Source organism: Thrips palmi, unplaced genomic scaffold (assembly GCF_012932325.1).
Source record: "Thrips palmi isolate BJ-2018 unplaced genomic scaffold, TpBJ-2018v1 HiC_scaffold_17, whole genome shotgun sequence".
Classification (NCBI taxonomy): Eukaryota; Metazoa; Arthropoda; class Insecta; order Thysanoptera; family Thripidae; genus Thrips; species Thrips palmi.
Window position 1 is genome coordinate 281,155 of NW_023144626.1, and position 68,763 is coordinate 349,917.

The 68,763-nt window shown below is 59.3% G+C and overlaps 5 protein-coding genes across 5 annotated transcripts; 4 read left to right on the top strand and 1 right to left on the bottom strand.

Annotated features, from left to right (window-relative positions):
• Positions 1-18,650: 18,650 nt before the first annotated feature.
• Positions 18,651-26,706, top strand: LOC117643922 (mucin-5AC-like). Its single transcript, XM_034383108.1, has 5 exons — positions 18,651-18,725; positions 22,385-22,496; positions 24,218-24,396; positions 24,637-25,547; positions 26,268-26,706. Exons 1-5 carry the CDS (start codon positions 18,711-18,713, stop codon positions 26,704-26,706), a joined length of 1,656 nt encoding a protein of 551 aa, XP_034238999.1. The 5' UTR covers positions 18,651-18,710.
• A 2,414-nt stretch (positions 26,707-29,120) lies between these two features.
• Positions 29,121-35,717, top strand: LOC117643524 (tubulin alpha-4 chain-like). Its single transcript, XM_034382451.1, has 9 exons — positions 29,121-29,272; positions 29,443-29,767; positions 30,078-30,250; positions 30,577-30,705; positions 30,883-31,053; positions 31,642-31,998; positions 32,597-32,842; positions 34,137-34,375; positions 35,590-35,717. Exons 1-8 carry the CDS (start codon positions 29,270-29,272, stop codon positions 34,191-34,193), a joined length of 1,461 nt encoding a protein of 486 aa, XP_034238342.1. The 5' UTR covers positions 29,121-29,269; the 3' UTR covers positions 34,194-34,375; positions 35,590-35,717.
• LOC117643525 (glycine-rich cell wall structural protein 1.0-like) lies at positions 35,639-37,583 on the top strand. Its single transcript, XM_034382452.1, has 3 exons — positions 35,639-35,826; positions 36,274-37,193; positions 37,438-37,583. The coding sequence occupies exons 2-3, from the start codon at positions 36,302-36,304 to the stop codon at positions 37,452-37,454; spliced, it is 909 nt and encodes a 302-aa protein (XP_034238343.1). The 5' UTR covers positions 35,639-35,826; positions 36,274-36,301; the 3' UTR covers positions 37,455-37,583.
• Positions 37,584-40,973: 3,390 nt separating this feature from the next.
• Positions 40,974-43,727, top strand: LOC117643923. The gene is made up of 2 exons (XM_034383109.1): positions 40,974-40,977; positions 42,310-43,727. The coding sequence occupies exons 1-2, from the start codon at positions 40,974-40,976 to the stop codon at positions 43,725-43,727; spliced, it is 1,422 nt and encodes a 473-aa protein (XP_034239000.1).
• A 539-nt stretch (positions 43,728-44,266) lies between these two features.
• On the bottom strand, positions 44,267-56,029 carry LOC117643399 (prisilkin-39-like). Its single transcript, XM_034382265.1, has 3 exons — positions 55,789-56,029; positions 48,782-48,923; positions 44,267-45,073 (listed from the first exon to the last, which is right to left on the bottom strand). The coding sequence occupies exons 1-3, from the start codon at positions 55,807-55,809 to the stop codon at positions 44,349-44,351; spliced, it is 888 nt and encodes a 295-aa protein (XP_034238156.1). The 5' UTR covers positions 55,810-56,029; the 3' UTR covers positions 44,267-44,348.
• Positions 56,030-68,763: the final 12,734 nt, after the last annotated feature.

The following is a 68,763-nucleotide window of genomic DNA, read 5'->3' on the forward strand; positions in this document are numbered from 1 at the left end:
ACGGAGGCGGTAAGCATCATCGCGCTTTCTGACCAATCAACGCGTATGTCGAGTGGTGTCTGCAGACTGACTCCGAGAATCGTATTCGTCGCTCTGTCTCTCTCGCACACATGGGGCGCTCCATGTAGGTGCAAGAGAGACAGAGCGACGAAAACGACTGTCGGAGTCCGTCTGCTGACGCCCTGCTTGTCCTGCTTGTCCTGCCGCAGCCCGACGGCGGCGCCGCGACGCACATGCCGACGCTGACGGTGGACCAGTGGATCCGTGTGACGCACAACAACAACAACAACAACAACAACAACAACAACAACAACAAGGGGAGCGCGGACATGACGGACGGTCCGCTAACGCTGAGCGCACGCATGCCGTCGTCGCTGCTGCCGCCGCCCAAGCCGCCGCGCGGCCCCGAGCCCGCCTCCAACATCATGCACATCCCGTCCTCCTCGTGGGGCTGAGCCGCGCCGGCCGCCTCGCTCCGCCTCGCCGGCCACGGACCTGACGACGGACGCCACTGTGACGGGGATCATGTTTTGCCATATCGAGCGCCAGCTCGTCTTTTCAACGAAAGTCTGCAGACGATTAGAATAAAAATCGGTCGGATACTTGGTGTGATTTACTGCTGCTTCCCTGCCGCGTTGACGGCGTGGCCCTGACGACGGCCTTCTCGACGTGTCCTTGACGTGCAAGGCGTTCAAGACGGCGGCCGCGGCCTCCATGGACGCGCGCGCGCGCGCGCAAAATTGTCGACGGCGAGGCCAGCGGGGGCCACGCCCCGCCCCAAGGCCGGTCACCGGCCTGCACCCAAGCGGGATGCATCCAACATGCAGCACCTACCGGCAGGCCGATGCCGAACAGAGCTTTCGTCGTTCTGTCTCTCTCGCACTCGCGGGGAGTCTCACAAAGGCGTGAGAGAGACAGGGCGACGAAAGCTCTGTTCGGAATCGGTCTGCGGGCAGTCCACGCCGTCCACGCCCTCGCGTACGCAAATGGGTAACGGTCGCGGCGTTGGCGCGGCGATAACGCACGGCAAACCGGCTCCTCTCTTCGCCTTCGCCGCCACTGGGAACAAGAGCGTATCTTCCGCGGCGTCCCGGCCTGCCCGCGCGACATACGCGTTTCTGCTGGTTTCTGCCGGGCGGTCGTTTGCGTGTTATAAAGCATCCGCGACGCGACGGCGCGTGTGTGTAATATGTTGATATTGGCTGGCCGGCCGCGCCGAGCTAACAAGCGGTCGCGCCGATCTCTTCCCGTCCAGCACACTGATTCCGAGAGTCGTTCTCGTCGCTCTGTCTTTCTCGCGTCTATACGGGACGCCCCATGAGTGCGAAAGAGACAGAGCGACGAAAACGACACTCGGAATCAGTCTGCTGGAGGTAGCGGGCGATGAAGAGACCAGCCTCCGGGGTCCCACACGCCCCCACCCTGAGCACCCTCACCGCCCCACGCTTCGCCCCCCGTGGCTCGGGCTTGGGGATGGGTCTGATTTACTGGTGGCAACGAAGGAAGGGTAGCGGTGGGTCTTGCTTTCGGATTCTTTGCCAAGGATAAATCCATCGGGCGTCGGGCCCGTCGCCCAGCTGTCACCGAAGCAGCCGTTGCAATGGTACCAACTTGGCATCGGACCCTCTCCGTACCGCATCGCCCCGCCGCACCTCACCCCACCTCACCCCACCCCACCCCACCCCACCACGCCCGTCCGTGTTTTCCCGAATTGCTTTCGGCTTGTTTGGGACGCTGGCCAACCTGGAGCGACGCGCGCGCGACCGGGACACGCAGCACCGCGCAGCACATCCACGACACTGCAGTCGTTTTCGCAGACGCGCGTTTGTAGTTTCCGCAGGGAGGCCAAGCGGCTGCCCAGGGGTGTCCACTCTGCAAATTTCCACTGACGGAATCTCACTCATAATTAGACTCACTGGTAGAACTCAAGCGTAGTTTTACGCCTTTCTTCAAGCGTAGTAGAACTACGCTCGGCTTCAAGCATAGTTCTCCATTTTGCCCCTCTCCCGCCTATCTAAATGCATGGAAGAATTTCTTCTCTACGCTTGACGTCAAGCGTAAAGTCTTCAAGCGTACACTACAAGATCAAATGTGTGCTTAGTACACAGCTATGGGAGCGTACTTGCAAGCACACATCAGCTGCATGCTTGGACAAGCACACATCTATAGGTGTGTGCTTGGCAAGCACACAGCTACAGGTGTATGCTTGGCAAGTACACATCTATAGGTGTATGCTTGGCCAAGCACACTCTAATCCCACCCATTTAAAGGCATACTCCTACAGCTGTGTGCTTGGCCAAGCATACATCTATAGATGTGCGCTTGTCCAAGCATACACCTATAGATGTGTACTTGCCAAGCATACACCTATAGATGTGTGCTTGCAAGTACGCTCCCACAGCTGTGTACTAAGCACACATTTGATCTTGTAGTGTAGTTGTATGCTTGAATCAAGCATACAACTACGCTTCAGTTTTACCGGTGCTGTAGATAAGGTACTAAAAGATAAAAGTTCAGGTAAAATGTGAAAAAAAAAACATCATTGTACACTGCAAAAAAATTACGGGAACGGGACTTAAGCACAAATCTTACGATCAAATAGGATTTTAGATTTTTGTCTTGAGAACGCGGTTTGAACCCACCCGGAAAAAAATCCTTGTAGTGACCACCATTGTTCTATATGCTGAGCTCGATATAGCTGCAATCAGAAAGTCCGATACCTCGCCTACAACCAACAGCTGGTTGCTACGACCGGACACTTATAAAAGGACAACTATGCTGGGGTTTGTTATCTTCTTACATCCAGCTTTTGGTTGTCGGTATCGACTTTTCGAGTACAGCTATCGAGTTAAGCCAATCGAACCAAGTCGATCACCAAAACAAAGGATTTTTTTCCGTGCATGCCATCCTTCCGTCTAGCTCTCTGTAACCACGGATCCCAATTTCCGACGCAAATGGACGTCAGCCCCTCTCACACCTTTATAAACACGACAATTTTAAGCGAAGGAGCTTCCCGACGAGACGCGCGTGCGCTGCGCGTGCGTTGCCCAGCGTTGGAAGAACACTACCACTCTCCTCGTCCACCGGGAGTCAAGACAAGACAAACACCATAAAAGACTCGAGGCAAAGCAGAACGAAGCGCGGGTTACCATGCGGGCACACGCGCCGGGCCGGCTGCCTCTGAACCGCCGTCTCTCTCGCGCTCATGGGGGCGCGTCCGGTACGAGTGCGAGGGGGACAGAGCGACGAAAACGACTCTCGGAATCGGTCTGCTGGAAGCCTTCTGTCTTTATGTCGCGCCGCTTGCTTCCGGGGTCCACTGGCGTGCCTCTGGCGTGCCTCTGGCGTGCCGGCCAGGTGCGTCCGCGGCCATCTTCGGACGAGTCGGCCGGCGAGCCGCGAAAATGAGGATGCCGCGCCGCGATGATTCCATTTCTCACTCGGGATTGAGAGCTCCCTGTCAGCGAGACCACACTGCTGTCCAATGAATGCGACGTCGAACACTGCAAAAAATTCCGTGGTTTGGTACGGAAAATGTATGGAAAATGGGGTACGGAAAAGGTGCGGACCTTCCGTGCTGGTTCTCTGTGCTCTCCATAAGGGTCTCATGTTTACTGGTACGGAAAACATGTACAGAACTTCCGTGGTTGGCAAGGTACGGACGGTTCAGGTAAAAAATTGACCACACATGTTCCGTACTTTTTCCATACTTTTTTCTAACAGTGAATGAGTGTTAGAATTTGAATTTTGTCACGTTTGTTTTATTTTCGATGTTACAGCCACGCCATCTATCGCAAGGTTCAAGCATCATGCCAAAAAAGCACAAAAAACTTCTTTTATTTGTGCAAACATTTAGTTGGCCGTTCATCATTAAAGAACCCGACACAATTGGGATAGTTGACAACATTTGTTCTTTTTTTTACAGCAAACTGCAGATTTTTTCGAAAGAAATTAAACAGAGTTGAATCGGTCGCGTAAAAATTGTTTTCTGCAGAGTCGTGCTCAAAAGATTAGCTTCTCCACTGTAAATGTCTTACGGTGAAAGGCTGCACCAACATATTTGGCCGGAGATTTTTTCCGTAAGACCAACGAAATTCGTTCTGTAAGGCACAGTGAATTCTCAATGGTATGTTATGAAGACAGCTGCACCACCATGATATGGAACATTTTCACCATAATATGAAGAATCTTCACTGTACAACATTTAGAATGTCCCGAGCAGGTGACGTTCGCCCGGCACGTCGAATCAGCCACACATGTGTGGCCCTCCAGTGTACTAGCCATGGCACTGCAGTGCCGCGACGGGGCGGGGAGGTACACTGTAGTGCACTGGCATGCCGGTCTGGCACTGCGAAAGTGACGCGCCGCTCGGCTCAGTGCCACGGCCGCGACCGTGCACCACGGCCACGGTCAAGACCACCACGCCGGGTCGGTGCAGCAGCCACGCTGCAGCGGAGCAGGAAGGGGGACTTCTTGGGCCGGTTCTTGTCGTTCTCCGTGTTCTCAGGCACGGCATCCCCCCCGCCTCTCAAAGCAACACACACACACACACACACGCCACCCCGCGCGCCAATAAATTCAGCGCGTTTTCAAAATGTCGGCAATTGCGCCGTTTTTCCGCGGTCCGGCGACGCGACGCGCTCGACCCGTTCTCCTTGAAGATGCGGAGATGCTTGAAGATGCTGGACCGGGCCGGCTCGGCTCGTCTCGGCTCAGCTTAGGCTCGGCTCGGCTCAGCTCGCTTTGTACCTGCTTCACGTACTCGCGCGGGCAATCAAGGGCGGGGCCGGACGGCCGAACGGCTGAGAAAAACACGAGATTCACTTACGTTTTTCTCAAGTCGCTTTCCTTTTATTTTTGCTGCTCCGTCCTGTCATCGCCGTGATTTTTCCCCGGCGCTGCCTGATTCCGAAGGAATCGCTTCGTCTCTCTCGCACTCACGCGGTGGCTCGTAGGGGTGCGAGAGAGACAGAGCGAGGTGGCGGCTGGTTTAGGCTGCCGGTCGTGCCTCGCAATTTGGCTGCAGGCCGTGGCGCTGCGTGGCCTTGCCTGGCCTTGCCGAGGCCTTCGAGCGCCCCGCCAAATTGTGGATATTGATAGTGGGGCCGGCGGGGGCCGCGTCGCACGACCGAGCCTCTCGTCCGTAGAGCACGGCAGCACAGTGGGCCAGAAGCGGTGGAGGCGGTCATAACTCCGGACGCGTTTTGAGCTCCAGAGTCGCTAAATGAGACTGGAACCGAACGTGTGACCCCACCAATGGATTGCTCTCCGAACGAGGAATCCATTGGTGGGGTCACACGTTCGGTTCGATTCCTGTTTAGCGACTCTGGAGCTCAAAACGCGTCTACAATTTTGGCCGCCTCCACCGGTCTTCTGGCCCACTGTGCGCAGAGCGACGTGGAGACACGGAAATAGAGCGGCCGCCAACGCCGCCTCGTGATAACAAGCCAGAAAAAAGAAGACGGCCGATTCGACCGCGTCGTTTGGTAAGGGCGATATACACGTAAAATTATCCCGACCGCCCACCGCCTGGGGCCTGATTCCGAAAAAATCCTTGCGTTGCTCCGTCTCTCTCGCACTCACGGGGCGTCCCGTTGGAGTGCGAGAGAGACAGAGCGATAATGCGACGCTGGTGCCGTTCGAAGCGGCCGGCTGAAGAGACGCGGCGAGCGGAGCAGTCCCGCGCACAGTGGGCCAGAAGACCGGTGGAGATGGTCAAAACTCTAGACGCGTTTTGAGCTCAAGACATGCTAAACAGGACTCGAACCGAACGTGTGACCCCACCAATGGATCGCTCTCCGAACGAGGAATCCATTGGTGGGGTCACACGTTCGGTTCGAGTCCCATTAGGCGACTCTAGAGCTCAAAACGCGTCCGGGGTTTTGACCGCCCCCACCGGTCTTCTGGCCCACTTTACCGCGCCGGCCAGACCACGTGCGCGGATTAATCACCAGACGACCACACCTCGCGCTTCGCCGGCAGCCTGACTGCGAGCAGCAGAGCCGCACTCGCGGGGCAGCTCGTAGGGGTGCGAGAGAGACGGAGCGACGAAAGCGCGCCGTTCGGAAAAGCAGCCTGCAGGCTCCGCGAGGCTTCGCGTGGCCGTGAAAAATGGCCGTATCTTTCGCAGCGCCGCACGCAACGCCTCCCGCGCCGCGCTCCGCAAAGCGTGCCGGGATTATGGTCAAGTCCAGGGCGCCGTCGGCGTGCCGTCGGCGTGCCGGTGTTCCGGGGGCGCCGAGAAATACGTGTCCACCTTGCCGTTTTTTTCCTACATTTTCTGTGAAGTGCGGAGAGCAGATGCTGCGATGTATCTCCGCGTTCCTCGCAGCCCGCACCACCACCATCTCCACCGCCAGCAAGCCCTGCAGAACGATTGCACACAGCGCCTCTGTCTCTCTCGCGCTCATGGGGCGCTTCGTGCAGGTGCGAGAGAGACAGAGCGACGAAACGCTGCACGTGGAATCAGGCTGCAGCACTGCCAGCAGAGCGGTTCCGCACAGTGTTTAGTCCGTTTCGTCGCTCTGTCTCTCTCGCACTCATGGGGCGCTTCGTGCAGGTGCGAGAGAGACAGAGCGACGAAACGCTGCACGTGGAATCAGGCTGCAGCACTGCCAGCAGAGCGGTTCCGCACAGTGTTTAGTCCGTTTCGTCGCTCTGTCTCTCTCGCACTCATGGGGCGCTTCGTGCAGGTGCGAGAGAGACAGAGCGACGAAACGCTGCACGTGGAATCAGGCTGCAGCACTGCCAGCAGAGCGGTTCCGCACAGTGTTTAGTCCGTTTCGTCGCTCTGTCTCTCTCGCACTCATGGGGCGCTTCGTGCAGGTGCGAGAGAGACAGAGCGACGAAACGCTGCACGTGGAATCAGGCTGCAGCACTGCCAGCAGAGCGGTTCCGCACAGTGTTTAGTCCGTTTCGTCGCTCTGTCTCTCTCGCACTCATGGGGCGCTTCGTGCAGGTGCGAGAGAGACAGAGCGACGAAACGCTGCACGTGGAATCAGGCTGCAGCACTGCCAGCAGAGCGGTTCCGCACAGTGTTTAGTCCGTTTCGTCGCTCTGTCTCTCTTGCACCCCTACGGAACGCCCCATGAGTGCGAGAGAGACAGAAGCACTGTTCGGAGTCGGGCAGCAGGGTCGGGCTGCGTGCGCACGGTGGGCCAGAAGACCAAGACCGGCGCAGCGGCCAAAACTCTAGACGCGTGCAGAGCTCCAGAGTCGCTGAATAGGACTCTAAACAAACGTGTATCCCCACCAATGGATTCCTCGTTCGGAGAGCAATCCATCGGTGGGGTCACACGAACGTTTCGAGTCGTACACACTAAATTCTTATGGACTTTTTTAATGCATAAAGACGCATTTTTTATGCATAGTTATGCATGCTCAGAATCGTCCATATGTTATGTATAAAATTATGCATCACTGTGTACATTTTATGCATCTTCCTGCATAAAATGTACACAGTGATGCATAATATTATGCATAACATATGGACGTTTCTGAGCATGCATAACTATGCATAAAAAAGTCCACAAGAATTTAGTGTGTATTTAGCGACTCTGGAGCTCAAAACGCGTCTAGAGTTTTGGCCCACTGTGGTGCGTGCGCTCCGCTCGTCCGCCACGCTGGGCTATCACCATCACCCCCGCGCACAGTGGGCCAGAAGACCGGTGGAGCACTGAGAAAATCTTACAAACTATTTTGGGCCTTACAAAGAAAAGTAGTTTGTATAACAAAGTATTTTGAGCATACATAAGCTTACAAAGTAAATACTTCGTAATTTACGAACTATTTCTTCGTATAACAAAGTATTTTAGTTTGTTATATGTATGCTCATAATACTTCGTAAGGTTTTAAGAGTGAGGCGGCCAAAACTCTAAACGCGTTTTGAGCTCCAGAGTTGCTAAAAGGGACTCGAACCGAAGGTGTGACCCCACCAATGGATTCCTCGTTCGGAGAGCAATTCATTGGTGGGTCAACCGTTCGGTTCGAGCCCCATTTAGCTAGTCTGGAGCTCAAAACGCGTCTAGAGTTTTGGCCGCCTCCACCGGTATTCTGGTCCACTGTGCCGCGCTCGTTTGGAGCCCCGCCCGCCGGCCGCCCCGGACGCAGCCCGGACCACCCGGCGCGGTGCTGCGCGGTGCTGCGCCGAGCGCCACCGGGTGATTGACTCCCCAGGCAGCCTCATCGCCGCCCTATCTACCGCGCTGCAGCGCTGTAGCAGGTGTTTGAACCCACGACCCGCAATGCGCGATTATTTATTTACTCATCGTCGAGCCTGGGGAAGGGGGAGGGGGGAAGGGAGGAGGGGGCAACCCCACCCCTACCCCGCTCCGCACGAAAAAAGACGATGACGCGGAACGAGAAGGATTAGGAGCGGCAGCAGACTACCAGCAGACTGATTCCGAGAGTCGTTTTCGTCGCTCTGTCTCTCTCGCATCCGTACGGAACGCCCCGTGAGTGCGAGAGAGACAGACCGACGAAAACGACTCTCGGAGTCAGTCTGCCGATCCAGGTGGGGGGAGGACGCGGTGGCGCGTTGGCGCGGTCAGTTCGAACGCCCAGTGTGTGTGGACGACGCGCTGATACGCGGGGAGGGGTGGGGGGAAGGGCACTGCAAGGATAAGGGGGGAGCCGGGCCGTCCGGGCGCGCGGCCGTCGAGGCGCGATGAGCTTGGCGTGGCGGAGGTCGAGTCTGTCGTGAAGACGCCTTGCTCCAGTCCGCACACAGTGCGCCACACACTCCTCCACGCCATGGCGTCCGTCCGAAGCGTGAGTACCTGTTGGTTCCGCCGCCGAGTTCAAGTGCGATCCGCCGCCTGAGTCCGAAGGATCGTTTCGTCGCTCTGTCTCTCTCGCACTCATGGGGCGTTTCGTGCGGGTGCGAGAGAGACGCAGAGTGACGCCAAGATCAGTTGGAATTAGGCGACCGGGCCCTGCAACCTTAGTAGGAGGTGCCAGAAAACTCCGGCACCTTGGACAACCACCCCACTTCCAAGGGCGCAGAAGAAAAGGTGCCCAATTTTGGGCCACTCCTTCCAAGGGCGTACAGACTCTCTAAGGGTGTAAAGAGTCGTGTATAGATGCTCTCGCCGCGATTAAAAGAATTCCAAAGTCACACGGAAAATACGCTAGCCTTCCAGACGACAAACCCGCGTTTTCGGATACTATGGAGCGCTGGCTTCGAGCCTGCTACTTTCTTAAACTTTCAGTCAAACCGGAATGCGAATTTGACTTCGCTTTACACTCGGATTTGGGCCCCATGCCGCAGAGCAGGGATTAGTCAGCAGCCCGGGGCCGACACAGGGGGGCGCCTGCCTCGCGCCCTCGCCGCGGGCCGCCGGGAGGGAGAGGGAGGGGTGGGGCGTTTGTTTTGGATCGCTTTATCCTGCTCATTGGCTAATTCAAAGCGTAGCGCAAATATTGGCTCCGTCACACCGTGTACTACAGTGTACGTTCACCCCGGGCCGCGCGCGTCGCTCGCGCTGCGCTTGACGCTCGCTGCCAATATCGTCACTCCGTCTCTCTCGTACTCATGGAGCGTCCCGCAGCGTACCGCAGGGCTGCGAGGGAGACAGAGCGACGAAGCACTGTTCGGAATCGGTCATGGCGCCACGCGCTGTACTCTGCTGCTGTCTGTACTGCCAATAATTGGAGTCGTTGCCATGGAAACCGTGTCTCGCCAAGGTGCGGTGCAGCGTGGAAATTTTCCAAATGGACCACTGGGCTCCAGCCGCTCCAGCAGACAGTCTCCGCGGCCATTTCGAAGAGTCACTTTGGTCCCTGTGTCCCTCTCGCGCCCCTATACAGTGGTGCATCCAGAGCCACCCTTAGGAGAGGCAAAGCACCACTTTCTGTCTACTTACTGGGGCAAAGTGTGTCTTTTTGCTTGCCTTTCTGGCGGCTATCTAGGAGCCAAGGAAGTGAAAATTTGCCCTTTGCTCCCTCATGGATGGATCCGCGCTAGCCCCTGCACTACGTGCCACCCCATGAGAGCAACTGAGGCTCGGTGACGAAACAACGGCTCTTCGGAACAGTCTTCCGCTCGCAATAGCGCACTCGGCGTGGCTATCAGGCTCTGGCGCGATGACTGTGACGAGGCACGGCCAGTCACGCTGTCGGCTGGACTCTACAGACTGTTTCCAAGAGTCGGTTTCGTCACTCTGTCTCTCTCGCTTTCATGGGGTTCCCCGTATAGGTGCGTGAGCGACAGAGCGACGAAAACGACTCTCGGGATCAGTCTGCTGGACACTGCTAGAGACAGGCGTGCGCGCGGCTTTGACAATTAGCTTCGAGCTGCGCGGTGGCCTTGGGCAGCCTTGGGCGCCCCCAGGAGACAAAAAGAAAACAATTATCGAAGCACGGTGGCGCGTCAACGCACGCAACACGGCTCGGCTCGGCTGGACTCGGCTGCACTCGGCTGGACTCGGCTCGGCTCGGCTCGGCTCGGCTCGGCTCGGCTCGGCTCGGCTCGGCTCGGCTCGGCTCGGTTCGGACTCGGCTGCACTCAGCTCGGCTCGGCTCGGTTCGGTTCGGCTTGCTCGGCTCGGCTCGGCTCGGCTCGGCTCGGCTCGGCTCGGCTCGGCTCGGCTCGGCTCGGCTCGGCTCGGACTCGGTTGCTCTCGGCTCGGCTCTCGGCTGGACTCAGCTCGGCTCGCGGTGAAGTTCACGGCCAGACGCAGCCAGAACAGACAGAGGCGTGAAGACGGACCAGACAGACAGACATACAGACAGACAGACAGACAGACAGACAGACAGACAGACAGACAGACAGACAGACAGACAGACAGACAGACAGACAGACAGACAGACAGACAGACAGACAGACAGACAGACAGACAGACAGACAGACAGACAGACAGACAGACAGACAGACAGACAGACAGACAGACAGACAGGCAGACAGACAGACAGACAGACAGACAGACAGACAGACAGACGGCGGAGACGCGGACCCGCGAGACAAAGGGAAGGCCCTCGTTTTCGCGGCCCAGTGGGCCATCCGGAGAGAAGATAAAATGACGATCGAATTAGTTTACAGCCCGCCTCGCCTCCCGGGAGCAAGACGCGATCATTCGCAGAGCCACGTTGTTCTAGTCGCTCTGTCTCTCTCGCATCCCCACGGGCACGGGGCGCCCTATGAGTATGATAGAGACAGAGCGGACGAAACGGCTGTTGTTCGGAGTGAGCCTGCTGGCCGCGCAGTGGCCATGGGCCGCCATGGGCAGTGTCGTCCGCTGGGACCAATCAGCAGGCTGCCTCCGGGGAGGCTATTTATCAGGTGGAATGGTGGAATCGAGTGCCGTGCCCGCCAGGCCGCCACCGCTGGACTGGAAAGCGTCAACGAGCAGCAGACTGATTCCGGGAGTCGTCGCTCTGTCTCTCTCGCACTCATGGGGTGTTCCGTATAGGTGCGAGAGAGACAGAGCGACGAAAGCGACTCTCGGACTCGGTCCGCAGCGATAGCAGCGGGGTGGCGCGGGGAGCGGGAGCGCCTGCGAAGCGCGGCATAGGCCGTGCCGCAACACCCCCGAGTCTAGCGTGGCGGCCTACCCGCCTCGCCGCAGGCGCTACCGCCGCGCGACCGGCGAGGCAGGGGGTCACGCCGCGGCACGGCCAGGCCGATGGAGGCATCCAAGCAAACACGCCAGGCGGTGGATTAGGCTTCCCGGGCCAGGGGTGGTGGAATGTCGACTGAATTCCGCCCCGCGACGACGGCCCCTCTCCGGCGACTGATGCCGAGAGTCGTTTTCGTCGCTCTGTCCCTCTCGCACTCGTGGGGCGTTCCGTATGGGTGCGAGAGAGACAGAGCGACGAAAGCGACTCTCGGAATGAGTCTGCTGGCGCCGCTTTGTGACTCGCGTCCGTCCATCGCGTGCTCTTCGGAATGCCGCGCCACGCTTCATGCTAACTAGTGAGGAAGTCGACAAGCCCCCCTCCCCCCCCTCCCCCGGCCCCTGCACCGCCCCGGGGCGAAGCGAGACGCGTGTCCGTCTCTCTCGCACAGTCCCACGCCCTCGGAGTCTCCGCCGGACAGAAACAAGGACGACTACACTGCCTTTTCCAGTTCCATTTCCACCAACTTGGTCACTTGACTGCATCTGGCCGCGCGTCCGCTATCCGTGCCTTCCCCTCTTCAGCCGTTGACTCCCTCCCCTCCCTCCGCTGCCGCGCCGCTGCGTCCAAAGTGTATTTCGCGCCGAAAACTCGCGGACCGGCAAAAGTCGCGTAAAGGACTCAATTAGCCAAACTTTATGCCATTTTTAAATGACAAGAAGGCGCGCCCGCTGGCCCGCCCCGTTCGCAAGTTTGCCCGCCTCGCTCCACTCGGCTTCGCTGTTCGCCCGGCTTCGCGCGCCCGTGGGCAAGCCGTAGGCGCCGTAGGCCCCGTGTTTTTATTGTTGCTTCTTTCCCGGAGCCCTTCCTAAGGGCTGGTAAGTTGGCGGGCACACCGCGCCGCGCGCCCACGCACAGGGGAGAAGGGAGGGGGGCGCTTTTGTTTTGTTTCGCTCCTCTTCCTGAATAAACGGGCCGGGCCGGCCATTAGGCCACTCTGTACCATCACGCTAATACGAGTCCGTCGGCTAACCTCCCCCTCCCCTCTCCTCCTCTCCCCCTCCCCTCCCCTCCCCCTGCACACGCAGCCTATGACTCCCCAGCGACGCGTCTCCCCCCGTTTGGCGTGATGGCACGACGACGACGACGACGACGACGCGGTCGTGGCGAGCTGCACTTTGATTCCGCGAACTGCGTGCGTCTTCATTCGTCGCTCCGTCTCTCTCGCACCGCCCCTGCCCGACGCCGCATTGAGCGAGAGAGACGGAGCGATGAGAAATAAAGGGACCGTTCGGAATCAGCCTGCAGCAGCAGCAGTAGTGACTTCGGTCGGAAGAGAATCCGCGCCAGGACGGGGAGTTGAAGAGGACGGGGGAGGGGGAGGGGAGGGGGAGGGAGAGGGGGGCTTGGTCTTGGAGTGCCACCCGTTGTTTGACGCGCGTCGTGTCGAATTCCTCTCTACGTATTGATTCGAACCGCACCCACACACGCACAGCGCGACAGTGTGCATGTTTGTGTGTGTTTGAGGAGGAGGGGAGGGGAGGGGCGTCCACGCGCATTAAACCAGCATCAATTTACTGGCTGTATTTTTTTTGTCGAGCAGCGGCCACTCCGGATGCAGGGCACGCCAGCCGATGTAGATATTTGTCTGGACGATCGATTTGGTGCAGATGTCGGCGCGGGTGGGGCGGCGAACCGATCCCAAACAGTGGTCTCGTCGTCGCCCTGTCTCTCTCGCACTCACGGGGCGTGGGGCGTCCCCGCGGTGGAGTGAGGGAGAAAGAGAGACCCAGCAAAGTCCGTCGAAACAGAGGGCTGCTGCTTCGGGCTGTCACTTAGCAAGCCTTGTCGCTGCCGCGCGGCCCCCTTCTTGCTTTGGCTGGCCTTCGATACAAATCGTCGCTCGGAGCAACTTCCCGAGTTTCACGACGTTCGCCCGCGTTTTTCCTGTTTCCGACCGTTTCTGTCCGTTTCTGACCGTTTACTGCTGATCGATGCTGACGGTTTCTGATCTTGTACTGATCGACGCTGACCGTTCCTGATCTTTTACTGATCGATGCTGACCGTTTCTGATCTTTTACTGACCTTTTACTGATCGATGCTGACCGTTTCTGATCTTGTACTGATTGACGCTGACCGTTCCTGATCTTTTACTGATCGATGCTGACCGTTTCTGATCTTTTACTGATCGATGCTGACCGTTTCTGATCTTTTACTGATCTATGCTGATCGTTTCTGACCGTTTCGAACCGTTTCTGCCCTTGTCTGACCGCTCGATTTTGTCTTTGCAGCTGTTCCTGCTGGCCGCCCTGGGCTGCCTGCTCCTCGCCGCGTCCTGCGTGGCGGACAGTCGAGGCAACTGGGGAGTGCCTCCGCCAGGCTTCGCGTACGGTGGGTACACTCGAAGTGCACGACACACTGTCGGGACGCCGTCAGCTCAGCGGGCCTGGCAGTTGGCAAACATTCCCACGATGCACCAGTGTCGAAAGGGTTGCCAACCTCAGCCTGCCTCCCAGGTGCACCTTCGAGCTGCTGTGGCCCAGAGGGCTGGGCTGGGTTGGCAACCCTTTCAATACGTGTGCGTATTGGAAAATTTTGACAACCTTCGCGGCAACATTGGTCCAGGCGATGCTTCATCTGGGCCACTGTGCAGACGACAGCGGGCCAGAAGACCGGAAGGTGGCATAAATTCTAGACACGTTTTGAGCTCCAAAGCCTCTAAATGGGACTCGAACCGAACGTGTGACCCCACCGGATTGCTCTCCGCACGAGGAATCCCACGGTAACGGAACCTGGTTTTCCCAGGAAGCCTATGGTACAGACATAGGCGATTTCCAGGGAGTTCCTGGGAAAACCAGGTTCCGTTTTTACCGTGCCATTGGTGGGGTCACACGCTCAGTTCGAGTCCAGTAGTGATGATCTCGAAAAGCGTCTAGAGGTTTGGCCGCCTCTGCTTCAACACTGCTTCAACACGCGGTGCTGTTCCTGTTGCAGGCGGTCTTCCCTACGGCAGCGTGAGCGGTGGCGTGGCCAGCTACTACTCCGGCACGCCCCAGGGCGCCGTGCTGCCCGCCTACTCGGGCTCGCGGTCCTTCGGCGGCGTCGGCAACTTCTTGCGTCGCTAGGGGACGACGACGGCGGCCTCCGGGGCGACGTGTCCGAAGTCCGGAGGGACGGACCTTGACCTCGGGAGGGAAGCGGGGCTGTGAGCTGCAGTGATACAGCGCTTTTCTGCCCACTTTACACTTCCGCGGCAGAGATGGCTGTAGCAGGCAGAGGCATTACTTTACGGACTTAATCGCGCGAAGGAGACCACTGAAAATAGTTGGTGCCCGCGAAATGTATGTGATATACCGCGTCTGGAGGACACGACGCAAACTTCCTTTCGTTTTATGTACAACTTAGTTTTAAGTTTGTTTTTTACTAACTCCAGGCTCAATGCGCCTACAGTTTTCCTTCTCTTGTGCCATGAGTTTTAGCCATAAGCCTTTCTTTACGTTCACTCAAATCCAAGTTGTCTGTAGTTATTTTTTTCTTGACCGTTTCTTAGTTTCTTAAAGCTGTATTTTTTAAAAAGAATGTTTTCTTAAAACAGAAAACTCTACAATTGGACATGCCACAGTTTTGAAATACTTAGCAAAAAGACTGAACGCATTGCCTTATTTTGTTGGTTCCATCCAATACAACAACAACCACATTTGAAAATTAAAATTCATTTTTTTAAAATAAGAGTTATTATTTCATATTGCATACCTCTACCCTCACAAATGATACCATTAAAATACAGATAAACCGCTCAAGACTGGTTTCCTTTTTTTTACAATAATTAAAGAGAAGCTCCAGACAAAAAAAACCACTTGGTCGGCGACATCCTAGGAGCGGGCGCTTGTGGTGTTTTATCGGTTCCTTGTATGTATACGAACTGCCGAAAAGACACTTGGACGAAATCCGACACCCCCTGTGGCTTTGGTACGGGTCTAAACACCCCAAAAACAGCTGTTTTCGAGGGTTTGGGACTAGATGGGTTCTCGCAAACCGAGATCCAAAAAAGTACCCAAATGGGTCTCAGATACTCAAAAAAATGCGCTCTTTCGAATGCCATGTCGAACGAGGCTCTACGACGTCGGGTTTGGATGCTACGGGCTCTCAAAGTTGCTCAATTTCACTATTTTTACTGAAGATTTGAGCATATCAAGGCCGTTTGAAGTAGACCATCGGCGATTTCGCTCCTCGTTGTCTTAAATGGTGCCTACCCATAGGTAAACACCCCCACAAAATTTCAGCCGTGTCAGGCAATTATTAGAGGGACTGTGAACAATGTAAGTTTTGGGTCATTTTACCACTGGGCTTAGGTGGTTTTGGGTCTAGAAAAAAATATTTTTTTAGCTATTTACTTTTGATCAGCACCTCTTGAAACGCCTTTTTAACATGGTGCCTCAAAACTTTCTTTCGAGGACAAACTTGTCTTTTTCTCCAAGTTATGTTCCAAATACAGCTAGAAAAAGACAAGTTTGTCCTCTAAAAAAGTTTTGAGACACCATGTTAAAAAGGCGTTTCAAGAGGTGCTGATCAAAAGTAGACAGCTAAAAAAATATTTTTTTCTAGACCCAAAACCACACAAGCCCAGTGGTACGATGACCCAAAACTTAAATTGTTCACAGTTCCTCTAATAATTGCCTGACATGGCTGAAATTTTGTGGGGGTGTTTACCTATGGGTAGGCACCATTTAAGACAACGAGGAGCGAAATCGCCGATGGTCTACTTCAAACGGCCTTGATATGCTCAAATCTTCAGTAAAAATAGTGAAATTGAGCAACTTTGAGAGCCCGTAGCATCCAAACCCGACGTCGTAGAGCCTCGTTCGACATGGCATTCGAAAGAGCGCATTTTTTTGAGTATCTGAGACCCATTTGGGTACTTTTTTGGATCTCGGTTTGCGAGAACCCATCTAGTCCCAAACCCTCGAAAACAGCTGTTTTTGGGGTGTTTAGACCCGTACCAAAGCCACAGGGGGTGTCGGATTTCGTCCAAGTGTCTTTTCGGCAGTTCGTATACATACAAGGAACCGATAAAACACCACAAGCGCCCGCTCCTAGGATGTCGCCGACCAAGTGGTTTTTTTTGTCTGGAGCTTCTCAAAAGGTTTCCATTTGTTTTTAAATTGCTTGCAACCTTAAATTTTCCCCAGATGACCCAGAAAGGTTCACACCTGCCACAACACAGCGCTCGGACTGGTCCAGTGGGACCACCGAAGGACTACGCAGCGCTCCGTTCCAGCGGCAGTCGCTGCGCCTGGTGGGTAGGCAACTCTTCAGGCAGCGCTCGGACTAGTCCAGTGGGACCACCGAAGGACTACGCAGCGCTCCGTTCCAGCGGCAGTCGCTGCGCCTGGTGGGTAGGCAACTCTTCAGGCAGCGTGCGTTGGGCTGCCTACCTCCAGGGAGTCTTCCGTCCCCGTCCCTGCTTGAGCAGTGCGACACCTATGTGACGGACAGCCGAGTGTAAAAGCCATTCTTACTATGTTGCCAAGTGACAAGAGTAGCAAATCGAGAAGCAAGAGTTAAAACAACGTCTATGAAGATACGCCCTTCGCTTCCGCAGCGTCAATCACAGGTATGAGAAATTTTTAATATTTACACATAACTTTTTCATACCTGGGATTGGCGCAACGCAAGCAGACGATTCGAAAAGCAAACTGTAGAAACTGGAGCAACTTTTGTTTTACATGCCATGCATAGGCTTTCTCGTTGTCGTGGTGTAGCCCATGTTTTGTGAGTTCCAACATCTGTCGGAGAGTTAGTGCTGATGAAGGAGTAATGGAATCAATCTACCAATGCGTTGATTTCTTGATCAGGTTAGTAAAAAGAACCAAGGGGAATACACAAACCCGAGGTTACTTTGATGTGGTTAATATGGTCTTCACAAACATATTTTTACTCGTTGACCCAACATATCAACAAAACTATCTCTGGAACTGAAATGTCTCATTTGAAATGATGTTTGGTGGCCATCCCCAAGCTCGAAAGTGATTCCAAGACCTAATTCAAGTACTCTGGTTCATGTCACTGAAGTTTTGATACAAGATTCAGCTGAAAAAATATAAAATGTGGGCCCACCAACAGTGAAGAGCTTGGCCGGCGTTGAAATTTTGTGGACTTGGTTGACTAAGGATGAGTGAACTCCTCGGTGAAATCTGGACCAAATATCGTCAAAATCAACCGACCCGTTAGTTTAGCTACCTCTATTTCTGTAAAATTTTCATCAATTTTCCTTATTATGTGAAAGAATGTCTCACTTTTTTTCAATTTATTTTTCTTCTTATGAAAAGAGTAGTCTTTGGTGAGGTCAATGAACCCTGTCTGGTCCTAATCTGAGTAGAGATTCTCTGTGGCCAAGGGTTGCGACATGAAACCTTGACGAATATTTCAAATTGCTACAAAATCAAAACGGTTTGAAGCTGACCCCCCCAAAAAAGATTGCACCCTAAGTGGGTTATCACCCCTTTCACCATCAATTTCAGAGGGACTGATGGCCTGGCGTCAATTAACCAGTGCTGTCTCAAGCTACTCAAGTTGAGGGTAATCATTCACCACTGGAAAAACGCTTTCCTTAACGGCGCGCCCAAACCACCAAGTAACGCAATTCAACCTTGATCCTGGTGAAAGCGATGATTCTGAAATGATTGCTTCGTTATCGGCCTTGCGGGGCCAGGGGCGCCAGAGGACTGATGCCGAGGGTCGTTTTCGTCGCTCTGTCTCTCTCGCACTCCTGGGTCGTGGCGTACAGGTGCAAGTGAGACAGAGCGACGAGCAGGGCCCAGGCCCATGGGATGGCCGGCCACTGCAGACTGATTCCGAGAGTCGTCGCTCTGTCTCTCTCGCACTCATGGGGCGTCCCTTATAGGTGCGAGAGAGACAGAGCGAGACTCTCGGAATCAGCCTGCTGCCCGCGGGCCAGCGACACCGGCGTGCATAGGTCCGTGTCCTGCCGTGCCTCCGGCGCCCCCGCAGCCCCACGGAGACGGCGGGGGGAGGGGGGGGGGAGCGGGGGGACGCAGCGCGGCGAAGGGGGGCGACGTATAAGTACGAACGGGACGCCAAAATGGCTGCAAAGTCCGCGCGGTGCCGCCCTGCGCCAACCTCAAGCCGCGACCACCATGCTGCCGACCAAGGTGGGTGTGCCTCGTGGTGAATTAGCCCGCGTGTGGTCGTGGCGACGGCAGTGTAGTGGTCGTGGCGACTACAGTGTAGTGGTTTCATGATTGCTGTGCGTGCGGAGTCGGGCGGGACAGTATGCAAGTGGCCATGCATATTAAGGTTGTTGCCCTAATTTGTGCGTGGTTCTTATTTTGATAACTTACACCTGCGTCGCCTGTGTTGCGTTACAGTCGACAATGTGACTTGGTCTCTTGAGGAGACACTATTGAAACTTGACCAAATGCAAGTATGTGTCCATTTTTCATCATTTCACCCAAAAAGGTAGAGCTAGCGTAAAGTGTTGCTCCTTAATTATTTTTGAGTGCCTGTGGGTGTGTGTGTGTGGGGGGGGGGGTCAAGTGACTAGTGAATGGATCCATGAGAATGGATCACTTGCATTGGGGCAATTGGTCAAGCATCGGTTGCGTCTGTCGTCTGTCTCGGACACCGCGGTGCCGTTGTTGTTGACCAGCGCAACAGCCCTACAGCGACGACACGCGGGGTGCCGTGCCGCCTTCCTCGCGTGCTAGCCCAGTGTTGCCAACTTTAGCAAAGCGAAAATTTCCCGTATATGCTCAGGTGTCGAAAGGGTTGACTACCTCAGCCTGAGGCAAAACATCGGCTCCTCCGAAGACATTTTGTTGCCTTGTATAGGAGGCAGGCTGGCTAGGGAGGCTGGCTGGTAGCCGAGCTGGTAGCGGTAGGCAGGCTGGCTTGTACGCAGGCTTTCGACAACTGTGCGCCGCTTGAGAGAGTTTTTTGCTCACTTAGTTTTTAACACTGAATTGGCCACCCTGATCGAAGGCGTGCGGCTTTGGGCCCTTTGAGCTAGCAGCCACCGAAGGGGCCCTACATGTTCCACATGGCCAGACACGCGCGCAATCAACAAGTTTTAATTGGCTGGCGCTGTAGTTTGTCAACCGGCAAAACCGCTCGGCGTTTTCGGTGCATACTACGGTCAACACGGACGGTCAAAGGCGGCCAAAGGCGCCAAAGGCCAAAGGGAACAGCTCTCGCAACAGCGCGCAAATCACACTCAGCGCGCCTACAGCCGGCTGCGTTTGAAATGGTGGCGACACTGCCAAATGCTACACACCGCTGGTGCAATGCCTTCGCATGCATTGGCACAGGGCATTTTCGGGACGCATCTCTCGGAAGGGGAGATATGACTATGGCATTGCATGAATGCACGTACCCATACCCCCATGAGATGTCCCAATGCATCGCAGACGTGACCATACGCCCCATGTCCATAGCGTTTGGATTCACTGCGTGGTATTCAGTGCTTACCTAACGGGCGGCTTATTTATCGAACAGACAATCAAAACTGTCGCATGCGGAGGTATCCTAGTCCCGATCCGGGTCGTCGTCGGTATATTCGAAGAAGTGCACCGCGACGGCGATGGAACCGACTCCAAGAGTCGTTTTCGTCGCTCCGTCTCTCTCGCACTCATGGAGCGTTCCGTGTAGGTGCGAGAGAGACAGAGCGACGAAAACGACTCTCGGAATCAGTCTGCGGGGAACTCGATCGCGACTCCTTTATGCAACGCGTTGCCTGCATTGGCGCGGAAGGGCAGCGCGTCTCGCAGTGTCGCGTCGCGAAGCCGGCCGACTGTTTCCGTGTTTTGGGCGCCGCCAGGCGCCGCGGACGTGCCGTGCCGACTTGCAGTGCGGCCATCGGCACCAGCAGACTGATTCCGAGCACCGCTCTCGTCGCTCTGTCTCTCTCGCACTCATGGGGCGTCCCGTGGGGGTGCGAGAGAGACAGAGCGACGAGAGCAATGCTCAGCTGACTGATTCCGAGAGTGGCTTTCGTCGCTCTGTCTCTCTCGCACTCATTGGGCACCCCGTGTAGGCGCGCAAGAGACAGAGCGACGAAAACGACTCTCGGAATCAGTCTGCAGCCTGACAGACTGCGGGACGCCGCCGCCAAGGCTGCCGGCCGGCCTGCAAGTCATGACTGGGGCACCGGGCCACACCGGCGGCGGCAGCGAGCTGCTTCCGAGACGGGGGCCTGTCTCTCTCGCACTCATGGGCCGTCCCGTGGGGGTGCGAGAGAGACAGAGCGACGCGGTCGGCCTGCTATGCAGCCCGCGGCAGCGCATCGCCCCGGCGACGCCGCCGTCCTGCAGGCTGCTTCGTGATGACTTCGTCTCTCTCTCTCTCTCTCTCTCTCTCTCTCTCTCTCTCTCTCTCTCTCTCTCTCTCTCGCACTCAATGGACGGGCCGTAGGGGCGCGAGAGAGACAGGGCGCGCGACGACGCCACTGTTCGTAACCGCACGGCGCGCGCTCGCACAGTAGGCCAGAAGACCAGTGGAGGCGGCGAAAACTCTAGACGCGTTTTGAGCTCCATCCAGAGTTGCTAAGAGGGACTCGATCCGAACGTGTGACCCCACCAATGGATTCCTCGTTCGGAGAGCAACCCATTGGTGGGGTCAACCGTTCGGTTCGAGCCCCATTTAGCGACTCTGGAGCTCAAAACGCGTCTAGGGTTTCGGCCGCCTCCACCGGTCTTCTGGCCCACTGTGGCTCGGCTGCCTGCGCAGCGATTCAGAAGCGTCGTTTGTCGCTCTGTCTCCCTCGCACGCCTACGGAGAGCCCCATGAGTGCGACAGAGACAGGGCGACGAAACGACGCTCGTCCGAACCGCTCGGCTGGAACACGCGCGCCGCCGAAGAGGAGGGCGAGGAAGTGATCGACACGCCCCGTCCCCCCGGTGTTCCGTGTCCTTGCCCCCCTCCCCCTCCCCAAGGGACGTGCTTCCCAAGAGTGAGCGACAGCAGTGCGGGTTGCACTCCTTCCCGTCTCGATTTCGCATACCGCCATCATCGCAGGACTCTGCGTCGGACGAAGGGAGACGGGGGAGGGGGGCGGGGAGGTCAGTGCCACGAGATGTCCCTCCACGTTTCAGTGCGTTCGGATGTTACGCAAAGTGACGCGACGCGACGGAAGGCGGCGCAGTGGCCACAGAGAGCGGCGGGGTCTCCGCGAAGCTCAAACAAAAACACGCTGCGGAACAACAACAACATCAGCTGAAATGGCACACAGTGGGCCAGAAGACTGGCGTCGGCGGCCGAAACTCCTGACGCGTTTTGATTTGAGCTCCAGAGTCGCTGAACAGGACTCGAACCGAACGTGTGACCCCACCAGTGGATTCCTTTCGTTCAGAGAGCAAACCATTGGTGGGGTCACACGTTCGGTTCGAGTCCCATTTAGCGACTCTGGAGCTCAAAACGCATCCGTGATTTTGACCGCCCCAACCGCTCTTCTGGCCCACTGTGCGGCAGTGACACTAGAAACGCAGCGCGCGGCTGTCAGTTGCAGTGGGCTGACGCAGTGCTGGGCTCAAAGGGGTCGCGGCTGGCAGAGCAGGGCTGCAAATATTCGTCAACTGGAAAATGCGACGAGGAGAAAAGACAATCCAAACAGGCACTGGCATTCCACGTGTGTCGCGCTGCGCTTGTGTTGCGTCGACCTACATTTTTTGCGACCTGTTGTCCCAGCAGGCTGATTCCGAGAGTCTTTTTCGTCGTTCTGTCTCTCTCGCTCCGATATGGGGCGCCCCATGAGTGCGAGAGAGACAGAGCGACGAATACGACGTCGAAAATGGTCCAACTGTGCCGTGTGTTCCAGCAGCGGCTGCAGCTGCCGGTGGCGGCGGTCGGGGTGCTGATGCTGCTCGTCGTGGCGACGCACGCCAGCCCACAGCGCTTCGAGGACATCGTCAACCAGATCCTGCCGCAAGGTAATGTGCACAAACTGTGAAACCAATTAACTTGTGTCACATGCGGAGGGGTGGATTTTGCTGTCTCCGCCGCCTTGGTAGTGCAGAATTTGCAGTCTTGCACATTTCAAGTAAGGACCATGTCCGTGCACCATGCCAGGAGGTAAGGGCTCGACGTGAGCTACTGCACTCCACACGTCAAGGAGTGGAGAGTTATAATTACTCCGTACACACTGTTATTCAACGAATGTGACATCACATTCACACGAATGTGACATCACATTCAAACGAATGTGACATCACATTCAAACGAATGTGACATCACATTCAAACGAATGTGACATCACATTCAAACGAATGTGACTTCACATTCAAACGAATGTGACTTCACATTCAAACGAATGTGACATCACATTCAAACGAATGTGACAAAATTCATATTCTAACGAATGTCACGTCACGTTCGTTGAATAACAGTGCAGGAAGTGAGAAGTTCTTCGCACTTCGTTCGACAGTGCAGGATTCACTCCGGCAAAAAGGTAGCTCAAACAGTGTTGTCACAATCAAACCATCTCCCGATGCCCCAGTGGTGTGTGTGAAGGAAGGTTCTACCTCAGCCCGCCACTGGGCAACTTCTCGACGGCAGAGTCGAAAGACATTGCCTCGTGGCCAGCTGCTGAGGTTGGAGGCCCTGTCAACACTGGTGCATCGTGAGAATTTTTGTGGCGACACTGACAAAAATGAATGTGCGGTGACTTGAAACGTGATATTTCTGCGCGGTCCATCGTGCCGCGTCGCGCCATGCCGGCCTGATAGCAGCCGTCCTGAGGCGCCGTGCCGCCTGGCTGCACGGGCTGGCCACCGCGCCACCACGCCCCCCGTCCACACCAAGTCGGCCACAATACTGAACAATGTGTCACGAGCGGGACGCAGCGGGGCGGGGGCGTGGGGCAGCCTAGAAACGAACAGCAATGGGAAAATGGAGTGAGATGTGTAACGTGGCCCCTGCTGCCCACCCCACCCCCTCAGCCAGCCGCGCGCGAGGATGAGAAATATGTATTCAAGCGTTTCAACGGGAAGGGGGGGCGGACGGGGAGGGTGTGGTGGCACACTGTGGTGCGTGCATGTCGGTGCCTTGCCGGGGTACAGGACCGCAATGCCCTGTCAGGTTGCAAGCTCTACCAGTGCAAGTGTGTGCGTGTGTACGTGTGTGTGCATGTACGTGTGTCTCGATGTGTGTGTACGTAGTGTGTGTTCATTTGCCGTATGGCACCGCTGCGCTGGAACGAGCACAGAGAAAACGTGTCAGGTGCTTCGATAATAAACATTGGGTAACAAGCGGGATCATTATTAGTCGTTTTACTAATGCCTCGAGGCAAATGTTAGAATATTGTGTGGCAAAAAATAATTGACGGAGCCAGCAAAAAGTGGGGGCAGACAGTCGAGCCGTCGTTTAAGTGTCCAAACTTATTCAATGTAAAGCATTGCACACGCTGCGCCATGGCGCCGCCGTGGGAGACTCCTTGATTTAGCCAAGCGAGCGCGGCAGCGCGCGGTTCATGGCAGCGTTTACGACGTGTGGGAACTGCACACTGATTCCGAGAGTCGTTTTCATCGCTCTGTCTCTCTCGCACTCATGGGGGGTGCGAGAGGGACAGAGCGGTGAAAACGACTCTCGGAATCAGTCTACTTCAGCGTGAAAAAACGGACGACATGAAGGAGGCCCCGTTTCGTGATTGCAGCCGGCGGCGCGGACAAGTCCGGCAACTACAACGTGTTCTTCATCCCGGCGTACCGCCTGGCGCCCAACAAGACGGCCGCCCTCACGGCCTCCACCACCACGCCGACGCCGCCGAGGCTGGACCCGCGGACGAGCGCGCGCCTGCTGACGGCCGCCCTGAGCGCCGCGGCGCGCCTCACGGCCTCGCCCACGCCGCCGCCGCCCAGCCACACCACGCCCGTGCCCACGCTGCCGTCGCACGCGTCCGCCGGCCACCTCGGCCAGCTGGTGCGCCGCGAGCAGCCCAACGACGGCGGCCTGCCCGCGCAGCACCACGACGCGCACATCCTGGTCACGCTGCAGAACTACGAGCAGCAGGCCAAGGCGGCGCAGCAGCCCGCGCAGCCGCCGCAGGGCGCCGTGGGCTACGGCAGCGCGCAGCACTTCAACAACTACCCGTCCGTCGACGGCCACGTGCCCGCGCACTACGGCCACCTGCCCTACTACGGCCACTTCCCCGTGCCCGTGGTGGCGAGCGCGGTGAGCGGGCCCGGCGCGGGGCTGCTGTACTCGGCGCTGCCGGGACCGCTGCCGCGGTTCAGCGCGGCGGCCAGCGCCCTGGACTTGGTGTCGTCCTCGCCGATCGCCGCCAGCCACGCCCTCGGCACCACCGGGCCGCTGTACGCGTCGCCGGGCAGGCCGGCCGGGACGCTCAACTCGCTCGGGTCTCTGGCCAGCGCCGCCGCGTCGGCAGAGGCGCCGTCCACCACCATCGAGGCCTCCACGACGACCATCGCGCCGCCGGAGCCAACCACCATGGCGCCCACCACCATGCCCGCCGCAGCCACCGCGCCAGAGGCCACCGAGGCCGCCACCAACCCCAAGGACGATGCCGAAGGGGCGCCGAGGACCACGCCGTTCAAGCAGACGTTCGAGTTCGGGCGGACCGAGTCGAGTCGCCGCCTCAACCTCACCGAGGAGGTGGAGGTGACCGGCAGCGTGGAGGGCAGCCAGGAAGCGACCACCCCGCCGCCGCCTACTGCGGCGACTCAGCAGACCTCACCCGCCACCGACGTGGTCACGGAGGTCAAGGACCTCAACTCGCCGCCCCCCACGGGGCAGGCGCCCGCCCCCGCAGCCAGGGACGACCCTCCTACGGGGCCGCAGTCGCCCTACCCGTTCCACCCGCCCGGCCTGCCCGGCGCCTACCCCTCGGGAGTGCCACTGGGCGGGGACTACCGCCCTCCGGAGTTCCGCTTCCGCCACGACCCTTACCGCCCCGACCCCTACCGCCCCGACCCTTATCGCCACGACCCTTACCGTCCTGATCCCTACCGCGACCCGAGGTTCCAGTACCAGCCGCAGCAGCCTCAGCAGCCCCAGCAGCCCCAGCAGCCCCAGCAAAAGCAGCAGCAGCCCTCCCCGACGGCGGCCCCGGCCGTCAACCGGAACCCCAACTTCCCCGGGAACTACGACCCCTTCTTCGGCGGCTACGTCCCGGGCTTTGCTCCGGGCTACCCGTTCGGCGTGCCTCCGCAGCACAGCAACGCGCAGCACCCTCAAGGGCCGCAAGGGCCTCAGGGGCCTCAGGGAGCGCCGTTCGGGGCGCGGCCGACGCTCACTGGCTTCGGGCCGCCGTACGGACCCTTCCCGGCGACCAACGGGGGAGGTAGCGCTGGCGGTAGCGGGGGTGGTAGCGGTGGCGGCAGTGGGGGTGGCAGCCAGGAGGTCAACGACGACGCCGACGAACGCCCTGCGAGGCTGCAGGCCGGTGGCGGCCAGGCCGCCGGCTCGGCCGAGGACCTCGGTGGACGGCCACCCTTCCAACCGCCGCTCCAGCAACAGCAGCGGCAGCAGTTCCCTGGCTTCGCCGGGCCGCTGTCGCCGCTGCAGCAGCTGCCGTACTCCGGCGGGGCGTTCCAGTCCACGGGCCCCGACGCCGGCTTCCCCGCGCCCAATTCGTTCTACCGCCCGGGCGTGGCGGCCGCGGGCCAGGGCGCCAGCGGCGTCGGCGGCGTCGGTAGCCAGTTCCAGGACGACTTCCTGAGTCGCCAGCGACTGCTGTACCCGAGTCCGGGTTCGGGACCCTCCGGCGGCGCCCAGCAGCAGCTCAGGTCGCCGCTGTTCACCTCGCAGCTCGGCCTGGACGCGGGCCGCGGCGGCAGCGGCAGCCCATTCAGCCCGCAGCGGCCGTTCTCCTTCAACAACCCCCTGTTCTTCCCCTCGGGGGGCGACGCCGACGTGGAGCCCCGCCAGAGCGAGCTGAAGCACTACACCGCGCCGGACGAGAAGCTGGTCTCCACCAACCTGGACGTGCAGCACGCCGACAGCCTCAGCGACCTGCTGAGCTCGGTGGCGTCGCTGGGGACCGTGCCCGCGCCGCACACCCTGGAGAGGCGGCAGGACTCGGGCACGGCCACCGCGGGCGCCGCCGCCAGTGTCGGCGCTAGCAGTGCCGGCGCCACCAAGCCCGTCAAGCGCGCCGGCTTCTACAGCGCGGCCAACAGATGAGGGGGAGCGCCCCGTTGCATTGGACTGATTGCAGACGACGCGTCGCGAGGCACCAAAACGGCCTCGAAAGCGGGCGCGCCTCCGCTACGCTGCAGTCTAGACGCCACTCGCAGCAAAAAGAGGCACTTTTTGGTGTTGCGCGGCGTGGGAACGCGCGAGCGGGGCGGCCGGCCCGAGAAAAACGATGTTGCCCTTTCGAAAGCCCTTGGAGGCTAATTTGCATCTCGACTTGACCGCGAATGTAAGATTCAGTAGTCGCTGACGCGGCAAGAACGTTGTTGAGACTCATTTCCCCTGACAGGGTGACTGTCATCATGCCATTGGATTCGTTCATTCGGAAACGCAATTGTGGAGAGGGAGGTGCGGTGTACATACGCCTGTACAGTTTGTAAAATAAAGATTATACACTGTTGCGGCTCGCCTTACTATGCCCTTCGCCCACTTCCCATGGCTGCCCATGGCGCGGGGGAGGCAACGCCGGCAACGCTCAAACGAACCCGATGGCCCCGGCGACGTTGCCGACGACGTCCCCCTTGCACCCGCTCATCAGCCGCATGCGAGGGGCGTGATGCGACGACGCGTGCCGCCGCTTGCTGGCTCAACAGCTGTCTCTCTCGCACTCATGGGGCGTCCAGTAGGAGTGCGAGAGAGACAGAGCGACGAAGGGCTGTTCGGAATCGGCCTGCGGAGGAAAGGTCAGTGCGGTACCCCGGCGCAGTGCCGCATTTCTTTCATCATGTCGTGGCGTGCCGTGGCGTGCCGTGCGGCGCCGTGGCCCACAGTGGGCCAGAAACCGGCGCAGGCGGCCAAAATTCTCGACGCGTTTTGAGCTCCAGAGTCGCTGAATGAGACTCGAATCGAACGTGTGACCCCACCAATGGATTGCTCTCCGAACGAGGAATCCATTGGTGGGGTCACACGTTCGATTCGAGTCTCATTTAGCGACTCTGGAGCTCAAAACGCGTCGAGAGTTTTGGCCGCCTCCCCGGTCTTCTGGCCCACTGTGTGCCGTGCCGTGCTGCGCCGTGGCGTGCCGCCCCCAGGGCGGGGGATCCGCTTGAAGGCGCGCGGGCCGCTCCGTCCAGGACGTCCAGGACGCCGAGGACAAGGATTACGGCGGCAGGATGCAATGTCAGCACAGCAAGCTGTCAGTCTGCGTGGCGGACGCGAGTCCGTAAATAATAAAAACGACAAAACATTGCAGTGCCACCTGCGAAAAAAGGGAAAAGGAAACCACAAAAAAATAATAATTTGGATTAGGGGACAGACAGGGGCATTGTGGTGGAGGGCTTGGCTTCGCAGTGGCTTCGCAGCGGAAGGGCTTCTGGCTTTAATATCCCGCCGCTGGGTCGCAGCAGTAAAGACCGGAACGGACAAGCTTGCCGGGGTTAATTCCCTGTCTGGGGAGCCCCACTCAATTTGCAGACGCGCGCGGGATTACATCGTTAGTCATTATTCAGCGATAAAGCAATATCGTCCGGATCGAGGTCCTGATTAAGCATTTGCGAGATTAACATAGCCCAGAGTAGAGCTGAAGGAGGACCCCCTCGGATGCGTCTTTATTTCGTTTTCATTCCTCTCCCTTTTTGCCCCCATACGCGGTGATCCGGCTGCCATCGGAGTAGGAAGTTGTGCCTATCTCCACGGCGCTCTGCAGTGTGCCAGACGACCGGCGCCGGCGGCTAAAACTCTAGACGCGTTTGGAGCTCCAGAAGCGCTAAACAGGACTCAAAGTGAGCGTGTGACCCCACCAATGGATTCCTCGTTCGGAGAGCAATCCATTGGTGGGGTCACACGTTCGGTTTGCGTCCCATTTAGGTAGCGACTCTGGAGCTCAAAACGCGTCCGGGATTTTGCCCGTTGCCACCGGTCTTCTGACCCACTGTGAGACTGCGACGAAAGCGCTGTACGAAATCAGCCTGCTGGCCATGGCCATGCCCTGCCCGGCCTTGCCTGCCGCGCCTGGTCCATTACTTGCGACGGTCCTCTTTGCGTTCCAACTTTGTCACCGACCCAGTAAACCACGAGCGCGCTGCTGCTGCGACCTTGACACTGACCTTGGAAGGTAAAAATTCAGTTCACTCTGTGCTTCCCCCTTCCCCCACCACCCCCAACACGCCATCACACAAACAGACTTTAGGGCCCCTTGATTTGGGCGGCAAATCCCAGGCCGACCCCATCCTCTTTGGGCAACTAGCTTAGTGCAATGGGTTAACCGCTGCAAGCACGCTCGCGGACTAATGTGAAGCTGTGGGTGGGGAGGGGGAGGGGGTGGGCGAAGGGGCGCTCTGGGACTCGGGGAGCCAACTATCATCAACAGCAACAACAACAGAGGAACAACAACATCAAGAGCCCGGCCGCGGCCGGGTCGGGCCGGCCCGGTTACAATGAGACTGTGCCGGGCCGAGGTTCCATAGCAACCCCGACAGCCCCCACAGTCCACCAAACCCTTTCGGCCAGACATGCAAAATTTTCAGTAACTAAAGGAAAAAGAAATATTTAGACAAAAACCAACCAAAAAAATTGTAAACTTTTAAAAAGAAGCAACAGAAAACATCGCAAAATGGTAAGAGAGAAGACGGGACCGGAATTCGGCGTGGGAGTCGGAGCCCAGGGGCCCTGCCCTGCCGTGGCCCTGCAGTGGCCCTGCCTGCCCGCGCCGCGTCCCGCCCCGTGACTCAGTGACTCGAATACCAGGGATGTTTCGACGAAACTTTCTCATTTCTGCCCCGGCAGAGGGAGTGCCTTTCCATCCACGTTGGCCAGGCGGGCGTCCAGATGGGCAACGCGTGCTGGGAGCTGTACTGCCTGGAGCACGGCATCGCGCCGTCGGGGACGCGGTCCGAGTCTGCCCCTGACTCGTCCACGACCTCGGCCACGGCGTCGCTGCTGGCCGCGCCCTGCACCTCGCCCTTCGGGTCGTCCCTGGCGCCCTACGGCTCGCCCGCGCCCTTCATGTCGCCCTCCGAGTCCTCGGGCAGGGACACCTTCTTCTGCGAGACCAGCGCCGGCAAGCACGTCCCCCGGGCCATCATGGTGGACCTGGAGCCCACCGTGGTCGGTGAGTCCAGCCGCGCGCGCGCCTCAGTGATAAAACCGTGTGTTTTTTCGTGTTTTTTCGCTAAAATTGACAAAAAAAAATCGTTTTGCTCAATTCACTTGTCACCACACAGAACAGCGTATGTTCTATTCATTTCCAATGAACATACACTGTTGTGTACACTGGCCATCCAATTTGAACGAGTCTGACAAATTTTGTACATGCGTGCAATTCGTACAAAGTTGCTCGAAAAATTTCGAACGCACTAAATTGTACGAGTCCACGCTCAAAATTGTACAAGTACTTCACCTCTGTTTATATTTGTTTGCAGACGAAGTACGGATCGGCGCGTACCGCGGCCTGTTCCACCCCGAGCAGCTCATCACGGGCAAGGAGGACGCCGCCAACAACTACGCCCGCGGCCGCTACACGGTCGGCAAGGACATGATCGAGGACGTGGTGGACCGCGTCCGCAGGCTGGCTGACCAGTGCCACAGTCTGCAGGTTCGAGCCCCGGCGGCGGCGACGCACAGTGGGCCAGAAGGCCGGTGGAGGCGGCCAAAACTCTAGACGTGTTTTGAGCTCCAGAGTCGCTAAATGGGACTCGAATCGAACGTTTGACCCCACCAATGGATTGCTCTCCGAACGAGGAATCCATTGGTGGGGTCACACGCGCGGCTCGAGTCCCGTTTAGCGACTCTTGAGCTAAAAACGCGTCTAGAGTTTTGGCCGCCTCCACCGGTCTGCTGGCCCACTGTGCAACGCCTTGTTTTCCCTTTCCTACAAACGTGCACGTTGTTATGTATTTTTTGGGGGGGTGACGTCCGCAGGGCTTCCTGCTGTTCAACTCCTTCGGCGGCGGCACGGGCTCCGGCTTCACGACGCTGCTGCTGGAGCGCCTCAGCAAGGAGTTCCCCAAGAAGAGCAAGCTGCAGTTCGTCATCTACCCCGCGCCACAAGTGCGGCCCTTTTTGCCGTCACACTGATTCCGAGAGTCGCTTTCGTCGCTCTGTCTCGCTCGCACGTACGGGGCGTACTTATGGGTGCGAGAGAGACAAAGCGTCGAAAACGACTCTCGGAATCAGCCTGCAGTACGAAAGGGAGGCCGCGGCTAGACCTGAGCGTCGTCGCCGCAGGTGTCCACGGCCGTGGTGGAGCCGTACAACGCCATCCTGACCACGCACAACACCATCACCGAGTCGGACTGCTGCTTCATGATGGACAACGAGGCCATCTACGACCTGTGCAGGAAGAAGCTGGGCATCGAGCGGCCCGTCTACACCAACCTCAACCGCCTCATCAGCCAGGTGCGGTTCCGGCCGTCCAAGGCACAGTAGGCCAGAAGACCGGCGAAGGCGGTCAAAATTCTAGAAGCGTTTTGAGCTCCAGAGTCGCTAAATGTGACTCGAACGGAACGTGTGACCCCACCGCGGACCCCACCAATGGATTGCTTCCGATTGAGGAATCCATTAGTGGGGTCACACGTTCGGTTCGAGTCCTGCTTTGCGACTCTACAGCTCAAAAGGCGTCTCGAATTTTTGCCACCGCCACCACCGGTCTTTCGGCCCACACTGAGCGGGTCTCCGTTCAAGGGTGGATCCAGAGACGGGTTCCAGGGGGAACGCCCTCATCGCCACCTGGATCCGTGCCTGCCGCCCGACCCAAATGAGTCGGCCTGAGGAAGGGGCAGAGTGGCATGTATTGTCCACTTACATGGACAAAGTGTCGCTCTTTGCCTACCTCTCAGGCGGCTATCTAGGAGACAAAAGGGGAGAGAGGGGGCAATTGTCCTCCCCCCCTCGTACCTGGATCCGCGCCTGCCGCGGCCGTCCGGCACGCCGGCGCACGATGGGTGGCCTACCGCCAGGCGCTAGACGTTCCTTCTCTGCCCACAGGTCGTCTCCTCCATCACGGCCTCGCTGCGCTTCGACGGCGCCCTCAACGTGGACCTGTCGGAGTTCCAGACCAACCTGGTGCCGTACCCGCGCATCCACTTCCCGCTCACCACGTACGCGCCCGTGGTGTCGGCCGACCGCGCCTTCCACCAGAGCATGACGGTGGCCGACATCACGTCGGAGTGCTTCGAGGCCTCCAGCCAGATGGTCAAGTGCGACCCCAAGAACGGCAAGTACATGGCCTGCTGCATGCTGTACCGCGGCGACGTGGTGCCCAAGGACGTCAACGACGCCATCACCGACATGAAGACCAAGAAGGGCGTGCGCTTCGTGGACTGGTGCCCCACCGGGTTTAAGGTACTTGCTCTGCTTCCTGCTGCAGGCCGCGTCGTCGTCGTCGTCATCCCGCACCGCTCGCCAGCATGCTGATTCCGAGCAGTGCTTTCGTCGCTCTGTCTCTCTCGCACTCACGGGCCGCCCCATAGAGGTGCGAGAGAGACAGAGCGACGAAGCACTGTTCGGAATCAGCCCGCAGGTGCTGCTGCGACTTTTGCCATGTTTATGAATGAGACACGCGCGCGCTTGTGAATGAAGGCTTGCTCGGCCACCAGAGCGAGGCTTTCGTCGCTCTGTCTCTCTCGCACTCGCGTCGCACCTCGCCCAGGTGCGAGAGAGACAGAGCGAATGTGTGGAATCAGCCCGTTCCGCTATGCCAGCGCACGCGAGGCGCGTTGGGAAAAAGAGGAACAGTCGTTGCAATTCATCATTTCTCGACGCGACATCGCTAATTGTCGGGGGAAACAACGGATTGACTCTTTGATTAAGGTTGGATTGGATTCACACGCGCAGCGCGTTGCTCCTAATTGTTGCGCGGCAAGAATGCGCGTCGCTTCACGCGGCGCGGCTTCCAAAAAACTGTCTGAACTGCAACAGCAACATTCCTCGCTGTCGCCAGGTCGGCCTCAACTACCAGCCGCCCCAGGTGGTGCCGGGCGGCGACCTGGCCCCCGTGCCGCGCTCCGTCGCCATGCTGTCCAGCAACACGGCCATCAAGGAGGCCTGGGAGAAGCTCAACCGCAAGTTTGACCTCATGTTCAGCAAGCGCGCCTTCGTGCACCACTACGCGTCCGCCGGCATGGAGGAGGGCGAGTTCATCGAGGCCCGCGAGGACCTGGCCGCCCTGGAGAAGGACTACGACGAGGTAAGCGACGCCTGGCCGTCCTGGAGAGGTCTACGACGAGGCCGGCGATCTGGCCGTCCCGGGGAAGGGCGAGTTCATGGTGGCTCGCGAGGACTTGGCCATCCTGGAGAAGCACTATGACGAGGTAAGCAACGTGGCTGTCCTGGAGAAGGGCGTGTTCGTGGAGGCTCGCGAGAACTTGGTCATCCTGGAGAAAGACTACGACGAGGGAGGCGATCTGGCCGTCCTGGAGAAGGGCGTGTTCGTGGAGGCTCGCGAGAACTTGGTCATCCTGGAGAAAGACTACGACGAGGGAGGCGATCTGGCCGTCCTGGAGAAGGGCGTGTTCGTGGAGGCTCGCGAGAACTTGGTCATCCTGGAGAAAGACTACGACGAGGGAGGCGATCTGGCCGTCCTGGAGAAGGGCGTGTTCGTGGAGGCTCGCGAGAACTTGGTCATCCTGGAGAAAGACTACGACGAGGTAGGCGATCTGGCCGTCCTGGAGAAGGACTCCGACGAGGTAGTCGATCTGGTTGTCCTGGGGAAGGGCGAGTTCATGGAGGCTCGTGAGAACTTGGCCATCCTGGTAAAGGGCTATGACGAGGTAAGCGACCTGGCCGTCCTGGAGCAGGGTGAGTTCATAGAGGTCCGCGCTGACCTGGCCGTCTTGAAGAAGGACTACGACGAGGTAAGCGACCTCCAGGCCTGCATGCAGCCTGCGGGGAAGGGCAGCCTCAGCGTGGGCCGTACTGCGGTTACAGGCGAAGTACGCCGCATTGGTTAACCCGCGCTTCAAACTCGATTTGGCGGCCGAAACGCGTCATCACGTGAACAGCGCCGCGCCACGCATGGCAACCGCCACAGCGGGAAGATTCCGATACGGTGCTTCGACGCGCTGTCTCTCTCTCGCACTCGCGGGGGGAGGAGCGACGAAGCGCCGTTTGGGAAGCAGCCTCCTGGAGCCAGACAAACAGTCTGACGAACAGTCATAGGCCGCGGCTAGAAAATGGGTCTGCGCTCCGAGCCTGACGGCGAGCCTCCAGGATGGCATTACAAGGCAGCAGTGGAGTGACTCCGGCAGCGGACTGAATCCGAGAGTCGTTTTCGTCGCTCTGTCTCTCTCGCACTCGTGGGGCCTCCCCTCTAGGTGCGAGAGAAACAGAGCGACGAAAACGACTCTCGGAATCAGTCTGCAGGGCAGGCCGACCAATTTCTAGGCAGACGTGTGCGCCGGCTTTATGGCCATAATGGAGCAGCGCTACGCGTTGCGCGCTCCGCCAAGAAACTGACAAAATGTTATTTTGTTTTTCCGCAGGTCGGCATGGACACCACCACGGGCGCGCTCGACACGGACGCGGAGGACGACATCTGAGGAGAAGCACTTTTCGGCACGCCGAGGCCGCGCGGCCGCCACGGACGAAGCGACGCGGCGCTCCCCGATTTTAATGAAAAAGCGGAACGGAACCCCGAAGAGGACAAAAAAAGGAAACGAAAAGAGAAGCGATACGTGCTAACTTTTAAAAGGAAACGTCACAGCGGAAATAAAATTTCAAAGTAAGGAGTTTGAGTCGGTATGTTGTGTGTGTGGTGGTGGTGGTGGTGGTGGTGGTGGTGGTGGTGGTGGTGGTGGTGGTGGTGGGGTGGTGGTGGTGGTGGTGGTGTGGTGGTGGTGGTGTGGTGGTGTGTGTGTGTGTGTGTGTGGGGGGGGGTGGTCCTGTTTGGGTATGTGCGCGCGCGACTCTGAATGGGGCGGTTTGTGAGTCTGGGCTTTGACGGCCGGGAGGGGCGCGGGCAGCTCTCCCGCCAGCCAAGTGTGCTGCTTGTCCGTGAGGGGGAAGCGGGCCAGCAAAGCCTTTCATCGGATTCCGTCAATGAAGCTCACCACGGCCTCCATGGAGGCCTCCAACGCTTGGAGGGCGCGTGGCGCCAAGGGCCCGCACAGTGGGCCAAAAGACCGGTGGAGGCGGCCAAAATTCTAGACGCGTTTTGCGCCCCAGAGTCGCTAAATGGGTTTCGATCCGAACGTGTGACCCCACCAACGGACTCCTCGTTGGGAGAGCAATCCATTGGTGGGGTCATATGTTCGGTTCGAGTCCTATTTAGCGACTCTGGAGCTCACATCACGTCTTGAGTTTTGGCCGCCTCTACCGGTCTTCTGGCCCACTGTGGTGGCCCGGCTGGCCAAGGAGTGGCGCGCCATGGCGGGGCGGAGTCCCTCGGCCGTCCCGTCCAGCAGTCACCGCCACGACCCGACATAACGGAGAAGAAGAGGAGGTTCAATTGCCGATGGTGGTGCGTGGCGACAGCCGGACGATTCGGCTCCGCTTCTGCCGCCGTCTCTCTCGCACTCGTGGGGCGCTCCGCAGGGGTGCGCGAGAGAGACGGAGCACAGTGGGCCAGAAGACCGGTGGAGGCAGTCAAAACTCTAGACGCGATTTGAGCTCCAGAGTCACTTAACAGGACTCAAACCGAACGTGTGACCCCATCAATGGATTGCTCTCCGAACGAGGAATCCATTGATGGGGTCACACGTTCGGTTAGAGTCCCATTTAGCGACTCTGGAGCTCAAAACGCGTCTAAGAGTTTTGGCCGCCTCCACCGGTCTTCTGGTCCACTGTGAGGAGCGACAAAAGCGGAGCGGCATCGGCCTGCTGGCGGCCGTGCTCGCTGTGATCGATCCAGGCGCCGGCGGGCGGCGCGGAGGCGTGCGGCGCGCGGCGCGCGGTGCCTCGCGCCAGCCACGAATTTAAACAAAATTGTACGCGAAGGTCGGGCCGGCGCGTGTACGGAAAAGCCATCACGGGCACGGCGGCCACATAAATCCGCGGAGAGGTTGGGGAGACTGGAAGCACTACGCGGGCGTCGGCGGCAACGCCGGCATCGGGCATATAGCGAGCACGCCGACGGCCGCGTCCTCTCAGTCGGCGAGGACGCTCCAGCGACGCTCCAGCCCGGAGAGATAAGAACTTGAGAGCAGCGCCGAGCGCCGCCCCGTCAGTGCGGAGGTGAGTACGCCGACGACGACCGCCGCAGAGTGGGCCAGAAGACCGGTGGAGGCGGCGGAAACCCCGGACGCGTTTTGAGCTCCAGAGTCACTAAATGGGACTCGAACCGAACGTGTGACCCCACCAATGAATTCCTCGTTCAAAGAGCAATTCATTGGTGGGGTCACACATTCGGTTCGAGTCCCATTTAACGACTCTGGAGATCAAAATGCATCCTGGGTTTTCACCGCCGCCACCGGCCTTCTGGTCCACTGTGGGCTGATCCTGTAGGAGGCAAAAGTACAATTGACCCCATCCTCTAGATAGCCACCTGAAAGGTAGGCAAAGCGCCACACTTTTCCCATGTTAGAGGACAAAAAGTGCTACTTTGCTCCTCCCTCGAGACGACTCTGGATCCAGCGATGGGCCGAACAGCACGGCAAGTAAACACGCGCGTCTTGATTGCAGCTATTCCGGATCAGTCTTGAACCTTGCGATGGAGGCCCTGCCGCTGCTGGTGTTGTTGTTGGTGTCACTGGCGTCGCTCGCCGGAGCCGCCGAGGACGAGAAGAAGACCAACGACTTCAAGAACCTGCTCGGCGACCACCCGGAGCTCGGCGTGCACCCCGAAGGCACGCCCCGGAAGGTGCGGCAGTCCTACGCCAACGGCTACGGATACAACGGCAACGGCTGGGGCGGCAGTGGCGGAGGCTGGGGTGGTAGCAGTAGCGGCTGGGGCGGTAGTGGCTGGGGCGGTAGTGGCTGGGGCGGCAGTGGCTGGGGTGGTAGCGGTAGTGGCTGGGGGAACCGTGGGGGCTGGGGTAGTGGGCCCAGCTCTGGAGGATGGGGTAACTCAGGGCGCGGAGGCTGGGGTGGCCCTGGTGGCTGGGGTAACTCAGGTGGCTGGGGTAACTCAGGTGGTGGGTGGGGTAACTCAGGTAACAGGTGGGGTGGCTCGAGTGGCTGGGGTAACGGTGGGAGCTGGAACCGCGGCTGGGGTAACAGCAACGGGTGGGGTAGCGGCGGCGGTTGGGGAGGCGGCATGTACACGGGTAATGGTTGGGGCGGCCGCTACCAGTATGGCAACGGTGGCTATGGCGGCTATGGTGGCTATGGCGGCTATGGCGGCTACGGTGGTCGCGGCTACGGCGGCGGCTACGGCGGCGGCTACGGCGGCGGCTACGGCGGCGGCTACGGCGGTTTCGGCGGATTTGGCGGCTACGGAGGCTTTGGCGGTATGGGTGGCCCACCCAGCACCATCCGCCCCGACGGCTTCGGCTACATAATGATCGACGGGCCGGGGGTGTCCGGCTACCAGGCCACCTACCCGGGTGGCCAGGCCCGCGTCGTGCAGTACGGCGCGTCGAGATACGCACCGAGCTTCGGAGGTGAGACAAACAACGGCGTGATTGAAAAGCGGGTTCGTTCACATATAACGTGGCTTCTTCTGTCTCTCTTGCGCTCACGAGCAATCCATAAGAAACAACAAGGACAGAGCGCTGGGAAAACGTGACGTCATAAGTGAACGACCCTTGTGAATGCTCGGGCAATTAAATTGTTTTTCATTGATGTTTTTGTTTGAAGTGTCCATTGACGCGATGCGCATTTTGATCCTGTCCGACTTTGTCGCAGATCGCTACTTCAAATGACACGCTTCCCCTCGACACGCCTCGACACACTGTGAAGGAGGAAGCCCGGAAAGTCCGCCGCCAACTCGCGCTGTGAAAAAGAACAAGTTCTCAATAAAAAGCGAATTATGAGCTGTTTTCTTTACGTTCCGACTCCGTTTATTCAGTCGTCAGTCCCACTTCCTCCCCACCATGCCACTGCCGTCTTCTGGCCGGGTAGAGAACGTTTTGCCGCTTTGCAGTGCTTTGATTCCAGCCGCCTGAGAGGCAGGCCACCCACTGGCCGCGGGCGCCAGACGAGTTGCCTAACCCGCCGGCGGCGCTGGGCCCTGCCGAGTGGACCCGAAGAATCCTCTCGTCGCTCTGTCTCTCCCTCGGCCCGGCGGCACGCGGCACGCCCCATGAGTGCGACAGAGACAGAGCGACTAAACGATCAGCCTCCTGGGACAGTCCCGACCTTGCCCGGCCTGTCGCGAACGAACAGGGTGCGGCACTGCCATCTTGCAGTGCTGGAGGGCCACTACAAAGCTGGCCGCCAGTTCCCACGCTCTGCCCCCCCCCCTTCCCCCCGACCGGCGCACCCACCAGCCGCGCCAATTCTGCAGCGCCGCGCCCACGCAGTGGTACCAACGCACACCCACTATTCATACCTTCGGAGTCGGAAAGTCCTCCTCGGCGCCATTCGTGCCCACAGTGTAACACACTCGCACTCGCCTCTAATTACGGCGGAGCAGACTGACTCCGAGAGTCGCTTTCGTCGCTCTGTCTGTCTCGCACCGAACGCCCCATGAGTGAGCGAGAGAGACGGAGCGACGAAAACGACTCTCGGAATCAGTCTGCTGCCAACCCTCACCGAATCGGCTTTGCCACAATGCTGCCAACGGGACAGACCCGGAATAACGTACTTTGCCACTGTTGTCACCCTAATGAACCTGTGCGCCCATACGCCCCCCCCCACACCCACACCCACACACACCCACACATACTACATACATACACACACACACACACACACACACACACACACACAAATAACCACACAACCCTCCCTTGTGCTGCCCGGGAGCAACTCGGCGTGGCTGGCATGGCACCCTGCGCGACAATAAGAGTGAGTGCGTGCGACGCGCGGGGTGACCGATAATTTGAAATCGACAAATCATCCGCGCAGGCTGCGGTGGGTACCGCACCGCTGCGCTGTCCAATACCTCGCCGTTCCTGGCACCAGCGCAAAAAAATAAATAAAATAAACAATAATAAATGACAATGAAGAAGGAATAAGTAAAGATGTTCAAGGGAACCCGTCTCTCGCCTCCACAACTCCACAGACAATAATTTTATGGGAGGGGCGTCAGCCGCAGTCCCTTTGTCGAGTCCCTGCGGCCGATGTGGCGACGCGCAACAAGAAGCGCAGCCAGGGGGGGGAGTTCCTCCACTGCCTGAAAGGTAGGCAAAAAGTCGCACTTTGCCCCTGTGGGTCAGGCAGCTCTCTCTCTCTCTCTCTCTCTCTCTCTCTCTCTCTCTCTCTCTCTCTCTCTCTCTCTCTCCCGTCTCTCTCTCTCTCTCTCCCGTCTCTGTATCCGCCCTTGAGCGCAGTTATCATTTTCGCGCGGTGCGCACGCGGTGTCAGATTGAAATTGATCGCCGAAACGTTTTACCGCTGACGGCCTCCCAAACACCAAACAAACAACAGCAACAAATATTCCCTTTTGCCTTTGCACGCGGCGAAGGCGATGTGTCGACGCGTCTATTGTTCCCACTACTTTTCCCCGAATGTTTCTCTTTTGGCTCCCAAATAACATCGATACGTCCTCGCCCCGGGCTGGCGCGGCACAGTGGAGTGGGCCAGAAGACCAGTGGAGGCCGCAGCCAAAACTCTAGACGCGCTTCGAGCTCCAGAGTCGCTAAATAGGACTAGAACCGAACGTGTGACCCCACCAATGGATTGCTCTCCGAACGAGGAGTCCATTGGTGGGGTCACACGTTCGATTCGAGTCCAGCTTTGCGACTCTGGAGCTCAAAACGCGTCTAGAGTTTAGGCCGCCTCCGCCGGTCTTCTGGCCCACTGTGCGCCGCGGGGAAACGGCCGGGCCCCCAGCAGACACATTGCGAATAGTGCTGTCGTCTCTGTCGCACTCATGGGGCGCCTGGTTGAAGTGCGAGAGAGACAGAGCGACCACTTGCGCCACGCCGTGCCGCGTGCGGCGTGCGCGGGCATGACTGATACATGGTATGCCTTTTCGGGGTTCTCTCGCGTTTTTTGTCGGTCGCGTTATGAGTGTTGCCTCAGCCATCGCAATGTCAATAGGAATGGATTACCGCGCCGCCACCGGATCCAGTCACTGGAAAAAGGGGGAGGGGGGAGGGAAGGGGGAGGTGGCGTGAAAACAAGCGGCACCCACACCGTGTCTACGCTCAATTGACCGGTTTGATTCCCTTTCCTTTGCCTTCGCCCCCTTCCCCTCCCCTGTCCCTCCCCTCCCGCCCCTTTCCCCGCGGTTCGTCCCGCGCGGCGCCCTGCCGGGCCCTGCGCACCACTGACACACTGCCGTGGCACTTGTTGTGCAACTGCGGGGACAGTTAGTGTCCAGCGCGGACTCCCTGCGAGACAAATCGCCTTCCGGTTCGATTTCGGTTGAAGAACTGCTGGCGGGGCGGGGCGGGGCGGGGCGGGGCGGGGCGGGGCGGGCGCGGGGGCTGGGGCTAGGTGCGGTGTCTGGGGCGGGGCGGTGTCCGGGGTCCGACGGCCACCAGGATCAGGGGAGAAACCCAAAGGCTATAAACGCCAGCGCCCAGCCCACTAGCCAGTAGTGCTACAGTGTTACCCAGCACGTACAAAGGGGTGCCGACGGTCACGTCGCGAGCGTGTGTTTTTTTTTGCGAGTGTGCGTGTGTGTGTGACGTCCGTGTGTGTGTGTAAGTGTGACGTTCATGTGTGTATGTGTGACGTTCGGACCTGTGTGTGTGTGAGTGTGTGTGAGCGAGGTGCGCCCGCGGACAGGTGCGGCTGTCGTTGGCGTGCCTGCAAGTGAAGTGAGCAAAGTGCAGTGCGACGCCTCGGCGTGTGACAAGGACCGACGAGGACATGACGCGCGCTGCAGTGCGGTGGTGCCGGAAGTAGCCGAGATGGACTTCCAGTGGCGCAGCGAGCTGCAGAAATGAAGGCCCGCCGCGTCCTGCCTGTAAGGAGCGCCACCACGACATAAGTGGGGTGAAAATTATCACAGTGCGCCAGTGTGTCGGAAGGGCTGCCAACCTCAGCCTTGCGTGCCAGGCAACTTCTCGATAGCGAAGCGCGAAGCTGATATACTGCTGAGTACGCGGGCTGAGGTTGGCAAACCTTTCAGCACTGGTGCACCGTGGGAATTTTTGGCCGACGTACTTCTCAGTTCTTTCCATGCACAGTACACAATTCAATTTCCGGCGTGCCTTATGCTGGTTGCATGGGGCATGCCGTCCCGACCCATCCCCCCCCCCCCCCAAAAAAAAAAAAAATATCCCAACAATTAGCTAAAACAAATTCCTATGCCTGTCGTTACGCCAATGGGTGAGATGAAAAAGGGGGCCGAACGGATTGCACCAATTCGTAGCCTTTCGGACCCCAGTGTTGCGGCGAGGTTGCAAAATGGCAATTTTTATGCCCGGTCCGGAAGGAGCGCCTTGCATCCGTTTGCGTAAGACCGAGATCGATACGACGACTTGATTACCAAGCCTTTTTTTAAATCCCCACTGCCGCGTTGGAGTCCGACGAAAGTGCGCGGGCTGGCGTTGCACTGAACCGCACTCTAGGGCCGCCGGCGGACTGATTCCGAGTGAGAGATCCCTCTCTCTCGCACGCATGGGCCGTCCCGTGCGCGTGTGAGAGGGACAGGCCGACGAGAGAACAGCACGGAGCCACTCTTGTTTTTCTTCCTGCCCCTGAAGCAGCTGGAGGAAGGCGGTGCGGTGGTGATGCGACCGGGTCAGAGACTCAAGGCAGCCGAATTAAAATTCAAACAAGTGCCTCCCCCTCCCTTTCCAATTAAATGCAAGCGCTCGGCACAAGACACGGCGGTTGCGCCGCGTCGCGTCACAGTGTCGTCACGCCGCGTCACAGCGTCACGCCGCGTCACAGTGTCGTCACGCCGCGTCACAGCGTCACGCCGCGTCACAGTGTCGTCTCGCCGCGTCACAGTGTCGTCACGCCGCGTCACAGCGTCACGCCGCGTCACAGCGTCACGCCGCGTCACAGCGTCACGCCGCGTCACAGCGTCACGCCGCGTCACAGCGTCACGCCGCGTCACAGCGTCACGCCGCGTCACAGCGTCACGCCGCGTCACAGCGTCACGCCGCGTCACAGCGTCACGCCGCGTCACAGCGTCACGCCGCGTCACAGCGTCACGCCGCGTCACAGCGTCACGCCGCGTCACAGCGTCACGCCGCGTCACAGCGTCACGCCGCGTCACAGCCGCCGTCACGCAGTGCGGCACATGTCAGCGGCCGAGAGTCGTTTCCGTCGCTCTGTATCTCTCGCACTCGTGGGGCGTCCCGTACGGGTGCGAGAGAGACAGCGCGACAAAAACGAATCTCGGAATCAGTCTGCTGGCGGCGGGCTGTACTTTGCCACTGCACTCTCTTTGTCGTCCAGGTGCTGGCCGCGGCCCTGCCCTTCCTCGTGGCGGTGCGCGCCGACCCCGAGCAGCGAGCGCAGCGACCCGGCCAGAGGGCCGCCGCGGCCGCCAGCCAGCCGGCGCCCTGGGACAGCAGCCTGCAAGGCAGCCTGCAAGGCAGCCTGGTGCCGAAAGGTGCTCACTTTAATTTGAGAGTGAACGGCCAACGCAATTAAGTTCGCGCCTTGAAGCCTTTCCTCTGAATTGGGCTCCGCTTTTCCGCTTTGCAGGTCGACAAGATGACGACGACGTCGTGCGCATCCCTGCCCCCAAGCCGTCGCCGGCCGCCGCCTCGGACGCGGCGGCGTCTGCCTCCCACAGCGCCTTCGTGCACTCGCCCTTGTTCGGGGCCTCGCCGTCGTGGACCGGCGTGGCGCCGGGCTTCGCGCCGGGCTCCGGCACGGGGCCCAAGTCGTACTCCTACATGGTGCAGGTGCAGCCGCACCCGCGCAGCAAAAGCTACCGCCAGCACCAGTCCACGCGCGTCACCCTGGACTCCAAGAAGCACGCCGTCGACCACCACTCGCACAACGCGGCGCACGGCGCGCACAGCCTGTTCGACGAGCGGCCGCCCTTCACGGGCCACACGTTCCAGTCCTTTCCCTTCGGGCCCTTCAACGCCCCCGCGTCCTTCACGCACGGCAACCCCCTGAAGGGCTTCAAGCCGTCGGCCGGCGCCGACCTGGGTGGCCTGTTCGCGGAGCGGCCCATCGCCAGCATCACCGTGCACGGCGCGCAGCGCACGCCGCCGCGGCTGCAGCGCCCCAAGGCCGCCAAGGCCGCCGCCAAGAAGAGGCCCGTCGAGATCGGCACGCTCGGCGACCCGCACCGGCCCAACCTGGGCATCGTCGGCGTGCCCGGCCAGGACTACGACGAGCCGCCGCCGCCCCGCGTCCGCGAGTACGACCCGTACACGGGCCGCTTCAAGGTGGTGGCCACGGAGGACGGGCACGACTCCAGGGAGGCGTACCGCCGACCCGGCGCGTCGTCCGAGGAGGACTCGCAGATGGCCGACGTGCCGCTGGAGAGCTACGAGGTGTACGAGCGGCCCGTGGAGACCCCCAGCGCGGTGGCACCCGCGCCGATGCGCGGCAGCGCGTGCCGCCAGAAGCAGAGGGACATCCTGGCCGGGCTGCTGGCGCCGCTGCTGGACTCGATGCGGCCCGCCTCCAAGTGCCAGGCCAGCCAGGCCGCCAAGTCGGAGCGGTTCGCCACGCTGCACCGGCCGCGCGCGCCGCCGCGCCGCAAGCAGGTCAAGCAGCGCATGAAGCAGCACAAGCAGCGCGAGCCGTACTTCGAGTTCCGGAACCCCGTTCACTCGTACATCAGCGGCACCCCGGAGCACCGCGGCCGCGGCCTCCAGGACGACGACGACGAGCCCCCCGTGCTGGGCCACGCCGTGCACCACGACGCCGTGGAGCACGACGACGACGCCGAGTACCTGGCCATGGGGGACGCCGAGCGCGCGGCGCTGGACGACGCGGAGGAGCAGCGGCTTCTCGGCGGCCACGGCGACGAGAACGTGTTCGCGCCCTACTCCGTGTACCGCACCGTCACGGAGCCCGACAAGAAGTTCAAGCCGTCCGTGCGGTACCCCTTCGAGGAGGAGCGCGCCAACCTCAAGGACCTCGTGGAGCAGCTGGGCTGAGGAAGCCTCAACCGAGCCACCGTCGGTTTACTGTGCCCACGACGCGCCACGACAGCTCACGGGATGAAAGGGAGCTGTGCGACGAGAATTAATTTTCTTGTGGGTTTTGCGGATCTCTGTGTTCAATCATGTGATTTTCTCATCAATGTTCCTTGAAAAGACTGAGCAGTGATGGTCAACAGACACTGAAGCTGTCACAGTGTCCTATTAATGTTAGTACTCTCAAAACCTTTAAAACTATTTTGAGTCTAGAAGATTCTAATTATAATTACAAAGTATTTTGAGCAAGCTTGCAAAAATATTGTAGTAGGTGGTTCACGGTATTTTCTTTCAAATTCATAAGTTTTTATCGTACTTATGCTCAAAATAATTTGTTAGGTTAAGCGTGTTGGATACTTTCAGTGCCCATGTATAGTGTAATTTTGTACATTGAACATAAAACAAAGTATTTCTGAGACGTTTGTTTCATCGTGTGAGTTTTCCAAGTGATTTATGAGGCCGAGTCCACGGGAATATATGAAATGCAACCACACTGGGGTGTTAGTACAAGTTTAATGCCGTCGAGAACATACAAAAGTAGAAAAGGCGCAAGAGCTGGCAGTGTGGAGTAGCTCCGCCCGGCTACGCCACTGGCGTGCTGGGGGTGGGCCCCGAGCCCGCCACTGGGGCCTCGGCGGAGGCGGCGACGGCGGGGTCCTTGCCGTCGCGCTTCTTGAGGTAGCGGCTGTTGTAGCCCGTGCTGTACACGTTGTTGCTGGCGGCCGGGGTGTAGTAGTACTCCTGCGTGACGGGGTAGTTGGGGTAGCTGCCGTAGCCGCTGTTGTAGTTGTACCCGTTGTTGTAGTTGTTGTAGCCGCCGTAGCCTTGGTAGCCGGGGTAGGCCCCCGGGTAGCCGCCGTACCGGCTGTCGTAGTTGGTCCGTCTGTTGTAGTCGTTGGGGTACCGGTTGTAGTTGCTGTTGTACGGGTAGTTGCTGTAGAACCGGTCCTCGTAGGGGTACCTGGAGCCGCCGTAGCCCGCCGAGTACCCTCCGTACCCGGTGGTCCGCGCGTCGTACCCGCCGTACCCAGAGTACCCGGGGTAGCCGGCCGTGTTGTAGCCGGCGCGGTTGTAGTAGTTGTACCTCGGGTCGACCGCGCCGGCGGCCGTGGGGTAGAAGCCTGGCTGCTGGTACTGGTAGCGCGGGTCGTACTGGTTGTACGTTCGCGCCCAGTCCTGGTTGTAGCCGGTGTTGTACCCGGTGTTGTACCCGGTGTTATAGCCGTTGTACCCCGGGGCTGTCGGGTACGCGCTGTAGCCCCTGTTGTAGGAGTAGCCGTTGTAGCTGGTCCCTCCGTAGGGGTACCCTGGAACAGAGAGCACAGCTTCATTGGTCAATATAAGCGCGTTTGATGAGGGATCTCTGTCTTTTTTTTCGCGGCCGGTCGGAGCTCTCAGGGTCTGTTTAGAATGCCAAACAGCGGCATCGGGGTGGAGGCGGGTGTTCCGCAAACACCAAGAGAGTCGCGGCAACATAAGGGCGCCGCGACGGACGGCGTGACGCGCGCCCGGATTCGCGGCCACACTGGTAAAACTAAAGAAAGAGTTGTACGCTTTATTCAAGATTACAACTGCACTCCAAGTTGGCATACCCAGAAACTGGGTGCCTTTGTCGCCTGCCTCACTTTTAAGGGCTCCAAATGTCACCCGGTTTCTGGGCACCTTTTCCGCCCAGTCTCGGGGTGTACTAATCTGCCCGCATCTGGCCCTCTACCATGGTAGGGCATTCACAGGGGTCTAGTTTCTGGACGAACAACACTGATTTTCCGAATGTAATAATGAACTTATTTAAAAAGCAATAACATTTTTATTGCATTAGTAGCGCCATGAAAAAGTTATTGCATTAAAAGTGCAATAATTATTGTATTGCATTAGCGCATTTATCGCATTATTTGTGTAGTTATCATTTTATCACACCAAAACTGTGATAATCTGGGCCTAGGCCGGCCAAAACCTAAGGGACTTATTGCAATTTTAGTGCGATAATTTTTTATGGCTGCCACAGATGCGATAATTTGAGGGAATCACACCCCAGGCTAAAAAAAACCATGAGCTTGGCCATGGGGATGGCTGCCCATGGTGATCCGTGATTCACCATGGTCACAATATTTTGCCCATGGAGAAATGCCCATGGTGTTCAGGACCATGGGGATGCCAGCCATGGGGAGGCCAGCCATGGGGATGCGATCACCATGGGGCGGCTGCCCCATGGTGCACATGGTGCACCGCTCCATGGTGAACTGCCCCATGGGGAATGAAGGACGTGTCCAGCGTATACCTGACGCAACAGGCACATCGGACTCAGATGAAAATTCGATGCTACGCACGATGATGCTATCGGCGTCTCTCTATCTCAAAATATTAAAAAGTTACGGACAATTTTTGAATAAACTCTGGAGACTTCAACGCACGAGGAGGGCGACATTCCCCATGGTGCGACCGCCACCATGGTGACCATCACTATGGGAAGACCTCCACCATGGTCTAGACCGCCGCACCATGGTGGTTCTCCCCATGGTCCGACTTCCACCATGGGGAAGCCCGGCTGACCATGGGGATGACAACCTCCACCATGGGGAACAGCCCTATGGACATGGAAATTCACCATGACGACCATGGTTTTTTTAGCCTGGGACTAGCCTTTTTATAGCAGCAAATTGTATGAAACTTATCACATTAGAAATACCAGTGAAGGTGCCCAGATTAGCACTGCTAAGGGTAAGTTGCTTTATGATTTGTGCACTCCGAGACTGGGCGATAAAGGTGCCCAGAAACTGGGCGACATTTGGCGCTCTTAACAGTGGGGCAGGCGACAAAGGCGCCCAATTTCGTAGCATGCCGAATTTGGAGTGTACGCTCGAAGACTTTGCGCTTCAAGTCAAGAGTAGAGAAGAAATGCATGCATTTATGTAGGCGGAAGAGGGGAAGGACGGGCAACTACTCTTGAAGAAAGGCGTAAAAGTATGCTCCAGTGTAAATACACTGCAAACGAAGGCCGCCAGGGCAACGACCCACTGACGCGGCCGCACTGGGCCAAACACTTCAACTCAAAGCACGCCTCGAAAAGGAACGAAATCTGAGCGAAAGCCGATCCCTGGCCGCGGATTGGGTTCGAGTGGTGTTCAGGTTCAGGGGCCAAGGGGCGCCTCCTGCTCCCAGCGCGAGGCGGGCCGAGGGGTTTGGCGTGGGATGCGGGGGCGGCGCACAGTGGGCCAGAAGACCAGTGGAGGCGGCCAAAACTCTAGACGCGTTTTGGGCTGCAGAGTGGCTAAATGGGGCTCGAACCGAACGTGTGACCCCACCAATGGATTGCTCTCCGAACGAGGAATCCATTGGTGGGGTCACACGCTCGGTTCGAGTCCTGCTTAGCGACTCTGGAGCTCAAAACGCGTCTAGAGTTTTGGCCGCCTCCACCGGTCTTCTGGCCCACTGTGCGGCGGGACGCCTGCCGACACAAGGCGTCCGACTGTGAGATCGACCCACTACAGCTCCTTCCGCGCCATTCCGGCCTGACGGGGCGCGGCCAGCAGACTGATTCCGAGAGTCGTTTTCGTCGCTCTGTCTCTCTCGCATCAACAGGGGACGCTCCAGTGAGTGCGAGAGAGACAGCAACGAAACCAACTCTCGGAAGCGGTCCACAGGGCACGGCGTGGGCCTGCTTGTCTATCCATTGCAGGCCATTAGAGCCACCGGGGAGAAATAGACGCCCCTGGCAACCGGCCAAAAATACGGCAGGAAATGCAAAAAAAAGGCAAACAACAACGAAACAGCGCAAGATTCCGCGAGCGTTTTCTACTCGCGTGCGCGTTTTTGTTGTTGTTATTTTTTTCTGGCGCACCAGGTGCCCCGTTAGGCCGCTGTGTGCGAATGCCGAATGTGTGCGGACCGCCAACGCCGCCACGCCGCGGCCACGCGAGAGATCCCAACGCCGACAAGGGTCCGCGTTGTAGAGGCCATCCGCCCCGCGCTCACTGTCGCCGTGCTGCAAGTTCGTCGCCAAAAAGTGCTCCGTCTCTTTCGCGGCCGTGCGCCGCGACGCGTGGGAGTGAGAGAGCGACAGAGACAGAGCGACGACGGACGAAAGCACTATTCGGAATCGGTCTGTCTGCCGCGCTGCTGTCTGTCGTCACGCGTGCGGGCCGCGGGGACAATAAGAAGACCGTGATTATACACCTGTCTCCGGTCAAAGACCCGGCCAGGCCGCGGCTCGGCCACGGCACGGACACTGCAAGGACCGCGCGCGGACACAGCCGGGAAATGGGAAAAGTTGGCGGAAAGGCGCCTGGGAGGTAGGCAATGAGTGTGTGTGCAAGACACGGAAGGGCGGCGTGTCTGCCTAACCGGCAGTTCGCAGGCGCTTCCGAGGTAGGCAACCCGGCAGCCAGCTGTGTCTTGCACACTGGCCCATTGCCTACCTCCCAGGCGCTCTCGACGTAGGCAACCCGGCAGCCAGCTGTGTCTTGCACACTGCCCCATTGCCTAAATCCCAGGCGCTCTCGACGTAGGCAACCCGGCAGCCAGCTGTGTCTTGCACACTGGCCCATTGCCTACCTCCCAGGCGCTCTCGACGTAGGCAACCGGGCAGCCAGCTGTGTCTTGCACACTGGCCCATTGCCTACCTCCCAGGCGCTCTCGACGTAGGCAACCCGGCAGCCAGCTTTGTCTTGCACACTGCCTCATTGCCTACCTCCCAGGCGCCCACGCGGCAGCCCTCCAAGGAGCTGTGCGTCGTTGCGAACACTGCAGTGGGCGTCTTTGAGGTAGGCAAAATGCCAAGAAGCTGTGTCTTGAACACACAGGGGTTACCCACATCCGAGGCGCCCTCAAGGTAATAGGCAACCCGGCAACAACTGGGCACATCCTGCAAAAACTGGGGTTGCCTACCAGCCAGACGCAACAGAAATGATCCGTACCACAGCCGACGCCGCTCGCTGCGCTGGCCAAGTCCAGCGTCCTGGGGGCCCTGCCGAGAGCCCTGCCCTCCTCGCCGGTGCGCGCTTCGCGGCCCAACTGACCTGCGTCCTTCTTGGCGCGGGCGGCCTTCTCCAGCGTCAGCTCCTCGCCGGCGGGCTGCACCGCGGCCGGGTCCGAGGCCGCGTCCGGGGCCACGTCCGAGGCCTTGGCCGCCAAGACGGTCACCGCCGCCACCAGCAGCGCCTGCGAACAGTGGGAAAGAAGAGAATGAGTGCCACAGTCTCTGCGCGTCCACGGCGTCCCACAGTGGGCCAGAAGACCGGTGGAGGCGAACAAGACTCTAGTCGCGTCTTGAGCACCAGAGTCGCCAAATGGGACTTGAACCGAACGTGTGACCCCGCCATGGATTGCTCTCCGAAAGAGGAATCCTGGTGGGGTCACACGTTCGGTTCGAGTCCCGTTCAGCGACTCCGGAGCTCAAAACGCGTCTAGAGTTTTGTCCGCCTTCACCGGTCTTCTGGCCCACTGTGCGTCCGTGCCGGCTGTGCAGCTGCACTGTAACGGCGCCTTTAAACGGCCGTGCTGCTTCACCCTGCTTCCGAGAGTCGTTTTCATCGCTCTGTCTCTCTCGCACTCATGCGGCGTCCCGTGGAGGTGCGAGAGAGACAGAGTGACACTCGGAATGAGTCTGCCGCGTCGGACTGCGCCGCACCCGGACCATTATCCGCGCAAAAACAGTTTAAAACTGTTTTATGCGTCGTTGCTGTCCGTTTGCCGCCCCGGCCGCCGGGCGCGTTGCGGGTTCGACTCCCGCCCGCGGCGTCTTTTTCTTTTCCGCCCCATCCGTCCGTCCTCTCGGTCTCGGTACGGCGCGCGGGCCGGGCCAAAGCCTGGCAGATCTTATCCGCCAACAAATGCTCGCTACGGTGTCACTCGCGGCGAGCGGCGCGGCGGCGGTGGTCCTAAGTAGAAGGGGATGGGGTACGGGGCCTCCTTGTTTACGCCGCCCCCGCGTGCCCGCCGCTCTCACACCACGCACGCCGATGGTATCTTCAGCGGTTGCTTCTCCAAGGGCGCGGTGGGGTGCGGCGGGGTGCGGTGGGGTACGGCGCGATGCGGCGGGGTGCGGCGGGGTGCGGCGGGGTGCGGCGGGGTGCGGCGTGGTGCGGCGTGGTGCGGCGGGGTGCGGCGGGGTGCGGCAGGGTGCGGCGAATGCTGCGGGATGCAGCCTTCTACGCCGCGACGCGTACCATATGCGTCGTATTTCAAATCCATTCCCCCGCCAACAGACACGAGACAAAAGAGACGAAGAGGAAAATTCGCACACTCGGAGCGAGCGCTTATTCGGTTTGGCCTTGAAGGATAAAATTGTGACATGGTGACTGCATTGTATCACACGGATTCCGAGAGGAAACCGGAAAAGGAGAGGGAGCGGGTGCGAGGACGTACGGGTAGTGTGACGTCAAAGAATAGAGAAGGGCGGCAATTCATCCCCAGGAGCGGCGTGGCTCGGCTTGGCTCGGCTCGGTACGGCTCGGCTCGGCTCGGCTCGGCTCGGCTCGGCTCGGCTCGGCTCGGCTCGGCTCGGCTCGGTGCGGCGAGGCGAACTCGATGACTTCCTATTTTTTCCAGGGGCATGTGCGCCGCTCTGCGGGCTGCGGAATGCAGGCCGCTGGACCGATATTCGGTCCCCTAGCAACGGCACGGCGGCACGGCACCAGAAAAAGAGGGGAGGGGGATGAGTGATACAGTGGAGCGGATTATCACCCCCAGCCCTTGCCTTCTAAATGTTCCGCCGTTCGCGTTCGCAGCGACCAGCAGAGCAAGACATCGTAAACAAAAGCGGGCCGGTTGCGAGCGGTGTCTCCCATCGCTCTGTCTCTCTCGCACCCCTGCGGCACGCGCAGTGAGTGCGAGAGAGACGGAGCACGCCGCTCGGACTCGGTCCACCGGGGTGAATAGGGGGCCCACACCTCGTGGCGATAACGCTCGGCTCGGACCGGGCGCGCGCAAGCACGTTATTTTTCAATCGAAATCGTTAAACTTCTTTTGTTTAATGGGGGCGCTGTAATTTATAGAATCGAGAGGGTTATGCAAATTGCGCGCTGGTCCTGGCAAAAGGGCCGCCGCGCCCTCGGAGTGGCGCGGCCGAGAGCGGCGGCGCACTGTTGTGCAAGGGCGCCGCAAGACCCTCGCCTCGCTGAGCTTGTCGGGTTGAAAGTTTGGCGTTTGCATATTCCATGGCTGCAAGTAAGCACGCCGCCGCGCCCCGCCCCGCCCCGCCCCGCCACGCCCCACCCCGTCCCGCCCCGCCCCGCCATGGATTTTCACAGTGAATAACGGCGGCCCCAATGAACGACGGCACACCCGCCACAAAAATAATGCCATAGGAATCAGTTTGGAAAGAAAGCTCTCCAGGTCCTGGGTCAGATTTTCTCGGATTTCGTGTCCTCGGTGACGTCATGGTCCGAGGACGCGCGTCGCCGAGGCCGGGAGCAGTGTACACTGTACGTCCGCGGCCCTGACCGCAACTACACGGACGTGAGACTGGCGGTCCCCAGCGTCTCCGGCCGGCCGGCCGAGGCCGCGGAAGCTCGCCGGAAGCCCCCCAAGTGCCACAGACTGCCTGAAGGGCCAGCGGGCTGCGTCCGAGCGTCGCTCTGTCTCTCTCGCTCCCAACGGGACGCCCCATAAGTGCGACAGAGACAGAGCGACGAAAACGACTCTCGGAATCAGTCTGAGGGCCTGTAGGGTCTGAAGGGCCCGCATCCGGGCGTGCCGTCAGCGCCCGCCGACCTGGGGCGGAGGCACCTGGGCCGGCACTGATGTTGCTTAATTAACAGGCGACTTGGTGGCCCCAGTTCGGCCGGAACGAGGCGGCCCGGCCTGGCGCGGCCCGGCGCCCCGCGGCCGCACGCCGCAAACTTGTGTTGGCTTTACGGGCTTTGCGAGGCGGAGGCGGCGGAGGCCGGTAACCCCCGTGCGGTTCGCCACGCTCGGCATCACATTATCACATCGGCACGGCCGCGTGGTGTTGGCGAGGATGTTTTTGAACCGCACTGCCACGCGCCGCGCCGCGCGTTGTCAGCTCGTCTCTCTCGCACTTGCATGCATGAGGGCGAGGGAGGCAGAGCGACGAGAACGACTCTCGGAATCAGTCTAGGCTCGCACTCGGCGCGTCCGGCCCGCTGGTCACCAGGATGCGTTACATTATGACGCGGGTGCCGTTATGATCCGAAGCATCATCAGCCGCGGCTTTTCCTGGACACCGCGATAATCACGAAGTGAATCACGAAGTGGGCCAGGGCCGCCGCCGCCGGACCGCCAGCACGCCGACAGCGGCGGTTCCGGAGGAACGCGTCGTCTCTGTCGCGCTCGCGGGGCGTTGCGTGCAGTGCGAGAGAGACAGAGCGGCCGACCGGCAGGTGCGGATGAGCCGCCGAACGCCTAACCTAGTCCCACGTGACGGTGGCACTCACGGAACGGCAGCGCGGCGGCGCACAGTGGGCCAGAAGACGGGTGGAGGCGGCCAAAACCCTAGCCGCGTTTTTAGCTCCAGAGTCGCTAAACAGAGCTCGAACCGAACGTGTGACCCCACCAATGGATTCCTCGTCCGGAGGCAATCCATTGGTGGGGTCACACGTTCGGTTCGAGTCCCATTTAGTGACTTTAGAGCTCAAAACGCGTCTAGAGTTTTGGCCGCCTCCACCGTCTTCTGGCCCACTGTGCGGCGGCTCCCTTCCCCTTCCCGGCGCCGCCGTCGTCGCGTCCCGGAGGCAGGGCCGGCCGCGGCCCGCCCGCAGCAGCCCTTGCAGAACAATGCGAAGTGCCTCTCCGCGTTCGAACCCCGCCAAGGCCGCCAAGGCCACCAAGGCCGACCCGCGCTGACGTGACGTGTCGCCGCGCTGCCCGGCCGCACCGCGAACGCCGCGAACGCGCCACGGTCGAGTGACACGCCGGCCGCCATAAAGGTTTCACACAAAGCGTCGTCCTGCGGCCGCGCCGCGCCACGCCGCGCCACGCCACGCCACGCCACGCCACGCCGCGCCACGCCGTGCAGTGCCACGTCCTCGGCTCGTATGACGCGGACGTGCTGTGGGAGCGGTCCGGCGCCAGGCCAGGACCAGGACGACCGGGAGGAAGGTGCGCCGGGATTCGTCATCCCCGCGGTGGCGGTCAAGGCCGTCGTCGCGCAGTGGGCCAGGAGACTGGTGGACGCGGTCAAAACTCTCGGCGCATTTTGAGCTCCAGAGTCGCTAAACAGGACTCGTACCACGCGTGTGACCCCACCATTGGATTCCTCGTTCCTAGAGCAATCGATTGGTGGGGTCGCAGGTTCGGTTCAATCCCATTTTGCGACTCTGGAGCTCAAAACGCGACTAGAGTTTTGACCGCCTCCGCCGGTCTTGTGGCCCACTGTGCACCGTCTTGCTCCGTTTCGGGTTGGCCGCGGCATGCGGACCGGTGGCACTCTGGACTACGCGCTCAGCACGCCGCCGCAATTAAATCAATGGCTTCGCCGTCAGCGCCGGCGGCGGCGAGGTGCACCAGATTGGGTAGGAGCAGGAGGAGGAGGATTACGAGTGTCGTTTTCGTCGCTGTCTCCCGCGCACCTAAGGGACGCCCCGTGAGTGCGAGAGGGACAGAGCGACGAAAACGACTCTCGGAATCAGTCTGCTGGAGGATGAGCAGGTGGAGGAGCGGGTGGAGGAGCGCGCCGCGGCCTTGGGGGAAAGTGGTGCAGCCGACGCAGCCTCTGCCGCCCCTCCCCGTCGTTCCGTCCATGGTTCCGACTCCCCGGCGCGGCGGCCTGCTTGACGGAGGGCCACGCGGCACGAAGGGATGCATACCGTCCGGGGGCGGGCCGTCCGCGCGTGCGCCGGCGGGCTGCTTGCGAACAGCCCTCACATCGCTCTGTCTCTCTCGCACGCACGGGACGCTTCGCAGCCGTGCGAGAGAGGCAGAGGCAGCGGGAGCGGCCCACAGTGGGCCAGAATACCGGAGAAGGCGGCCAAAATCCTCGACGCCTTTTGAGCTCCAGAGTCGCTAAATGGGACTCGAACCGAACGTGTGACCCCACCAATGGATTCCTCGTGCGGAGAACAATCCATTGGTGGGGCCACACGGGATCGGTTCGAGCCCATTCAGGGGAAACTCTTTGAGCTTCAACGCGCCTAAGGTTTGGCCCCGGAGCGCGTCTTCTGGCCAACTGTGCCCCCACCGGCATAACGGCGCGGGGGTAAATCGCGCCAGGAATGCCGCCGCCACGCTGCAAACTCCCGTCCCGCGACTCGAGCGCCGCGCTTTTCGGCCGCAAAGGTTTTTGGCCACGGGGGACCGCTACAACGGGGGCGCCGCGGGGGAAAGCCCCCGCCCGCTGCACTGGGCCTGCTTCGCTTCGGGGGGTCGGGGGGTTTTGCCCGCCGAGCCCCGCTGCACGGGGCCGCCGCCGCTCGGCCGGAGCCCACGGCCCCACCCCAGGAGGCCCCGGCACCTGGGGCCCCCCGGCGCTGCCCCGGCACGGCCATGCTGGTCCAGAAGGATAATGGCGCCGAGCGGTTGCTGTTGCCAGCCCCGCCAGCCCCGCCAGCCTTGCCCCCGCGTTTGACTTTGTCAAACTCGCCTCGGCCCCGGACGAATTCGTAGCAAGGCCGCGCAAGGCCGCGGCGCCTTGCCGTGGAACGCCGTGGCCGGCCGAGCGGAGTCTAGTGCCTCGCGCACCGGAAGCCAGCCCCGGGTATTAAGAGGGAGCCTCCTCGGTCCCCCTGAAGCAGCCCGCCGCGCCGCCGCCACCCACCGCCGCCCGCCCCTGCCAGCCCCCGCAGACTGATTCCGAGAGTCGTTTTCGTCGCTTTGTCTCTCTCGCACCCACACGGGACGCCCCGTAAGTGCGAGAGGGACAGAGCGACGAAGACGACTCTCGGAATCAGACTGCTGCCCCCGCCACTCGCGGAAAGCCCGACGCCGACGCCGCGCGGCGCTCGGACCGTGAAAATAAAGACGCCCAGGTAATTTGGCGGCAAGGAAATGACTCTAGACGCGTGTGCGCGGGTCGCCGTCACTGCTTCAAGCACACACTCACACAGACACACACTGTCACTCACACTCTCTCATAGACAGTCACACACATCTACACACACATTTACTACACTCCCTCACCGTCATACACACGCGCGCACAGAAAAACACACACACACACACACACACACACACACTCACACAGACATACAGACACACAGACACACACTATCTCGCACTGACACACAGACACACGCACTGACACATAGACACACACACACTCACACACCCACACACGTGCTGGGCGGAGGATTAACGCTCGTTAGCGGCTCCCTTCCAGAGTCCCTCCGCGTCAGGTGGCTTCGCCCGCTTCACCATTGGCTAGCGCCCTTTGGGCGGGCTCAGGGCAAATGTGTTTGAACTCACCCACACACGCAGACTCTCCCAACACATTCACACCCACTGGCATGGGGGACACACGCGCATAGAACTCACACATATGTAATCGCACCACCTACCCCTGGTATACACGTGCGGGCACACACTCACCCTCACACTCACCCACACACTCACACACACACTCACCCACCCACTCGCACACACACTCACACACAAACTCGCACACACTTACAAACACACACGAGGCGCCATACCACAAATTATGATTCCAGGAAATGCTACTATAGTACTGCGTCGCTTTATCATTTCTAAAAAAAATTCTTTTGATCCTATGCTTTGTCAGTATTTAAGCTCGCCAGGTACGCCACAGTGAAATTATTGGATCAGTCTCTCTCCCTCTACCCCCACCCTACGAAGCCTCCGCCGCTGTGCGCTGTACGCCCTGCAGGTCTCATCAGCGGGGATCAGCCCCGAAAACCCTTTCCCAATACGGTCCGCCGCGACCGGGCAGCCAACCTGAGTCGTTTTCGCCGTTCTCTCTTGCACTTATGGGGCATGCCGCATAGGTGCGAGAGAGACAGAGCGACGAAAACGACTCTCGGAATCAGTCCGCTGGCCAGCTCGGCCCGCTGAAGGCAAGGCGCTGAAGTCCCTGCCCTAACACGGGCAGGGCAAACCGGGGCAAACTCACCAGCAATTCGATCCTCGCCATGTTGCCGCTGAAGTCCGGCCCGGGCCTGCACTGCGAAGTCCACGCCGGTGTGCCGGTGTGTCGGTGCCGAAGCCGAAGCGGGAGTAGACTGGTCTACAATACGAGCGCGCCTCGCTGCCGACCGCGGTCCTGGTTGGTCCTGCCGCACGCCGCGCCGTGCCACGCCACTCAGATAGAATCCAGCGTCCTGCCCAGGTCCTGCCGCGTCGCGTCGCACGGGGGGGCTTCAGCTTTGCCGTATCCGCGCCGGTGCGCCTTCTTTTATAGCACAAATTGCAACCTCGCTGGAGTGAGCGCGTCTGGACGCGGTGGGGGAGGGCCGACCCTGTCGCACGCACGCACACACGCACGCACGCACGCACGCACGCACACGTACACAAAGGTGCAACAAAGCACCTGAGCTGTGTGCGTCTTTCGTCTCTCCCCCATCTCCCCCCCCCCCTCTCTCTCTCTCTCTCTCTCTCTCTCTCTCTCTCTCTCTCTCTCTCTCTCTCTCTCTCTCTCTCTCTCTCTCTCTATCTATCTATCTAGTGGCGTTTCTCCGAACCACCCTCTGTTGCACCCTCCTTCGCAGAATCCGTGTCCTGTTAACACGACCCCTGCTGCTGGGTGAGTAGGGGTGAGGCGGGGCGAGACAGAGCGAGACGGAGCGGGGCGTGGCGGGGTGGGGTGGGGTGGGGCGGGGCGTTTGAATCTGGTTGCGGTGGCCACCAGCACGCGCGTGACAAACTTGCCGGGTGCTATTCGCTGCATCGCTTTATCGATCCGACTATCAACCGCGGCATTGTTTCTGTCTCGTGTGGGAGGAGCCCCAAGAGGGAGAGAGAGAGAGAGGGGGGGGGGGGTGTCTGTACCTGTACAGCAACCCGGTACAAAATGGTTCGGATGCAAGGTATACTCTTGAAACTCAAGAGAGTGCATGACATGTTTTATCTGGGATCCAGGCTCAAAGCACGCTCTATCTGGTGCATCTACAGTACAGTATGGAGAATGCTTGGCAAGAACGCTCAGGGATGAAGACCGCACTGTAACAGGATTCACATCAACGAGAAAGCACGCTTCATCCCGAAGAGTGCTTGCTAAGCATGCTTTGTCATGCATGCTCCAGGTAGAGCGTGCTTGGGAGCACTCTCCATGATGAAGCGTGCTCTGCGGTGTGATCGCATGCCATGCACACACTTGAGTTTCTAGAGGAGTGAATCAAACAGGAAGACCCGAACCCCCAGTCTGTGCGTCATCGGACGATAGTAGCCTCAGCCCAGGTCCGAGCTTTGGTGGATCCGACCATAGGCCATCCGGTCATCCTATATCGCACCTCCCCGATCGCCGCAGCGCGTCCTTCACAGCGTGTCAGCGTCACGTAAGGCAGACGCGTGCGCCGCCAAGCGACTTTCTTCCGCCAACGGATCAAAAAGATTTGCTTTCAAAAGAGACTTCAATTTTGAATTCTCTCATTGGCTCAAGACGTGCCTTTTTCAGGCGAGTGTAAGGTGCAGGAGCAGGACTCGGGTTTGAAATACCCGGGGGCCACGCCTTCCCTAATATCAGTATCAGCTTCGCGCCGCGCGCGCCGCGGGCCGCGGACACCGAAATCTAAGGACGTGACCAGACGGCGGCGGCGCGCCCCTAGAGGTACAAAAAGACGGGGGACGCCGCTCCACAGTGGGCCAGAAGACCAGTGAGGGCGGCCAAAATCCCGGACGCGTTTTGAGCTCCAGAGTCGCTAAACAAGACACGAACCGAACGTGTGACCCCACCAATGGATTGCTCCCCGAACGAGAAATCCGACGGGGTCACACGTTCTGTTCGAGTCCCGTTTAGCGACTCCTGGTGCTCAAAATGCGTCTGGAGTTTTGGCCGCCTCCGCCGGTCTTCTGGCCCACTGTGCGTTCGCTGCGCCACGCCGTGCCCGTCAGGGTCCCCGGGCCACCAGGGTCTATGGCTGAGTCACCCCGCGTAGACAAATGTGCGCGTATCGGGGCACAAAGTCCCCCCCCCTCCCTCCTCGCCCCTCCCACATGACCACTACTATGCCGCTCCCCTTCGAGCATGACAATATCTGCGGCGGACACGCCACGCCGCATCACCATGCGATCCCCATCACACACAGGCCGCGCGGCCTCGCGACTCAACTAGACTGCAGGCCGACTCCGAGTAACAGTGGCTTCGCCGCTCTGTCTCTCTCGCACCCCTCCGGGGCGCCCCATGAGTGCGACAGAGACAGAGCGACGAAGCGCTGCTGTTTGGAATAGGCCTGCTGGCCGGCCCGGCTTGGGCACCAAAGCCGCGCCGTTTTCCCCGCCCAAACCGACAAAACACGCGAACCGGGACTCAGGCGGCGAAGACCGGGCCTTTCTTGGACGGCCAGACGAGCCACGGGAAGAAATTGGGCTTGAGTAACGAAGCCGAGAATGGGGGTGGACTGCGCACGGTGGGCAGGAGCGAGGGGAGAGGGGGGGGGGAGGTTTACACGCGGACAGTATCAGCGCAGAGCCAGCAGGCTGTTTCCGAGGTTCGTTTTCGTCGCTCTGTCTCTCTTGAGCTCATGAGGCGTAACGTTTAGGTGCGAGAGAGGCAGAGCGACGAAAATGACTCTCGGAATCAGCCTGCTGGCCAGGAGGCCGTCATCCACAACTCGGGGAACAAAAGGATGGCAGTGGGTCATTAGAAGGGAGGGGAAGGGAGGTGAGGGAAAAGGGGAAGGGGGCAGAATGCATGCGACAATCGACAATGGTGGTAAGCGGATTATGGAGGAGAAAAAAGATGGCGAAGAAGAAGACTGCAGTGGCGGATCCAGGGCTGGCCTGGGAAGAGGGTAAAATATGCCAAGCGTTAAAGTGTTGTTGTGTCCCGCTCCGCTGGATCCACCCACTAGGAATACGGATAACCGCTTTGACCGTGTTTGCTCGTTCATTCCGTCAGTCCTCCGACTGTTCTTCAAAACGGGACGAGTACAGTGGATCATAGGGCCTGCCCTTGAACGGCTGGGTGGAGAGCCCTGCAAAAGCCGGACTTATATCCCACGACTTTCGTTCGGCGCGCGGAGCCGAGCCGGGCGGAGCCACGTCGGGTCAAGGCAAAAGATTTGTGCTGCGACAGTGCTTCGTCTGAGCCGCGCTCTTGACGGGCCTCCAGGGAGGCTGGTCCTTTGGGTGCGGTGAGCGCTCGGCCCAGCTAGAGAGAGAGGGGGTGGGGGACGGAGAGAGACGACTGAGACGAGACAGAAAGGGGTGGCTAGGATTCGGCATGTCCCAGTCGCCGTGGCCGAGGCCGTGCCGAGGCATACTGATGTCGAGGGCAATGAGAGGCGCCCCGGGCCGGCCTCGGCTTCTCGTCATTCGCTTCCACTCGGATGCACGGCTGGCGCCGCCGCCTCCACGGCGTTCTCGGCTTCCACGGTGTTCTCGGCCTCAACGGCGTTCAGCCTCCATGGTGTTCTCGGCCTCCACGGGATCCACGGCCTCCATGGCCTCCATGACCCCCACGGCCCTTATAGCCTCCACGGGCTTGATGGCCTCCATTGCATCCACGGCCTCCACGGTCTGCACGGCCTCCACGGCCTCCATGGCCTCCACGGCCTCCATGGCCTCCACGGCCTCCATGGCCTCCACGGCCTCCACGGCCTCCACGGCCTCCACGGCCTCCACGGCCTCCACGGCCTCCACGGCCTCCACGGCCTCCACGGCCTCCACGGCCTCCACGGCCTCCACGGCCTCCACGGCTTCCACGGCGGGACGGGCGCCGCGCGCGGCGTCCTTGGCGGCGGCGACGGCCCGGCGACGCGCAAATGTCTAAGGGTCGCACCAGGCGTCGCAGGTGAAGTGGACTCTGTGTTCATTTCCTGTGCGTTGCCCGTGAAATCAGAAGTCAGCCGAGCGTCGCTGCCGCTGCGTCGCTGGGGGGAGGAGCTCTGTGCCCGTCTGCCGTCCGCCGTCGGCGTCCTCCCCGCCGCACTGCGCGACGCCGTCCCCGTGTCTGTGTCCCTGTGTTCCTGCAGACTGCTTCCGAGAGCCGTCTCCTTCGCTGTGTCCCTCTCGCTCTCATGCAGCGTCCGGTGGTGCGAAAGAGACAGAGCGACGAAAACGACTCTCGGAATCAGTCTGCTGTGCGAACTTGCCGCCGCTTGACCCTGCCCGCTCCGGCGGCCCTTAACGTGTCGTGCTCCCGCCAGTGCCGTGGCAGTGCCGTGGCTTGACAGTGTTGTCCATAATTATCATCGCGTCAGATCTTGGCCGCCCGGATTGCAGGCCTTGCAAAGGACGAAACTTTTGCCTTTCTTGTCAACAAACCAGGTTCCGGAAGCCCTCCCATTAACGGCAGCCACTGCACACATTTGAGAGGCCCAGAGGCCCGCAAGGCGCAGTCCCAAAACCCTGCAAACGGTTTACAGCTTTACAAAGAAAACAGTCACTCGAAATATTTTTGAACGAATATACTTTGGCTTACAATCGGAAATCCGGGCCCAGCACAGACAAGGTAGCCCAGATGGCAAAATTTTGGCACTTAAAACGGAGAGCCATCCGAGTGAAAGGGAAAATAGTGGATTTGCATGGACGTGGAGACGCGACATCTGCCTACGTACTCTATTCGTTTCGTCCGAGATTCTTTGACTTGGGGGCCACAGTCCGGGGAGCACAAGTGCGGCCTCGATTAGTCTGTGCTTTTGTCACCGCGAGGCGCGCGACGCGAAGGCGGCAGCAACGCGTCGACGGGGCCCTGCGCGAGTCCGTCATCATCGCACTGCCTTGCAGCCGGCCGACTGGTATCAGTCTCTCTCGCACTCATGGGGCCTTCCGTAAGAGTGCGAGAGAGACAAGAGACAGAGCGATGAAGCACTGTCCGGCATCAGACTGCACAGAGCGCAGCACCACCGTGTCAATGTGAAGCCAGCACACTGATTCCGAGAGTCGCTTTTGTCGCTCTGTCTCTCTCGCACTCGCAGGGCGTTCCCTACGGGCGCGAGAGAGACAGAGCGACGAAAACGACTCTCGGAATCAGTCTGCTGCTTGCGCTGCTTCGCGGCTCGGCTGCTTAGCAGGTTCCCAGCAATTACACGCGAATCGGAGCCTTGCCACGTCCGATCGGCCATCGGGTCGCACCCTCGCAGGCTTTGCCGCCGCGCCGCGCTCACGGCACGCCACTCCCACACGGTTTGTTTTTCTCGCGCCTGTTTTCCGTGAGCATATTTCATCCGCACCGATTCATCCATCTATCAATCCATCTCCTGCCAGGCCGGTCGAGCCGAGGGTCGAGTCGAGCCGAGCAACGCAATTTGCGGCACGGAGAAAACGCGCCTCCAGAAAACGCGTCGGATACTCTCTGCCCCATTTCACCGAGACAGTCGAAAATCGCGCGCGAGTTGATGGAAAGTAGCAACGAATACAGGAAACTTCACTGGCAAAGAAGCGATACGCTTCATTCAAGTATACAACCGCGCTTGAAGACTTGACGCTTGAAGACTTGACGCTTGAAGACTTGACGCTTGAAGACTTGACGCTTGAAGACTTGACACATGAAGACTTGACGCTTGAAGACTTGACGCTTGAAGACTTGACGCTTGAAGACTTGACACATGAAGACTTGACGCTTGAAGACTTGACGCTTGAAGACTTGACGCTTGAAGACTTGACGCTTGAAAACTACTTGAAGACTACTCGACGCTCGAAGACTTAGAGCTTGAAGACTTGAAGCTTGAAGACTACTTAACACTTGAAACTTGAAGACTTGACGCTTGAAGACTTGACGCTTGAAGACTCTTGAAGCTTAAAGTTACACGCCGAAGAGAAAATTCTTTCGTGCATTTAGATAGGCGAGGGAAAGAGAGGTACAGGTCAGCGTACTTCACCAAAAGCAGCTTGAAGCCAAGCGTAGCAACCACCACACTTTAAGAAAGGCGTCATAAAAGTGCGCTTCAGTTTTACCGCGTGTTTTGTGACGGTGTGTGCCTCTGCAACCTGCACGGCACCATGAAGTCGCCCTCCGTGAAGGCGGTGGCTACCCGCGCCGTGACGCGACGCGACGCGAGGCGTGGAGTCAAGTTCACGGCCTCGTCCTCGATGGTGTGGTCCCACCTCAAAGCGGCCCCGCACCCACCCTCGGAAGAAGAAGGGTTCAAAATCACCGGGGCAGTGGAGCTTTGTTTTTCCGTTTTCCTGTGCCGCGGCATTCCCAAGCGAAGGATGTTTTATCGCCGTTGGCAAATGATATGCTGTCACTGCAAATCCCTTGGTAGTTTCCTCGCAACGCTAGCGGCGGTCGGTTGGTCTTCTGACTCCAGGTTGCCCTAAGAGAATGCCAAAATTCGGCGTCTCAGACCGCTGAGTGCCAAACTTCCGCATTCTCTGAGGACATTCCGGGCCCAGTGGGCCAAAATATTGGCAAAGCGGTACTTGAGTGGTGAATAAACTTACCGATTTGCAGTCTTGTTGTTGTTGCTTTTGCTGCTGTTTGTCTTTCCGAGTTGCTCCCACTTTTGCTGCAATTTCGCGTACCGCTTTTAAAGGCGCCTTTGCGCCCGCCGCCGTGTCCACCCGCACACCACCCTACCCAAACCCCACCCCCACCCTCACCCCCACCCCACTCAACGCGAGCCGTATATCTCCCGGCTGCAGTACGGAGCGCCGCTGTACTGTACCGCATAGCGGGCCGGGCAGGCATCTTCTGGCCACCAGGACCAGTCATTAATCAGAACGGACGCCATTTGCATAGTCGGGGGCCGCACAGCTTAGCACAGCGTAGCACAGCGGGCCAAGAAGGTGGCACGGCGGCACGGCGGGCCAAGGCCTGTTTAGGTGGACACAACCGCGGACACGACAATCCAGGGTGGTCGACTCCGCTAAGTACACACATCATGACGGCGCCGGTGCACTGAGAAAACCTTACAAACTATTGTAGCCCTAGCAAAGGAAAGCAGCTTGTTATAACAAAGTATTTTGAGCATACAAAAGCTTACAAAGAAAATACTTCCTACGAGCTATGTACAGCAAAGTAAATTTGTTCGTATAATGTATGCTCAAAATACATCGTTCGATCAACGTGCGAGGAGGTCCGGTTTCAGGACTGAAGACAGAGCTCAAAACGCGCCCAGATAGGGGAAAGCAGAAAGCAACTAGTCCATAAAATGTGCACAAAAATTTCAAAAAATTAAGTCATAAATAAAATTCTACGAAATGGAAGGAACATTATGAAATTTTCAAGTCGTTCCCTCTTGGTGCTCAGGGTGGTCCAGCGTGCGCGCCGCAAAGTCGCGTAATCGGGTCTTGGCTCTGTGAGGCGGTCCGCCCGCAGACTGGTTCCGGGAGTCGTTTTCGTCGCTCCGTCTCTCTCGCACTCATGGGGCGTCCCATATAGGTGCAAGAGAGACAGAGCGACGAAAACGACTCTCGGAATCAGTCTGCTGGCACGGCGTCCTCGAGGTCCCTCGCAACCCCTGCGGCTAGCGCTCCGAGCAGCCCGTTGGGTTGCCTACCTGCCGGCGCTCATGGGCGCTTGCCTGCAGACTGATTCCAAGAGTCGTTTTCGCCATCGCTGTCGCTCTCTCTCTCTCTCGCTCGACGTCTCGTTCAAGTAGAAGAGAGACAGACGGACGAAAACTATCACTCTCCGAATCATTCTGCAGAACCGCCAGGTAGACGCGCAGCGCCGCCGAGCGGCTTGCCTCGTTTGGATTCAGGCCGAGCACCAGTCTCGCCTCTCGCCCCCGGCATGCCCCCGGCCAGCAGGTGATCTGTTTGGCGACGGGGTGGGAGGGTGAGGGTGAGGGTGAGGGTGTTAGTCTGATTAGCTGTAAGATTTCGGTTTGTTTACGCGACGTTGACGTGACGTGGAGCAGCCCCTCTGGGGCAAAAATTGAAATGGCAGGTGGCGCAGACTAGGACCAGGTTGACGGCGAGGACGAGGAGAGGAGGAGGACGAGCAGTGCTGCTCGTGGAGCTGAAGCGTACGCCTTTCTTCAAGCGTAGTGGCTGCTTACGCTCGGCTTCAAGCGAAGTTCTCCGCTCCGCCCGGTTCCGCCCCTCCGCCAATATAAATACATGGAAGACTTCCTTGCGCTTCCTTCGCTATGCTTCACTTCAAGCGTAAAGTCGTCAGCGTGTTTGCAGGCTTGAGCGAAGCATAAAATTAATGTGGTTCAGCAGTTTTATTGTGCGCAAGAGTCGACTATGCACCAGTGTTGAAAAGGGTTTCCAACTCTAACCCGCTCTTACCTCAGCCTTTCCATATTGGGTAACGTTTCTCGTGAAGTCAAGTGCCGAAAGCAGGCTGAAGTTGGCATGGTGACCTCGTGCACAGAGGGAATTTTCGCCGACACGGAGCCTCAGCGCGAGAGGGCCCGCGACAGCTGTGCCCGCCGTTTTCCCAGTGGGGTTGACGAGTCCGTCTCCGCGTTCACCGCGTTCCGATTTTAGGGCAGCGCGCCGCCGCGGTGCTATCGAAGATGGCGATCCCGCAACGCATTGTTCCGGGCGGTCCGGGATGGTCCGGGCGGTCCCCGCGGCCCCCTCCACTTCCTCCTCGATATTCGCGCACCGCGGCCACGGCGGCCACCGCCGCAACGCCGCCAGCAGACTGATTCCGAGAGTCGTTTTCGTCGCTCTGCCTCTCTCGCACCCATAAGGGACGCCCCATGAGTGCGAGAGAGACAGAGCGACGAAAACGACTCTCGGAATCAGTCTGCAGGAAGGGCCGACCGGCAATGCGGGGCAGCAGGCTGCTTCCGAGTGTCGTTCTCGTCGCTCTGTCTCTCTCGCACCTCTGCGGAACGGCCTGTTAGAGCGATAGAGACAGAGCGATGACGAAGACTCTCGAAATCAGTCGGCCGACGTTGGGCAAGGAGGGCCATCTCGTCGATCACAATGGGCGCATCCCGCCATGCCATCGGCATGCCTAGGCCGGGTCGGCCTCAATGCTCTGTCTCCCTCGCACTCACGGGGCGGCCCGAAGGGGTGCGAGAGAGACAGGGCGGCGAATCGCCATTCGGAGTTCACCTGCAGGCCGCGGCCCGGGCGCGGTGGCAGTGGAAGTATAAAGGGTGGCGAAGGGTCCGGGGCAGTGTCAGTTTGCGGAGCGCCGCCGTCGCCGTGTCGATCCAACGAACCCCGTCAAGCCCGCCGTGACCGCAGCCCGCAGCACACCGCAGGGCGCCGCACGGGCCAGACAAGCGTCGCGACGCGCCACGCCGCGCCACGCCACGCCGCGCCACCCCAGACAGCCTCGCACCCTTCTGCGGCAGAATGCCGTCTGCTGTGAGTCTGGTAAGTATCTCCCTCCCTCCGCCCCACCCGCTCTAACGAGCACATGAGCGCGCGCACATCAAGAATTGCGTTCGACGTAGTTTTTGGATCCCGCCACCAGGCTGACTCCGAAAAGCGGTCTCTTTTCTCGGTCTCCCTCGCGCCTCCACTTCGAGTACGAGGCGAGCAATGAGTGCGAGAGAGACAGAGGAAGCGCCCTTCGGAATCGGACAGCACCCCGCGGTTCGGGGAAATAATAACACTAGCCACGTGCCCCTAGCTGCCTCGTGTTATTAAAGCCCCGGATTCCAATCCCAGCAGCAGCCGGGCTGGCTGGCAGGCAGGCAGGCAGCGCTCCCTAGCCTCCGACCAATCAGGGCTCGCGGTGCAGTGAGGCGGCGAAATTAGCGGCGAGATCAACTTGGTCGTGCTCGTCTTGTTGGGCGGCTGGCACGTCGTTATATTGCCGGCTTGGTAAACACACGAGTCCACCTTGCACTACACTCGAAATTCAGCGTGCCCAGTTTTAAGGGTGTATACTGCTAAAACTAAAGCGTAGTACCCTCTATTTTCAAGCGTAGTCAGTTTACGCTTGAAATCAAGCGTAACAGGCTCATGCGCCAAGATTCCCCCTATCTGAATGCATGGGGGAATTTCCAGAGTTTGTTTCATTTCAAGCGTAACGTCTTCAAGCGTAACTTTTATGCTTGATTCAAGCATAGAGTTGCTTTAGTTTTACCAGTATAGTTGTTACTGGACACCTTTGCCACACGTTATGGGTGCCATTGTCACCATTGCCCCCAAAATCACCCCTCAAAAGGCCTTACTCCGTAGACAAAGTGGCCAAGTTTCAGGGCATGGGAAATTTGGAGTATGTCCGTGGCTTCAAAAACACGAACAAGTGCGGGAAAAAGCCAAGGAAAACAGGGAAGAAAGATCGGCGGCAGTGACACGCTTTCCGAATGTATGTGAGCTGCTCCGGGGCTCTTCTTGCAGGACGCACTGTCGTCCAAGAAGAGTCACGCGCGTCGTTTTGGTCGACATGTTGGCACTTTTGTCCGCGAGACAAAGTAGCAGCACTCCAGCCCCACCGCCACGCCCCGCCATGCCCCGCCACGCCCCGCCCCGCCCCGCCACGCCACGCCCCGCCCCGCCACGCCGCCGATTCGGGGATACAGCCCAGGATAATGTTCGGCACGGACCGGCCGCTCGTAAAGGACGGGTATAGTTTTCGCAGGAAATTACTGTTATGGCTTTTCTTTCTTGTTCGCGAGAGAAATTGTCTCCGAACCATCGCCACCGCCGCCGCCGCCATATCGCCCTGCTTTGTGTCGCTGCGTCGTTGTTTGCGTTACATTCTTATACAAATTACACATCTAGCAGAGGCCAAAGGGTGGAACAAGAAGGAGAATATGAACCAAAAACAGAGCATCAGAAACGTTTCATGGCGGACTTTGCGGTTGGTTTAAATCATGTACTTTAATTTGCGGATGAAAGATAAACACACATTATCAACAAGCGACATTGTCGACATTCGACCCTTCCAACGAAAACCTTCATAACTCCAATATAGGGCGCAAGAAGACCATCCTTACTCACCAGGGCACTGGGAGACTGCCTTAACTGATGGTTTCTGTGTGAGGGTTAGGATGGTTTCACTGGTAATACTAAAGCGTATCTCTATGCTTGAATACACGGGAAATTTCCCCATGCATTTACATAGGGGGAATCTTGGCCGATGAGCCTGTTACGCTTGATTTCAAGCGTAAACTGATTACGCTCGAAAACAGAGGGTAATACTACGCTTTAGTTTTACCAGTGTTCCCAGTGCCCCGGCGAGTGAAGATGGTCTCCTAACGCCCCGGCGGGTTAAAATGGCTTTCTAGCATCCCGGCGAGTTAGGCTGGTTTTCTTAGGAGGGGCTGATCTCACCTCTGTTTCTGGTTTACGTTATTCTCTTATTCCTTTTTCCCGTTCCCGTCCCGTTTTCCCTTATTCCCGTTCTCCCGGTTGCTTTGAAGCAAGCACATTTTTTGCCTTGTTTGCAGATTATGCTGGTGGCTGCGGGCGCCGCGTCCGCGCTGGCCAAGCAGTCCCTCACGCTGGACGACCAGGAGCACGGCCTGGTGGGGGCGGCGAACGCCCTCTCGGTGGTCGGGGTGGCCGGCGGCGCGGGGCTGGGCGGCGCCCTCGGCAGCGCCTGGGGCGGGCGCGTCCAGCCGCGTGACAAGAAACAGGCGGGTGAGTCGACGCGCGCAGACAGCAGACTGATTCCGAGAGTCGTTTTCGTCGCTCTGTCTCTTTCGCACCACTACGGGCCGCCCCATGAGTGCGAGAGAGACAGACCGACGAGAACGACTCTCGGAATCAGTCTTCAGGGCGGACAGCGTCCAGCGTCTGCAGACACGGCCAGCGGCCTCATTCCAAAGGGATCCTTTCATCCCTGCGTCTCTGCCGCACCCCTTACGGGACGCCCCATGCGTGCGAGAGAGACAGAGCGACGAAAGCGACTCTCGGAATCAGTCTGCTGGCCAGCCGGCCGTGCCGACATCAAGTCCATTACGAGCGGCGCAGACGGCAGACGGGGCAAACGGCATCAGCACTTGTTCTTCTCTGTCCTAGGGACACCGCTGTCCGGCGGGGCAGCCAGCGTGTTGCGGTACCCCTCCGACCCGGCCTTACAGTGCACTTGTTCCTCTTTGTCCTAGGGACACCGCTGTCCGGCGGGGCAGCCAGCGTGTTGCGGTACCCCTCCAACCCGGCCCTGTTCCAGCCGATCGGCCAGCCGCAGCAGCAGCTACAGCAACAACAACTGCAGCAGCAGCAACAGTTGCAGCAACAACAGCAGCTGCAGCAGCAACAACAGCTGCAACAGCAGCAGGCGACGGGATTCGCAAACAGTGGGCAGGCTGCGCCGACCGCCGCGGGTGCAGCCCTTCGCCTCCAGGGCCAACAAGGCCAGCAGGGCGCCCAGGCCGCCCAGGGCGTGCAAAGCACGCAAGGGCTGCAGCGCCAGCCCGGCCAGGCCTTCAGCCCCCTCGCCGTGAACACTGCAAACCCGACCGCCGCCACAAACGCTGCCTTCCAGGGCCAGGGCGGCAACGGGGGCCTGTTCCCTCTGCAAGGCTCGTTCCCCGCCAACCAGGCGGGCTTCTACCCCATCCAGAACAACCCCGGCCAAGGCTTCTTCCCCGGAAGTCAGCAGGCCGCGGGCCCCAGTGGATACGCAAACGGGTATGCTAACGGGTATGGAAACGGGTACGGCAACGGGTACGGCAACGGGTATGGCAACGGGTATGGAAACGGATATGGCAACGGGTATGGCAACGGGTACCCTTCAGGGACGCAAGGGGTCGCATCATCTCCTGGAGTGCCTCAGTACCCTGGCAACAACGCATCTCCTCAGTACGCCACTGGTGGAGTGCCCCAGGTGCCCCAGTTTCCCGCGGTGGCCGGGCTACCCCAGTACCCCGCTGCCACCGGCGCGCCGCAATACCCCACATCCCCCGGGTTCGGCGCCTTCTTCCCCGGGGCCGTGACCACCACGCACGGCGTGTACCCCGTGGCCTACGGCACCTACACGTCAGTGTACCACCCCGCCGCGCCCTCGGCCCCGGGGACCGTCGTCGGCGCCACGGGGTACGGCGGCGCCGTGGTGCACCACACCGCCCTGCAGAGCGCCACGGTGTACCCCGCCAGTGGCGGCGGCGCTGTGTACCCG

What these genes read in the sequence shown, in the direction of transcription:
- LOC117643922 (XM_034383108.1), top strand. An exon ending in GCGCCGCGGCGCGCCTCACG is followed by an intron (nt 24,397 to 24,636) that starts GCCTCGCCCACG and finishes GGCAGCGCGCAG; the next exon opens with CACTTCAACAACTACCCGTC. An exon ending in TACCGCGACCCGAGGTTCCA is followed by an intron (nt 25,548 to 26,267) that starts GTACCAGCCGCA and finishes GCTGTACCCGAG; the next exon opens with TCCGGGTTCGGGACCCTCCG.
- LOC117643524 (XM_034382451.1), top strand. An exon ending in TCATCTACCCCGCGCCACAA is followed by an intron (nt 30,706 to 30,882) that starts GTGCGGCCCTTT and finishes TCGTCGCCGCAG; the next exon opens with GTGTCCACGGCCGTGGTGGA. An exon ending in GGTGCCCCACCGGGTTTAAG is followed by an intron (nt 31,999 to 32,596) that starts GTACTTGCTCTG and finishes CGCTGTCGCCAG; the next exon opens with GTCGGCCTCAACTACCAGCC.
- LOC117643525 (XM_034382452.1), top strand. Translation starts at nt 36,302, where the DNA reads ATGGAGGCCCTGCCGCTGCTGGTGTTGTTGTTGGTGTCACTGGCGTCG.
- LOC117643399 (XM_034382265.1), bottom strand. Translation starts at nt 55,809, where the DNA reads ATGGCGAGGATCGAATTGCTG. An exon ending in TGGCGAGGATCGAATTGCTG is followed by an intron (nt 48,924 to 55,788) that starts GTGAGTTTGCCC and finishes CACTGTTCGCAG; the next exon opens with GCGCTGCTGGTGGCGGCGGT. An exon ending in CCGCGCCAAGAAGGACGCAG is followed by an intron (nt 45,074 to 48,781) that starts GTCAGTTGGGCC and finishes TCTCTGTTCCAG; the next exon opens with GGTACCCCTACGGAGGGACC.